At 42.1% G+C, this 71812-nt stretch overlaps 3 protein-coding genes and 1 long non-coding RNA gene across 11 annotated transcripts; 1 reads left to right on the top strand and 3 right to left on the bottom strand.

The window, feature by feature from the left end:
* Positions 1-28265: 28265 nt before the first annotated feature.
* Positions 28266-40589, bottom strand: LOC136471946 (oxygen-dependent coproporphyrinogen-III oxidase, chloroplastic-like). 6 transcript variants are annotated; one of them, XR_010762166.1, is made up of 10 exons: positions 40135-40589; positions 39824-39899; positions 39654-39748; positions 39402-39485; positions 39090-39177; positions 38820-38944; positions 38641-38739; positions 38154-38281; positions 28542-29396; positions 28266-28434 (listed from the first exon to the last, which is right to left on the bottom strand). XR_010762166.1 is itself a non-coding variant. In XM_066469696.1 (8 exons), exons 1-8 carry the CDS (start codon positions 40537-40539, stop codon positions 38213-38215), a joined length of 1041 nt encoding a protein of 346 aa, XP_066325793.1. In that variant the 5' UTR covers positions 40540-40589; the 3' UTR covers positions 37892-38212. The 6 variants fall into 6 exon arrangements, 1 of the variants encoding a protein (XP_066325793.1); XR_010762169.1 differs by lacking the exons at positions 28266-28434; positions 28542-29396 and adding an exon at positions 32918-33013; XR_010762168.1 differs by lacking the exons at positions 28266-28434; positions 28542-29396 and adding an exon at positions 36058-36184.
* A 3297-nt stretch (positions 40590-43886) lies between these two features.
* Positions 43887-46192, bottom strand: LOC136471945 (B3 domain-containing protein Os06g0194400-like). Its single transcript, XM_066469695.1, has 7 exons — positions 45792-46192; positions 45585-45695; positions 45422-45453; positions 45155-45323; positions 44847-45053; positions 44680-44762; positions 43887-44162 (listed from the first exon to the last, which is right to left on the bottom strand). The coding sequence occupies exons 1-6, from the start codon at positions 46086-46088 to the stop codon at positions 44718-44720; spliced, it is 861 nt and encodes a 286-aa protein (XP_066325792.1). The 5' UTR covers positions 46089-46192; the 3' UTR covers positions 43887-44162; positions 44680-44717.
* A 3267-nt stretch (positions 46193-49459) lies between these two features.
* LOC136471944 (uncharacterized) lies at positions 49460-52203 on the bottom strand. 2 transcript variants are annotated; one of them, XR_010762164.1, is made up of 3 exons: positions 51999-52203; positions 51784-51907; positions 49460-49766 (listed from the first exon to the last, which is right to left on the bottom strand). It is a non-coding gene; the product is annotated as an uncharacterized lncRNA (long non-coding RNA). The 2 variants fall into 2 exon arrangements; XR_010762163.1 differs by lacking the exon at positions 49460-49766 and adding an exon at positions 50730-50911.
* A 3141-nt stretch (positions 52204-55344) lies between these two features.
* LOC136471943 (methionine aminopeptidase 1B, chloroplastic-like) lies at positions 55345-58143 on the top strand. 2 transcript variants are annotated; one of them, XM_066469694.1, is made up of 10 exons: positions 55345-55495; positions 55584-55662; positions 55797-56043; positions 56141-56302; positions 56486-56527; positions 56664-56735; positions 56816-56895; positions 57168-57262; positions 57354-57401; positions 57520-58143. In XM_066469694.1, exons 1-10 carry the CDS (start codon positions 55417-55419, stop codon positions 57666-57668), a joined length of 1053 nt encoding a protein of 350 aa, XP_066325791.1. In that variant the 5' UTR covers positions 55345-55416; the 3' UTR covers positions 57669-58143. The 2 variants fall into 2 exon arrangements, with proteins under 2 accessions (XP_066325791.1, XP_066325790.1); XM_066469693.1 differs by having other exon boundaries at positions 56459-56527.
* Positions 58144-71812: the final 13669 nt, after the last annotated feature.

Below are 71812 nucleotides of genomic sequence, written 5' to 3'. Positions count from 1 at the left end.
CCTATAATCTGTTATTACTTACCGGTTATCTCCTAGATCTAACCGACTTGTAACCTTACCTCTATCTATATAAGGCGGATAGGGGACCCCCTCAAAACACACGTAATATCATACGATAGCCAATACAAACCAACAGACCATATGAGTAGAGTATTATGTCGTGCTGACGGGCCGAACATGTCTAACTCTTGTGTCTCTATTGCCTTCTTGTTCTTGATTACACGCACCTCTGTCGATCAATCTACCTTCGTGGGATACCCCTCGGAGGACTATCGACGATATTCCATCGACAGTCACTAAATCCTCTTATCCCGTTTGTAATGCGCCCGAAAGAGTGGAGGTACCAATAATAACCATTCAACTCCCACTTTCAAATAAGAGGGGGAGAAGTACAGCCGCTCCTAAGGACAATGCTCCAAGTAAGCGTCTAATGATATCGAGGGCTAAATCCTCCAAATCAGTAAATCCAAGCCAACCTCAAGTTGGTAGACACCTAATAGTGGATAAAAATCCAAAACTAGGACCAAATCCATAACTTGGATCAACGGTGCATCCAAATTCTGATCCCGGGACATCGGAACACCCTGACTCTATAATTTTAGGAAATGACGGGTCAATTAATGGGGTAAAAGAAATTTCCATCAATTATATCGATTCTAGAGAATCATACGATCGTAAGACTACTGTTGTCGACATGTACTTCTCTATAACAATTGCAGAAATCGTTCTCAATGACCCAAATCTCAAGACCATGGCAGAGTGCAAAAAGCGCTCGGACTAGGCTCAATGGAAAGAAGCAATTCAAGCTAAGATAGCCTCACTCACTAGAAGATGGGTATTCACATCTGCAATACCTACACATTCCAAAGTCTTTCTTGTAGACTTTAAATGGGTTTTCGTCCAAAAACAGAATGAGAACAATGAGGTGGTGCGATATAAAGCGAGGCTAGTAGCACAAGGGTTCCCGTAGAGACCTGGCATTGATTACAATGAAACTTATTCTCCGATAATGAGTGGAATTACTTTTCGATACTTAATATCATTGGTAGTTCAAAATCATCTATCTATGCAGTTGATGGATGTAGTGACAACATATCTATATGGATCACTTGATTCGAACATATACATGAAGGTTCCCGATGGAATCCAAGTTCTGGATCCAAACGCAAATCGCAACATATACTGTGTAAAGCTACAAATGTCATTATATGGCTTAAAGCAGTCGGGACGAATGTGGTACAACCGACTAAGTGAATTCCATCTAAAAAAGGATACACTAATAATGATGATTGCCCATGTGTTTTCTTTAAGAAATCTCCAACGGAATTTTGCATTATATCCGTATATGTTGATGATTTAAATATCATTGGCAGTCTAAAGGATATAAAAGAAGCACATAATCATCTAAAGATGGAATTCGAGAGGAAGGATTTGGGTAAGACCAAATATTGCCTAGGCTTACAACTTGAGCACCGTCCTTCAGGGATTTTAGTGCATCAATCAGTCTATATCTAGAAAATATTGTAGAAATTTAATATGAATAAATCATACCCTAATAAAACTCCAATGGTTGTTCATTCCTTAGAAATAGAGAAAGATCCATTTAGACCACGGGATATTAGGAAAAATATGTTGGGACCAGAAATCCCATATCTCAATGTCATTGGCGCACTTATGTATCTTGCAAATTGCACCAGGCCTGATATCACATTTGCAGTACACTTAATAGCTAGGCATAGTGCGGACCCAACTCGCCGTAATTGCACGGGAGCGAAGTGTATCCTCAGATACCTTAATGGCACAAAGGAACTTGGTTTATTCTTCAAGAAAAATCATCATCCCAGTATGATTGGTTATACTGATGCTGGTTACTTATCTGATCTTCATAACAAAAAATCTCAAACAGGATTTGTATTCCTACGTGGAGGTACAACTGTTTCATGGAAGTCTTCTAAGCAGACTCTAACAGCGACCTCTACTAATTATTCTGAAATTATTGCTCTATACGAGACATCACGAGAATGTGTATGGCTTCGCAGAATGATTAACCACATATAATAGTCATGTGGTATTGGTTCAATTGAATCACCTACAATTACCTATGAAGATAATTCCACTTGTATTACACAGATGCAAACAGGTTACATAAAGAGCAATATCACTAAGCACATTGCTCCTACGCTGTTTTATCCCTAATGATTTATAAGAAAGTGGGAAATAAACATCTTGCAAATCAAGTCATATGATAATCTTGCTGACCTATTTACTAAGTCCTTACCAACTTCTGTGTTTCAAAAATTGATACATGGAATTAGTATGCGATGACTTCGAGATTTACAAGAATGAGGGGGAGACATTTCCTAGATGCCACCTGTACCAGCATCATATTATACTCTTTTCTTTCATAAGTTTTACTCACAAGGTTTCTTGTTAAAGTTTTTAATGAGGTAATATTAACATAAACATGTGTCATATTTTCTATTTTCCCCATCGGGAATTTTATGGGAAATATTAAAGACACATATTACCCTCATAACTTATCCATGGTTTTTCTCTGAAAAGATTTTTCATGTGAGTTATCTAAGAGGCAATACCAATAATATGTCATCATATTTTCTTCTAATTTCCCACTGGATTTTTACGGAAGTTTTAGCGGCATATCACTATATTGCTCCTCTTTTTTTCCTGAAAAGGTTTTTGGAGGAGTAATTTATATGTCGTATCTCTAATATTTTTCTCCATTACGGTTTTAAATGGGATACCAATGACATAGTGGTTTATTTAAATCACACACACATATGTTATTTTCTCCTAATTTTTCTATAAGGTTTAAAGGAGTTTTTATGGCATATCTAGACATACACATTCCTTAGATTTTTCCCACAGTTTTTTTGAGAAATCCAAGCTTACAGTTGCATTGATTTCAAGAAAGATTCGATCAAGAGGGAGTGTTGTGAAACGATGTCTCCTGACGAACAGGCACCTGCACACCAACAGACGCCTCTCCACTGGTGATCTCATCCGACCATACAATTTTCGTACGAACAGTTAGGATTAGTGGTAGATTAGCGGTTAACACTGTCACAAAAAGGACATGTTCTTTGACAAAGGTTGTGTCCGTACGACACAATCCTTCACCTGTATATAATCCCATGAGATTAATGAAAACAGAGACAATTGTTCTTAAATCTTTGTTTATTTACGTTTACATTCAACAGATTGTTTCCGGAGCTTGGCCGCAGAGATAGCAGCGGCCTCTTGCATCGAGCCCGTGGCGAGTCCGCCGGTCCGTTGTCCAATGCCTGCGTCGCAGAGCCAGCCAAAGGAAGATCTTAACTCTAGAGCAAAGCCCAAGTCTTCCGGATCAGTCGGTGTCCTCGGAAAGCAATTGCGCTGTTGTGAAGCATGGTGTATGCCGACTTGGCCGAGTAGATACCTTCAGGTGTCCATCGCCAATCTACAGCCTGTTCGGTTGGCTGGTTCGTATCGTTGCTAGTTCGTGAAGAAGTACTGCTGGCTGGTTTGTGTGAGAGAAAAATACTGTTTCGGCTGAAAATTTACGATCGTTTACGATAAGCCACAGCCAAACGAACAGGCTGTGATCGGTCAGCTTTATCTGTTCCATGATGTTCCAGAGTTCTAGGTATTCCTCAATAGCCGTTTGGGAGAGGCCGTCGGAGATGGCGCGCACCCTCTCTCCCTTACTGAATGCTGTTGCCGGACTTGGTTTGGGATGAGCTGTCGTTTAGTCGTGTATGGCTTATAAGGGCAGTCTCAATAGTGTATTGATGGTGGTTTCTATCCTCATTAAATGACTTGCCACATAGGCAAAACGCTAATATGGCAACGTAATTAATGAAGAAAGAGAGTAAAAATCTTAGAAATGGTTTCCTCCTGAAGAAATCAGGTCTTCTCTTGACCCAATGCACCAAGAAACCATGAAATCGTCATTGGAGAGAAACCACCGGTTTCTAGGGGGCTCATGCCGCACCCCCATTGGAGGAAGAAGATAGAGTTGGGAGAGAGAAAGAGAAAATAATTATTACTCATATAAACCATGGGTTGGAAAGCAGTATTTTTTTGTGCGGTATCCTATGTTATAGAAACTACTAGTTTTTTCATTGGGACTGCCTAAGCTATGACTAAAAGTATTGTTGACTGATTTGATGTGAGAGAAAAATATTGTTTATTAACTAAAAACAAACCAAAACCAGTCAAATAAGCACAAACAAACAGGGCGATGGTGCGAGGTCGCTGATGCTGTCCCTCTGGATCCACCTGTCTTCCTAGAACAAGGCCGTTTGTCCATCTCTGATCATGAAGTAGGTTGAAGCACCGAAGAAGGACCGTACCTCGGGAGCTGTTTTGATCGGCGGCGCGCTCCACATCCGATCTTGTTCTTCCGTCTTTTGCAACCAGAGCCATCGAGCTTCTAGGGCGAATCCCTGGAGTTTTAGGTTCCTTTGGTCTTTTCTAGAAAGAAAAAAAAACGTTTAGTAAGGACAGTCTCCATAAATTATAGGGCAAGTCATCGCGACGTCCTGGATTCACAACACATGTCATCCTCCTCTGGCCTTGTTTGACTGATAAATCATAGATGAAAGTATTGTTGGCTGATTTAGTGTAAGAGGAAAATATTATTTTTTAATTGAAAAACAAATCCAAGTAAACAGTGTGACATATGCATGTGTAATGATCACCACTCGCCACGCGGTGGAGTACTACTCCGGTTTCCACGAGAATTCTGTAAACTTGGGGCTCACAGACAGAAACAGACCAGGCGAGGCGGTGGGCGGTGGGGAAGCCTCGTCTCGATTCCCGCGTTGGTGTGATTTGCACGGCAACCGAGGTAGAGAGGATGAAGGGCTTGTTTGAAACGAATAAATCCAAAATACATGAATATGAAAAAACGCAAAAATAAGGTATGATAAAAAATAAAAAATTATGAAACTTTAAAACACAGAAACATAAAATTTAGGTTGCTTGGAATACATGAATTTATAACATAAAAATTGTAACATGTTAGACAAATATAGATACCAATTACTATATCTATTAGGAATGGATATGACCCCATCATGTTATTCTCGCCTTAACTGCTCTTTTTTTCCTCCACTTCACACGCGCTACCTCGGGCTTCAGTGAAGAAAAACAAAACAATGGATCAGACTAGATTCTTTTATTCCCGTGAAATTGCTTTGCAGCTACAGTATTATGAAGGAACGGCTTGGGCGATTCCTCACGCTCAAATGAGTTTCCTTTTCTCTCTATTTCTCATTCCTGTAATTTTCCTATGGTATTCCTTAAATCCAAACACAGGCCCAAGTGAATTCCCCTGCTCCCCCTGCCCCGGCCATCAATCAATACTCCATCGCGTCTTGGGTGGTCAAACACACACACACACACTCCCACAGTCGTAGTACTGTGCATGCACTGCACTTCAGTACTGAGCCTCTGATGTGTCCAGCAGGCCACGGGCAGCCATATGCCGCTGTCCGTCCGCATACAATCCGAGAGCCAGATCAATCATCAAACTTAGGGGTGTTCCTCCCTAAATTTTAATTATTGTTTTATTAGATATTTGGACACATGTATAGAGTATTAAATATAGACTAATTATAAAATTAATTACATAGTTTACGACTAATTTGCGAGGCGAATCTTTTGAGCATAATTAGTCCATGATTTCATAATGTTTTACTACAGTAAACATGTGCTAATGATGAATTAATTAGGCTTAAAAAATTCATCTCGTAGAGTACTGACAGATTATGTAATTTATTTTTTTATTAGTATCCGAACACCCCATGTAACATCCTCCCGACACACCTCCTAAATTTTAGTAGCCGGATCCAAACACCCCCTTAAATTAAAACTCTTATCTTTTATTAAAAATATTTTTTCTTTATAAAAATAAGGACCTTAGATCTTAGTCTACACTCTAAGTACTACAATAGCATAAATAGTCAGTGTACTCCTGCTACAAAGTGTTCGTCTAAACGGCCGATTAAACGGCCACTAAATGGTAAACGGTGGTAAACTGTTTTGTTTAGGGGTAAATGAAAATTAAACGGTTGACCGTTTAAACGGTCAAAAAACAGTCTAAATGACCTAAACGGAATGGAGATAAACTGTATTAAACGGGCTAAACAGTATTCATATTTATGACTCTAAATTAATTTATTATGAAAATATATTTCGTAATCAATCCAATGATATTCATTTGATATTGTAAATATTTATACTTTTTTATCTATAATTAATCAAACTTGGTATACTAAAATATGATACCGTTCTAGAATTGCATTCTTTTAAAGACGGAGGAAGTAATATTTAAGCCTTATAATGACTATATACTCCAACGAAATCTCAAATATCACGAAAATATAGCCACATATATATAGTCTGCACTAACATGCCCACTTCTTAAGATGTTTGAATTTTTTATCAAAGAATTGTATGTGCAATAACGGTTATACCATTAGTAAAGATATGCCAAATATTTTAGTTAAAATATATAAATATATCTAAGGTATTAACTTATACAAATGTCCTAGCGTTAAATGGAGAGATGTCCTCTTATCAGTCCGCATACGTATAGCAAAACTTTTATACTTTTGTTATAATTTGTGTATAAAGGTTGATCGAGAGATACTACATTTGGACTGGCAATAATTATATGCTGATCTAAATATATTTACAGTAAATAATAGTACTTTCTTCATCCCAAAATAACTAGGTGATTCCTCGTGCGTTGCTGCAGGGATTTAAAAAGGTTCTAAAAACTAAAAAAACATGAAAAATAAAACACTGAAATATGAAGCGTATTTAATTGGTTGAAATTATATATTAAAAATTATGACATGTTTTTGAAATATTTGAAACGATTGGTGCAGTAGCGTTAAATAGAGAGATGTCCTCCTATTGCTAGCGTTAAATGGAGAGATATCCTCTGCATATGCGTAGCAAATACCTTATACATTTGTTATCACAAGATATTATGGCTCTGTTCGCTTGAACTTATCAGCCGTACCATTTTAGCGAAATAATATTGTTTTTCTCTCGTAACAAATCAGCACCAGCATCATCTGTTTTTTTCAGCCAGCCGAACAGGGCCTATGTTTTAAATGACAACAATTATAAATTGGTGTGAATATCTGAACGACAATAAATATGGGCTACATCATTGAAACTAGAACACTTATCGATCAGAAGATTTACACTGAGAGAAAGCTCAAAGACGAGCATATCATAACTGCCGTTCAAAAGTTTGTATCAATTAAGCTTTATGAAAACTACGATAACAATTACCAAAAAGTTCATGTGCAGCTATACCTCCTGTGGCACCCATCACAACACGTAAGGAAAAAATCAGCATAGGAAAAATATTTGGTACAAGTGCAGTTTCGACGTTGTTGAAGTCCAGAGTATTTTTGGTGCAGTAGCGTTAAATGGAGAGATGTCCACCTATTACTACCGTTAAATGGAGAGATATCCTTTGCATATGTGTAGCAAATCTCGTACTTTTGTTATCGCGAGATACTATGTTCAAGTACAGCTTCAACGTTGTTCACGTAAAGAGTATATTTTGGTGTAGTAGTGTTAAAATGGAGAGTTGTCCTCCTATTGATAGATTTCTAGACCATCTAGGTGTAGATTTAGTGGATAAAACATAACTTAGATGAGCAGACTTGGTAATGTACCTCGCAGCATGCAGTGGTGGACATGGTGCCGCCGTGACGTAGCCCCTGATGTCGGAGTAGAAGTAGCATCATAGTGGGGCGCGGTCCGGTAGCAACATCGATGGAGCTTTCCGTCGCTCACAACATTCCTCTCTTGATCAGACTAGGATTAGACTCGGTGGGGAACTAGCGACAGCAGTGAACCTCGTACCTTGCGCCCCGGCCCCCGCCTTTCTCTTTATAGTGCTGCGCGACGGGGGCTCATCAGTCAGGAGAACGGCTAGACGCCCCCGATCAAGACGCGGATCAAGGACCCAATTAGCCGTTGGACCAACTTGGTGGAGATCAACCTAACATTCTTCCCCTTGAACTCACCTTATGACTTAAACTTAACTTACTTTATCTTTTTTCTATTCCATCATAGATCAGTGCATAGAGCATGCCTCATCATCATGGTCAGTTTTCATTAGATTAAACAGCTACAATGCATATCTCTATTTTGAAACAGATTATCAACTAGGCCCTTAGTATCCAGAAAGCATAGACTTTCCCGTAAACCCATGTTAACTGTGTGTTCTTGGAACGCATTGGGTGGTTAGCCTTTAGTAAGCGGATCCGTAAGTACTTACTTGGTACTTATATGCTCAATGCTTTCAAAATAATTCTGAATTTTCTCCTTTACAACATATTACTTAATGTTAATATATTTGGCAGCACACTTGACCTGTTGTCATAGGAGTTAATTACTTTAAATGGTTATTGCTGTTGACTACCATTGTTAAATCTGGGCACATATTCCCTTAACCATTTTTGCCTGTTCCTAAGGCCTCATGACAAGCTATACTATGGTATGCATCATTGATGATACCACTGTTTCATTGGAGCTTTTCCACAATAATACTCCAACTGCGAGTGTTAGCAACTACTGTGGATTCTACTACACATCTCGCCAAAACTTAACATTCGTACCAACAACTATTTGAGAGTACTTGTTCTTTCTTACTCAACATGAGGTCTATGATACTTTGTAAAGTTGCAAGATATTCTTAACTCCATTCTACTGATCTATATCTGGACTGGACTTCTGCCAAAATATCCCGGATACGTAAGCTACGTTAGGGTAAGTTTTTACTTATACATTCATTAAGCTTCCAACAGCTAAAGCATATGGAACCATGTTCATTTGATCAATCTCATATTGGTTCCTGGAACACTGAAAGTTTCCATATCTATTACCCTTGACTATAGGAGCAGGCGTAGGTTTACTCGCAAGCATACTTTATTTCTTTAGAATCTTTTCTAAATATGCCTTTGTGATAGTCCTAATACCCCTTTTTATCTATCTCGATGAATTTCAATTTCTAGAACCAATGACGCTTTACCAAGATTATTTATATTGAAATTTGAGGACAGGTACTTCTTCTCCAATAGCAGATTAACATCACCACTAGTGAGTAGGATGTCTTCTATACATAGGATGTGGAAAGTGAATTTTCCATTCTTGAACTTCGTATAAACGCTATTGTCCTTCTCATTTTCTTTAAAACCCAAACTTTCTTATCTTTTCATCAACTTCAAATACTACTTTCTAGAGACTTGTTTTACCCATAAATGGATTTCTACAGGCAACATCTCATACGTTCTTTTTCTTCCACGACAAAACCTTTGGGTTGTGCCATGTAAACGTTTTCATACAAATCCCCATTGAGGAATACCATCTTTACATCCATCTGATGTAACTCTAAATCATAATGTGCCAATAATACCATTATGATTATAAAAGAATCCTTGTATGAGACTAGAGAGAAAACTCTCATCGTAATCTATTCATTCTCTTTGCGTAAAGTCTTTTGCTATAAGTCATGCTTTATATCTTTCCACATTCCCTTTGGAGTTATATTTTGTCTTGTAGACCCTTTCACAACCTACTATTTTAGCTCCATTAGGAATTTCTTCTAAGTCCCAAACATTGTTGGTATTCATCAAATTTATTTCAACTTACATAGCTTCTTGCCATTCAAATGAGTAAACGCTTCTCATGGCTTCTACAAATGAAGTGGGATCACCCTGTATTTGAATTTCTTCACTAACATAGACTTCATAGTCATCAGAAAACTAGTTTACTAATTCTTTGAGACCTTCTGAGGCCTCAGCTACTGGCACTTTCATGTGGGAATGTTGTTGCTCTTCATTGACAAGAGATAATTGATTCTACAGGCTCCTGTATCACAAGATCCTTGTTTATATTATTCACCTTCTTCGAAGAGCCAACAACAGATATTATATAAGTCATACAACATCAACAGGTATCGAGAAATTCGTTGTTTTGAATCACTAAAGTGGGCACGCAGTCCCGCTTCTCTTCAAGTTATACATCTCTACATACCGTGCTCCCCCAGATCATCCTATCTTTTATAAAGATAGTGTATCTTCTAATTTCTTATTTGGGTTCAATATGTTAAAACCTTATATGGCGCTTTAAGCACCGCTTTAATATCTTTGATGGTGACTACGCTATCTTCCTCTCAGAACTTTTAAAAAATCCAGGAATTTAGTTATTTCTCTGCTTAGGGGTATCATTGTTATGACTGACGGTCATATTCATCAAAATCTTTATCTCACTCAGTTTCTTATAAAATATGTATCTTACTCTTAATAAAGAGTACACATTCATCAACATCTTTATCTCACTCTTAATGAAGAGTAGTTTCTTAATTGATCTTAATTCTTACTCTTAATTCATCTCACAATTCGCATTTCTCCCCCTCGAAATATGGCATGAACTATACTGCCATAATTTTAAGAATTAATTAGAAAACTGTAAACGAGAAGACACTTATAACTTACTTCATTCACATGATCATGCCATGCAAATAAAGTTATTTCTTGATCCGTATAGGAGTACACTTTCCTCATTCCACTTCAAGAACTCGACGAGGTCTTTTATTAACTATACTTTTGTAAGTCACGCTTGCATCTTTTTCTTGTCCTTTGATTAGTATTGACCATGACGGTGCAATTCTATTGTGCCATGGTCAATACTAGGATATTATAAGAGCTATCCAAACTTCTCTCGTTATGCGGGATACCAAAATATATAAGTCATCACAAAACTTCTCTCACCATACAGGATTGACTAGCATAAGTACTATGCCAAACTTCTCCCCATGTGGAATAAATCTATATACAAATTACCATAACGAAAAATTTAGTCATGATGACTAAAATATTCACTTATACTTTATTTTCTAATTAAATCTTTCTATTGGTTCCAATTTAATCAAAAAATTAGTAAACTAACAAAAAACTATCCTGAACTAGCTTGACTCAAGCCTTTTCATTCACATACCCCAGCATTGCAGCCCGTTGGCATGCAGCCGAGTGATCTCATCGGTTAAAAAATAAAACTTACAAGATGCTTCTACATCACTTCTACATCACCATTGGGCAGAAAATAGAATTAATGCATAAAACTCATAAATTATCTTGAAATACATATAACTACTCTTTAAAATTAAATTCTCCCGTTGGTTCGAATTTAATTAGAAGATAATCAACATCATTGCAGTGAAACACGGCAATAAAGTACATTCTATTAGTTCAGGAGCATTTTTTGGTCTTTATCTACTCTCTGAAAAATTGACCATGCTGGTGTAAATTTTATTAGAGATTTAAACTTCAACCTTAAACTCATTATAATATTGTTATCATCAACGTTGGTCAGAAAATAACAATACTATAATTTAACATAAATAAATCAGACTACTCTAATTTAAATTTTTCCGTTGGTTCCAATTTAATTAGAGGATAAACATAATCATAATTTACTAAAAGTAACTGCTCTTCAAATTAAATTCTCCCATTGGTTCGAATTTAATTAGAAGATAATCAGCATTAAACTTTGTAGCGGAAACATGAATTTTTTTTCTACTTTCCAGAAGCATTTTACTGTGTACTTATCTACTCTTTAAATAAATTATCCCATTGGTTCAAAATTGAATAGAGATGAAAAACTAATCAAAATTCGCTTCTAAAAAATAATAAACAAATTCACACTCATTACTGTGCATTCGGCCTGGCTCGGGGAAACAGTGCGCGACCCATTTCTCTGTGCATCCACGCACGTGGCTCAGCAGTGGCCCAGCGGCCTACTTTGCCCACACGCGCACGCCCGCTCCCCGCGCCTAGGACGCAACCTGGGCATGGGCCGAGATTTTCCAACCCTGCCAGGGCCGAATCCTGGTCCAACGAACACGGACCGTCGGATCAGATCGGACGGCTGTCCGTGCGTTTCACTCGAACAAAACGTGCCACGGCCACTCTCACAGAAACCCTAACTTCATTTCTTCCCTTTCCTTCTCTCTCTCACCGCCGCAACCGGAAAAGGAGTCCAGAGAAGGGTAGTGGCACCGCCGCTGGTCCCCTCGTTGGCGCGCGCGCTCGCCCTAGGCTGAGTGCGCCGTCGTCGAGCGGTCTGGGCGACGGTGCCCTAGTCTCCACACACGCTGCGGTGGGGCTAGCCCTAAAACCCTAGCTATTTCCATTGTCCCATTTCTCCTTTCTTAGCCCTCAGCGCAGCAGACATCGGAGAAGAGAAGACCGACGTCGTCGTAGGCCCCTTCGCTAGCACACACGTTCGCCCGAGGGTGAACGCGCTACCGTCAAGCGGGCTTGTAGTGGCGCCCTCAGTCAGGGCTTTCACGCACGGCGACGAGCGTGGCTCGGCCATTTCCCCGTGTGTCGGCGAGGCAGCGGCGGGTGCTTCTTCCCACGTGCGGCGGTGTTAACGGTGGTGAAGAAAATCGGGTAGGTTCCTTCCCCTCTCTATTCGTTCGCTTTCTAGAGTTAGGGTTAGTGTTAGGGTTCAGGTTAGGCAATTTCTCCTCGCGCCCATGGCGGCTCGGGGTGACTTCCCGCGTGGCGTCAAGGCGACAACCAGCGGTGGTGACGGTGTGGGCGGTTCCCTGGTAGGAAAACCTCCTCCTAGATTTACACACTAGAACCTGTCTCTGATACCAATGATAGATTTCTAGGACCATCTAGGCGTAGATCTAGTGGGTAAAACATAACTTAGATGAGCAGACTTGGTAATGTCAATGTTTTCCTAAACGGTAAATGGTCTTTACACAGTCGCCCTTCGTTTAGCGTTTAGGCTGTTTACACGGTATTTAAACGAAGTTAAACGGTTTTGTACATTAAAAAAATACATATAATTATATATGTGCATGTAAAAAATCAAGTATTCTAGCATTTATACATATTTATCCGAGTAAAAATCAATTATTTTGGTATGTATATATATTTATGCATGTGAAAAGAACTAAATATAGATATTTATGCATGTAACATATCAAGTGTACACATTTATAAATATAGTAAACTTAAGTATATAAATTTATCCATACAACACCGAACTAGATTTACCTCATGTTCGCCTAAACAGCCGTTTAAACGTTGTTTAGCCCATGTAATATTGTTTATCTTCGTTCCGTTTAGGCCGTTTAGACCATTTCTCCCGTTTTTTGACCGTTTAAACAATCAACCGTTTAATTTCTGTTTACCGCTTAAACAAAATAGTTTATCACCGATTACCATTTAGTGGTCGTTTAATCGGTTGTTTAGGCCGTTTAGGCGAACACTATGTACCTCGCCGCATGCAGTGGCGGCCATAGCGCCACTGCGACATGGCCACTGATGTTAGAGTAGAAGTAGCATCGTAGTGGGGTGTGGTTGAAAGGTCCTTGTTTGGTTTTGATAATTAAGTGACAATCTAGGTGGCCTAATATGTGTTTATGTGAGATACACATGTGATTAGTCCACAAGTACAAGTGTGAGCAACATATGCCATGATGGTGAAGATGGCTTGGATATATTGCAAGGCTCACACATGTGATGAAGGAGCTTATTACATATGAGACATGACATTGAGTCATGTGACTAAGGTGGAGAAGATCAAGACAAGACTTGGCTTGATGGGCCGGTTGCAAGCATGAAGGATAAGTTGGAGGCTTTGGAGCGATGGACCATTTGGCAGTGAAGCCTGAGCAAGACTTGGCATCGATGGACAAAGGCAATGGTAAAAAGCAAGTGAGGTCAAGATCGATGAACCAATATGGTCATGTAATGATATGAAGTGGATCATATCATTTGGTGATTGGTTGGTGCCTGTGTTGCATCAACAATGGAGGAGTTGGAATGGAATATGCAAGACAAAGGTATAACCTAGGGCTTTTCATTTCACCGGTCATAGGTTGTGTAGAGAAGTGCTTGACTGGGTTTAGGATAATGACCGTACTATCAAGAGGGGTAAACTTGTTTACATATCGGTCATCCAGTGTCACTCGAGTGATCTAACTTTGCATCATTACTAGGATCGAGTGGCGCGACAAGTTGAGTGGTTAACTCCTTGAAAATGTTTGTGAAAAGCTAACACACGTGCACAAGGTGTTGTATACTTGGTGGTGTTGGCACATTTACAAAGGAGAAGAAGTTGGTGAAGAATAGGAGTTGAATGCGCTGATCACGGGGTGACCGGACGTGTCCGACATGAATACCAAACGCGTCTGGTATCTAACCTTGGCGGTAGTATTCCTAATGTGACTGGACACGTCCGATATCGATACCGGACTCTAGCTCATAGCAGTGACTGGACGCTGAGCAATCACTGTTTAGCGTCATGTCATGGTGACGTGGGGCGCAGGTGTTGGTCTAGAGAGGACCGGACATATGGGCGTGTTTGGTTGGCCACACTGGACGCGTCCGGTCATAGTTGAGCGGCTCTAGGAGCTCTGTAGACTCGACCGGACGCTGCCCCTCCTACGTCCGATCACTTTGCTACAATGCATCCAATGCATCGTGTCAGAGCGTGTTAGACAGGGCCATTGGGTGGCAATGGCTACTTCGTTTGAATGGGACATGTGGCGGTCAAGCAGTGATCCAGACATAGCGACCGGACGCGTCCGGTGCACATGACCTGCGTGTCTGGTCATCTTGAAATCTGCCCAGTGAAGGGGTAACGGCTATTTTAGCCTATGGGGATATAAATAGAAGTGTTGGTCGCCCTTTGGCCAAGAGTTGAGCACCCTTGAGCCTTGGTGGCTTGTGTAGGTGTGCTTGGGAGACCTCTAACTCACTAGAGCTTGATAGTGTTCATCCGATCGTGTGAGTGAGCGATTCTGGTGCGATTGCATTATGAGGTTGCATCCAGTGGCACTAAGTGATCGAGTCACAAGACGGTGGTGCTTGTTACTCTTGGAGGGTGCCACCTCCTAGATGGCTTCGTGGTGGTCTCCATTGAAGCATGCAAAGAAGATTGTGCGGTGCTCCAAAGAAGTGATTGTGAGGGGGATTGTGCTCACCCCGCGGGAGCCGCGAAGAGCAACTCTAGTAGAGCGAGACACGAAGGACGACAAGTGATCCAGCTGGGTCAAGTGCTAGAACTTGTGGTAAGCACTCCATGTGGGAGAGTGTGACTTGTGGGTCAACACTAGCAAGAGGACCGACGGCAACCTTGGAGCTTGTCTCAATGGGGACTAGCGTGTTGGCAAGCACATGAACCTCGGGATAAAAATCATCGTGTCATCTTTGTATTCCTGTTGGTTTGCATCCTCGTTATACAAGCTTGTATTTACTTTATTTACATTGTGCTTGTGTAGTTGCTCTTGTAATTAGTTAGTTTGTGTAGCTTGCTAGTTACCTTCTTACTTGTGTAGCATAGAAGTAGGTCCTTTGCGTGACTAATTTAGTTTGACTAACCTTGTTAGTCACATTGCTTAGTTTGTGTAGCTAAGAAATTTCCACTCTATAATTTGACTTGTGTAGCCTTGTTATTGAGCATTGCTAGTGAGCTTAGGTAGCTTTGTGCTTTTGCTTACTAGCATATGTAGGAGCTCCCTCGTTGCTTGAAGTACTAGTGGCATAGGTTTGTGTGACCTTGCTTCTAGAATTGGTTAGGTGAGCTCTAGCTAGCCCGACACCTTTGTTGCCAAATTAGGATCTTTATAAGGTGCTTGTGAACTTCGATAGAGGGGTGTAGTCTTAGCTAGACCGATTGTTTTAATTACATATTTGCTTCAGTTAGCTAGCACGATTAAATTTAGAAAGAACTATTTACCCCCTCCCCCTCTAGTCCACCATCTTGACCCTACACGTGGTATTGGAGCTAGGTCTCTTATTTGTGGTCTTCACCGACCCAAGAGGATGGTGACTTATGGGCTAGATGTTGACTGTCCATACATTTTTTATGGCACATGCTTTGCCCGGTGGAAAAATTGGATGATATGCAATTTCAAGTTTATTTGCCCTCAAATGTGGTGGATGATAGATGTAGACTTTTCTCATGTGTTGGATGAAAATAATCTAACTCAAGCATGAGAGAAATGCCTAGATCTCTACACCCAAGCTATTAACACCATGTATAGATCTTTGGATGATAGCATATTTGGTGAGATCATTGACATGAAGACCACTCATGAGATTTGGAGTTATCTCAATGAGAAGTATGGGACGGTCTTCGATGATAATGATGAACGCAAGAAGGAGGCACATGAGGATGTTGAGCATAGCCACAATTCAGTAATTGTGGAAGATTGCTCCATCTCATGGTCAAGTGATGATGATGATGATCATACCACAAGATCACTTGACAAGATTGATGATGATGCCATAAGTGATGCCAATGATGATGCTACTCCATGCACACTTGATGGTGATAATGATGTATCTTGCTCGGGCTATGAGAGTAATGTTTATTCAAGCTCTCCAACTACATCACATTGCTTCATGTCATCAGGTGATACTAAGGTATCTAATGCAAATGTGATTGATCTTAATTCATATGAGAAGCTTCTAGATTGATATGGTTGCATGATCAAAGCTTTAGAAAAAGAGATGGCTAAAACTGAGAAATTGAAAAATAAAAACTCTTCTAAAGAACACATGTGAACAACAAAAGCATCTACTTTATGTTACTACTTGTTCACATGAGGAGCTAAAATTATCTCATAAGGAACTTGGTGTTGCTCATGATAACTTGGTACAAGACCATGCTTTTCTCACTAAGGAGCTTTCCAATGGAAAAACTAAAACTAGTGAGAGCTCACCACATGGGTCAATTGATCAATCATATATTGTTGCTAACCCTTGTGATGTAGGCAAGAAGCATGTATCCACCTCTTGTGATGATTTATTAGAAATGTCATGTTCTTCACAAATAGATGCTCGTTTTACTTCTATGTCTTGTGAGACTAACCTTTTGAAGGAGAACAATGAGCTCAAAAGTGAAGTGAAGAATTTGAGCAACAAGTTAGAGAGGTGCTACAACTCAAAAGTCATATTTGAGCACATGTTGAAGACTCAAAGAAACTATAGTGATAAGTGTGGCCTTGACTTCAAGAAGAAGATGACAAAGGGCGAAAGAAAGAGAGAAAAGAAGATGATGAAGCAAGAGAAAGAGAAGCTTTCTCATTTTATATGCTATCGGTGCCATAAAGTGGGATATCTTGCTAATACTTGCCCAAAAAAATAGAAGCTCAAGGAGATGAAAGAAGAAGAGAGGCTCAAGCATGTAAAATGCTTCAAGTGTCGTACATGGGGTCATCTCACCTCTATGTGCCCAACCAAGCAATTGGTGAAGCAACAAGTGAAGCCTCAACTAGAGCCACAAGATGAGCAAGAAAAGAAGCCCCAAACTCAAATCAAGATCAACCATAAAGATGGTGGTGATTTGATGATAAAGAAGAACAAAACTAGAAGGGGTGGAAAAGAAAGAGAAAGAGGAATACGCCTAAGGATGAATCAAGATGCAAAGCAAATGAGCAAGAACAAATAAGAGAAAATGAAGAAGATTGCTCACATGAGGTGTTATAGTTGTGATATATTGGGTCACCTAGCTTTGGGTTGCCCAAACAAGCTTGAGAAGAAGGCTCAAGCAAACAAAGAGAAGCAAGGCAATGAGAAGCACAACATGAGTAAGGAAGAAAAGGCTCAAGCAAAGAGAAAGTGCTACTCATGTCGGGAAATGAGACACATGGCTAATTCATGTCCTCTAGGTAACATTTCTAAGCCTATTTCAATTATTGATAATAATATGCTTAGAAAGGATGGCAATGGTACCTCATTGGTTGCAATTGTAAAACATCCCGCTACTCATACTAAGGCTATGCCTAAGTATGTTGCTCCTAACTTGAGAGGACCTAAACTTGTTTGGGTACCATTAAAAAGTAGATGATTGTTTGTAGGTACCATTGGCATTGGAGGCTTGATTCAATTGATTTCACATTGATCATCATATGTTGAGCCAAGTATTGAAGCTTAATGCAATCTTATCCCGATGCCAAGCCAAGAATTAGTGAAGTCCAAAAGTGCTATAATATACAAGTGTCATATTCAAGTTGTGGATGATTTATTAGATATATATATTTGATGGCTTGCAAGAATTTGAGTTGAAGCTTGCAAATTGATTGATCATGAGCTAACCGAGGTATATCTCTTGTGGATTATTTTATTTGGGTGCATATGAGTTGATTGAATTGGATAAATAGCTTAGTAATCAAGTTTTGATTGATTTGTGTTGGATAAGTTCATAATATGACATTTAGTAAATGTATTGAATGGATTTATGTCTTGTGAAAGTATTCAAACAAGTTGATTTCAAGTTTGATTCACATTTGATGAAGTATAACTCAAGTAATTGAAATCTGTCCTATATTAAAAATCTGAGTGAGCTGTGATCTTAGCCATGTTTGAGTGATAAAAACTTATTGGATTGATATAAAAATTAGTGTACATACTCTAGACTTATGGTATAAGATGTTGTACAAATTTTATGAGAATTGGATAAGAGATGCTTCGGTTTTGGAGTGGATCTTGTTAGCTATAGTGCAGCAGTTTTTAGCATGTAGTAGTGGTCTAAGAATTGAAATTTGGTAGCAATATAGAAGTCAAATGAAACTCAATTTTTTATAGATGCTATATAACTTAGTGAAGCATATCTTCACCAAATTTCGTGATATTTGGATCTGTACTTTGGGACATATGTATTTTTCTTTGAAAAGTACAGAATCTACCAGAAAAGTGATAATTATTGGATTTATTTGGAGTCACTTTGATTGAAAGGTCCTCAAGTTGGAAATATGTTTATAAGTGTTGGGTACCTAAATTTGGTTTTGAGATGATCTAGAAGAATAACAAGCAAAGAGTACAAGACCATTTGATTGTGGAGTGTACTTTGCACATATTTGGTGCTCAAATTAGAAGATCAAGATCAAACTCAAGATGAAGATAAAGTTTAAGTTTTAGTGACTATTGGAAATTATTTGGTAGAAAGAAAATGACTTAAACAAGTAGAAAGAAAATGACTTAAAGAAGAAATCAAGGTTACTCATCAAGTTAATTTCATCACTTGGATCAATCAATCAAGTCAATTCAAGTGAGTATCAAGGATGGTTCTTTAGAGAGAGGTCACTTCTGCATAGTGTAGGGGCTTGCCACCTATGTGTAGGTAAACCAAGTGTGATACTTAGAAGGCTAACATGGAAGTGGTGATCCGAGTGACATTTGAGATGCTTAGTTGAAGCAATCAAAAGGATTGATTAAGAAAAGCAAGAAACACCCAAAAGAGAGCTAGTCATGATATTTCAAGTAATATTCTCACATTGATGCTCTCATGCAAGCAAAGATGAAATGAAGAAGTAAGCCAACCACAACAAGAAAGTGCACTTGATCATTAGTGGTTCTCATATGGGTGAAGAATAGACTCTATCTATTATGATTGATCTTCACCAAGCTATAAATTCGACTTCACATTGCTATTGCGGAGCTTAATTAGAAACTAGTGACTATCCTCTACTCCAAGATAGTAAAGATATCATTGTAATGTGCATGATCATTTTATCCCTTACTAGTATGCAGTTAGTGCATATAGTTCATACTTCATATGATCATGCATAATAAATGAAAGTTTAAAATTCATAGCCTACACTATTGCTTGAATGATTAATTGATCTAGTGGTTAGTATATGAATATGTTCATAAGCTAGTGAACCCAAGTACTTGATTTAATTTGGATTGCTAACAAGCGACAAGTGCAACATTGGCAAGATAACCCTTATAAGAGGTGTGAAGAAGCTTGTCATTGGTTCAAACCGAACTTGGAAGCTTAGGCAAATCAATTTAGTCAAGTCAAAATTAGAAGCTCATGATAATGACAAGAGTACAAGCACAAGACAACAATGCAAATGGATATCTAGTTTGAATTGTTTCAAGTGGCATCTAGACTCAAGTATTCCATCAAGAATTCACAAGTGGTGTCTAGATCAACTTACAAGTGATATCCTACACATGGTAGTCATGATAATAGCAAATATTCAAGAAATAGTTTTTATTGACAAATCAATCATATGTGTGGTATCACATCTCTACACATGATATCAACCATACAAGAAGGTGGTTCCACAAGTGATCCTCAACTTTAAGAGATCATCAAATGAAAAATACATCCCTCACTACAAAGAGCTCAAGTTTATCAAATGGATGACCATGAAATGACTTAGGGGGAGGTGTCCCACCAATTGGTATCAAGGTCAAAGATCCTATGTGTGGTATCTCAAGAAGCTATACAAGTGGTGTCATTCCAATAATCAAGTGATGTTCATAAAAAAATGCAAGATTCAAGCCTCAACCATCTACCCAAAAGCAAGCCTTTGCATAAATGAGAAGCACACCTTTTATGGAAATTAATGCTAAAGGGGGAGATATTGTACAAAGATATGAAAGCTTTGGGAAAGATTGACACAAAGAAGTAGAGTTTGGACATAGACATAAACAAAGAGGGGGATCAACATTGAAGGATGTGAAAGGATCAAAATTCTTAGATAAGAGAAGCACACAAGTAGGGGGAGCAAGCTCATGAACTTTGATTGATTGCATTTGATATGTGCATATTCATATGCTTGCTTGCATTGCATAAGCTTTTAAAATTCAATATGCATGCTTGTGTGGTGTAGGCTAGTTGTAGAATTTGATTGATGAAATGAAAACTAGCATGCATAGGATAATAGCTAGACACTTGGTATGCTTTTCAAGTAATGCTAGTACCTTGCTTTTGATGTTGATCTCACAAGGTATCTAGTGCTTTTATTTCCAAGTGATATCTAGCTAACCATGGTGCTAAGGATGAACTTAAAGGTGCAACTCCGATTGGTATCACACCTCAAAGGTTTACTCTATACACCTTAGCATCATTTGGTAGTAATTACTCTCCCACAATTCCAATCTATGCATATGTGTGAGCTTCAAACCAAATACTCTAGCATGTAAGGAGGGGGAGCTAATACTACCAATTCAGGTTTGTGGTACTTGTCCAAAATCATTTACAGATGGTAAAATTACTTAGGCAAACAACATGAATCCAAAAGAGCTTAATTTCCATATCTTTGTAGAGTTGTCATCAATTACCAAAAAGGAGAAGATTGAAAGGTTCTTGTTTGGTTTTGGTAATTGAGTGACAACCTAGGTGGACTAATATGTGTTTATGTGAGATACACATGTGATTAGTCCACAAGTACATGTGTGTGAGCAACATATGGCATGACGGTGAAGATGGCTTGGATATGTTGCAAGGCTCACACATGTGATGAAGGAGCTCATTGCATATGAGACATGACATTGAGTCATGTGACTAAGGTAGAGAAGATCAAGACAAGACTTGGCTTGATGGACAGGTTGCAAGCATGAAGGGCAAGTTGGAGGCTTTGGAGCGATGGACCATTTGGCAGTGAAGCTTGAGCAAGACTTGGCGCCGATGGATGAAGGCAACGGTGAAAAGCAAGTGAGGTCAAGATCGATGAACCAAGATGGTCATGTGATGATATGAAGTTGATCATATCATTTGGTGATTGGTTGGTGCGTGTGTTGCATCAACAATGGAGGAGTTGGAATGGAATGCGCCAGGCAAAGATATAACCTAGGTTATTTCATTTCACCAAACACAGGTTGTGTAGAGAAGTGCTTGACTGGGGTTAGGATAGATGGTCATACTATCAAGAGGGGCAAACTTATTTGCATATCGGTCATCCAGTGCCACTCGAGTGATCTAACTTTGCATCGTTGCTAGGATCGAGTGGCGCGGCAAGTTGAGTGGTTAACTCCTTAAAAATGTTTGTGAAAAGGTAACACACGTGTACAAGGTGTTGTACACTTGGTGGTGTTGGTACATTTACAAAGGAGAAAAAGTTGGTGAAGAATAGGAGTTAAATGCGCTGGTCATGGGGTGATCGGACGTGTCCGACATGAATGCCAGACGCGTCCGGTATCTAACCTAGGCGGCAGTATTCCTGACGTGACTAGACACGTCCGATATCGATATCAGACACGTCCGGTATTCTAGCTCGGCGTCGGCAGAGTTGCTGAGGTGACCGGACTCTAGCTCGTAGCAGTGACCGGACGCTGAGCAATCACTGTTTAGCGTCAGGTCATGGTGACGTGGGGCATGGGTGTTGGTCCAAAGAGGACCGAATGCATGGGCGCGTCCGGTCGGCCACACTGGACGCGTTCGGTCACAGTTGAGCGACTCTGGGAGCTCTCTAGACTTGACCAGATGCTGCCCCTCCTATGTCTAATCACTTCACTGTAGTGCATCCGATGCGTCACGTCAGAGCGTGTCAGAGAGGGCTATTGGGCGGCAATGGCTACTTCGTTTGAATGGGACATGTGGTGGTCAAGCAGTGACCAGACGCAGCGACTGGACGCATTCAGTGCACATGACCTACGCGTCCGGTCATCCCAAAATCTGCCTAGTGAAGGGGTAATAGCTATTTTAGCCCATGGGACTATAAATATAAGTGTTGGTCAGCCTTTGGCCAAGAGCTGAGCACCCTTGAGCCTTGGTGGAGGTGTGCTTGGGAGCCCTCTAACTCACTTGAGCTTGATAGTGTTCATCCGATCGATTGAGTGAGCGATTCCGGTGCGATTGCATTGTGAGGTTACATCTAGTGGCACTAGGTGATTGAGTTGCAAGCCAGTGGTGCTTGTTACTCTTGGAGGTTGCCACCTTCTAGATGGCTTGGTGGTAGTCTCCGTTGAAGCACGCAAAGAAGATTGTGCGGTGCTCTGAAGAAGTGATTGTGAGGGGGATTGTGCTCACCCGTGGGAGCCATGAAGAGAAACTCTAGTAGAGTGAGACGCGAAGGATGACAAGTGGTCCGGTCAGGTCAAGTGCTAGAGCTTATGGTAAGCACTCCACGTGGGAGAGTGTGACTTGCGGGTCACCACTAGCAAGAGGACCGACGGCAACCTTGGAGCTTGTCTCAACGGGGACTAGCGTGTTGGCAAGCACATGAACCTCGGGATAAAAATCATCGTGTTATCCTTGTATTCCTGTTGGTTTGCATCCTCGTTACACAAGCTTGCATTTACTTCATTTACATTGTGCTTGTGTAGTTGCTCTTGTAATTCGTTAGCTTGTGTAGCTTACTTGTCACCTTCTTGCTTGTATAGCATAGAAGTAGCTCCCCTGCGTGACTAATTCAGTTTGAGTAACCTTGTTAGTCACATTGCTTAGTTTGTGTAGCTAAGAAATTTGTGCTCTATAATTTGGCTTGTGTAGCCTTGTTATTGAGCATTGCTAGTGAGCTTAGGTGGCTTTGTGCTTTTACTTACTAGTATGTGTAGGAGCACTCTCGTTGCTTGAAGTACTAGTGGCATAGGTTTGTGTGACCTTGCTTCTAGAATTGGTTAGGTGAGCTCTAGCTAGCCCGACACCTTTGTTGCCTAATTAGGATCTTTATAAGGTGCTTGTGAACTTCAATAGAGGGCTATAGTCTTGGCTAGACCGATTGTTTTAATTCCGCATTTGTTTCGGTTAGTCGGTGTGATTAAATTTAGAAAGGACTATTCACCCTCCCTCTAGTCTGCCATCTAGACCCTATAGTGGTCCAGTAGCGACATTGATGGAGCTTCCCGTCGCTCACAGCACTCCCCTCTTGATCGGACTAGGGTTAGACTCGGTGGGGAACTAGCGGTAGCAGTGAACCTCATACCTTGCGCTCCAGCCCCCACCTTCCTCTTTATAGTGCTGCATGACAGGGGCCCATCAGCCAGGAGAATGGCTGGCCGCCCCCGATTAGGGCTCGGATCAAGGGCCCAATTGGTCATTGGGCCAACTTGGTGGAGATCAACCTAACACCTATTACTAGCTTTAAATGGATAGATTTCCTCTACATATGTGTCACAAATCTCTTATACTTTTGGCATCACAATATACTAAGTTTGAAATGACAATAATTATAAGTTAGTGTGAATATCTGAACGACAATAAACATGGGCTACATCATTGAAACTAGAACACTTATAGACTAGAAGATTTACACTAAGAGCAAGCTCAAAGACGAGCATAACAAAATTGTCATTCAAAAGTTTGTATCAATTAAACTTTATGTAAACTACAATAACAATTACCAAAAAGTTCTTGTGCAGCTATACCTCCTGTAGCACCCACCACAGCAAGTATGGAAAAAACAGTATATGAAAAATATTTAGTATAAGTGCAGCTTCGACGTTGTTCAAGTCAAGAGTATATTTTGGTGTAGTAGTGTTAAATGGATAGACGTCCTCCTATTACTAGCGCTAAATGGAGAAATATCCTCTGTATATGTGTAGCAAATCTCTTACACTTTTATTATCACAAGATTGTTTGAAATGACAACATTTATATGTTGGTGTGAATATGTGAACGACAATAAATATGAGCTACATCATCAAAAGTAGAACACTTATAAACCATAAGATTTACACCGAGAACAAGATCAAAGACGAGCACATCATAACTATCGTTCAAAAGTTAGTATCATGGTGAAGACAAAAGAAAATGTGCAATTTTTCATTGTACGTCTTGATAGACCTAAAATAGGATCACTAGCCATAGATCTAGCGTGTCTACTTGCTTTTGGAATAAACAGTGAGTCCTAGAACATCTACTAGTACAAGATTAATAGATAGAGTGAGAGAGAGAGAGGGTGAAAGGGTGCAAACCATCGACCGCCTTGGAGGAAGATGGGCTCGCCATCGCGGTGCTTGGTGAAGACTTGGTGGTGATGCTGTGTCAAGGGTGGCGGTGTAGTGGCGGCGTTGGCCAGTGGCGGTGCTTCCCGTCACTGGTTGCGCACCCTTTCTTAGATCGGATTAGGGTTGTGTCGGTGGGGCAACTATAGCTTAGGTGAACCTCGTGATCTAAGCCGCTGGCCCCTACCTTTCTTTTATAGCATAGTGTGACAGGCCCCACAACCATATAGGGTTGGGCGCCCCCGATTAGGGCATGGATCCAAGGGCCCAATTGGCCATTGGGCCAATTGGATAGAGAGCAACTAACATTCTCTCCCTTGATCTCACCTTATGACTTAAACTAAACTTATTTAATTTATCTTGTTCTCATTCCATCACAGATTAGTGCATTGAGCGTGCCTCATCGTCACGGTCAATTTCCATTAGATTAAACAGCTACAATACACCTTTTTGTTCTAAAATAGATTCTCAACTAGGCTCTTATTGTCTAGGAATCATAGGCTTTCCCTTAAACCCATGCCGGCTAAGTGTTCTCTGAACACGCTGGGTGATAAGCCTTTTGTAAGTGGATTCACGAACATCTTTTCTGTTCTTATATGCTCAAGACTAATTATATGATCCTGGACTTTGTCTTTCACAACATAATACTTTATGTCAATATATTTGGTAGCACCACTTGACTTATTGTTGTGAGCATAACATACTGCTGGATTATTATCGTAGTATAACTTGAGTGGTTTATGTATGTCGTCTACCACTTTCAACCCGGGCATGAATTTCTTTAGCCAATTCACCTGCCCTGTGGCCTCATAACATGCTACAAACTTGGCATACATTGTAGACGATATAGTGACGGTTTGCTTTGAGTTTTTCCATGATATAGCTTCTCCTGCCAAAGTGAATATGTATCCTGACGTGGACTTTCTTTTATCTCCCACATAATCAGAATCTGTATACCCCTCTATGTGCAGGGAATCAGATCTTCTGTACGTTAGCATGAGACCCTTCATACCTTGCAGGTAACGTAAAACTTTCTTTACTAATTTCCAGTGTTCTATTCCTAGATTGCTCTGATATCTACCAAGCAACCCAGTAACAAATGCTAAGTCAGGGCGAGTACACACTTGAGTATACTGTAAACTTCTGACAGTTGAACTATATGGAACCGCTTTCATTTGATCGATCTCATATTGGTTTCTGGGACATTGAAATTCCCCATATCTGTCGCCCTTGACTATGGGAGCAGGTGAAGACTTACAATTTTACATACTGTATTTCTTTAGAACTTTTTCTAAGTATGCCTTTTGTGATAATCCTAAAACCCCCTTTTCTCTATCTCGGTGAATCTCTATTCCTAGGACGAACGAAGCTTCATCGAGATCCTTCATATCAAACTTTAAGGACGAGAACTTCTTTATTTCTAGTAGTAGATCAACATCACTGCTAGCGAGCAAGATGTCATCCACATACAAGACTAGGAAAATATATTTCCCATTCTTGAACTTTGCATAAACACAATTGTCCTCTACATTTTCTTAAAACCCAAACTTTCTTATTATACTATCAAACTTCAAATACCACTATCTTGAAGCTTGTTTTAATCCGTAAATAAATTTCTTTAGGCGGCATCCCATACGTTCTTTTCCTTCCATAACAAAATCTTTTGGTTGTGCCATGTAAATATTTTCCTCCAGATCCCCATATAGGAACGCCGTCTTTACATCCATCTGATGTAATTCTAAGTCGTAATGTGCTACAAGTGCCATTATGATTCTAAAAGAATCCTTATATGAGACTGAAGAAAATGTCTCATTATAATCTATACCTTCTCTTTGCGTGAAGCCTTTCGTCACAAGTCATGCTTTAAATCTTTCTATATTCTCTTTGGAGTCATATTTAGTTTTGTAGACCCATTTACAACCTACTGTCTTGGCTCCTTTAGGAATTGTTTCTAAGTTCCAAACTCCGTTGGTTTTCATTGATTTCATTTCATTTTCCATGGATTCAAGCCACTTGGATGAGTGAGCGCTTCTCATGGCTTCTTCAAATGAGGTGGGATCACGCTCTATTTGAAATTCCCCCCATTCATAAACTTCATAATCATCAGGAATGGTTGATCTCCTAACTCTTTGAGACCTCCTAGGGGCCTCATTAGATGACGCTTGTTCTACATGAGGCTGTTGTTGCTCTCCCTCATGTGTGACAACGGGTTCTTGGGGATCCTGAAGGACAGGTTCCTCATGTTCATTCATTGTTGCCACACGAGAACTAACAACAGGTGTTGTTACTATAGTATCTTGCACCGTTGGTACAACAACAATAGGTAGCGTGAAGAATGGTTCCTGACCCATAGGAGTGGGCACATATACCCGCTTCTCTTTAAAACTAATTTCTCGCGCTACCATGCTCTCCTGATCATATCATCCTCCAAGAAGACAGCATGTCTTGTTTCTATAAACTTCGTTTGTCTGTCGGGACAATAGAAGCGATAATCCTTTGACTTTTCTAGATAGCCAATGAAATGACAGCTGACTGTCTTGAAGTCCAGCTTCCCTATGTTTGGGTTAAATATTTTTGCCTCAGCTAGATAACCCCACACACGTAAATAGTTTAGTGAGGGTTCCTTTCTTGTCCACAACTCATACAGTGTTTTGGGCACCGACTTACTTGGCACTCGATTAAGTATATGAATGGTGGTTTTTAACGCCTCCATCCATAAATTTATTGGTAGGGTAGAGTAACTTATCATGGTTCTCACCATATCCATTAAGGTATAGTTATGTCTTTCAGCTACTCCATTCTGTTGAGGCTTACCCGGTGTAGAATACTAGGCTACTATGCCATTTTCTTGTAAGTACCTTGCAAAGAGTCCAGGAACTTGACTATATGGGGTGTGTCGACCGTAGTACTCTCCCCTACGGTCGGACCTTACTACCTTAATCTTTAAGTTGTGCTAATTTTCTACTTTAGCCTTGAATATTTTAAATTTATCCAATGCTTCTGATCTTTCCTTAATTGGATAAATATAGCCAAAACATGAGTAGTCATCTGTGAATGTTATAAATGAATCCTAACCATCCACACTCTTCACAGAAAAAGGACCACATATGTCTATGTGAACTATTTCTAAAATTCCTATGCTTTGTTTGACATCTTTCTTTATTTTTTTAACATACTTTCCTTTTATGCAATCTATGCATTATTCTAAATCTGAAAATTCTAAGGGCAGAAGAATTGATTTCTTATTCAATCGCTCTATTCTTCCTCTCGAAATATGGCCTAAACGATAGTGCCATAATTTTGAAGATACATCATGCATTCTCTTCCGCTTATTTGTTGCATTCATAGACAAGGAAGCATTCTCATTCTCAATACTTACATCATTCACATTCTCAAAAAATGATAATAAATAAAGCTTGTCTTGTCGGAAGGTAAGACCAACACATTTATTATTATAAACAATCTGACATTTGCCATTACCAAAATGGCAATCATATCTATTGTCATCTAAATGTGAAACACTTATTAAGTTTCTTCGCAAAGAGGGTACAAATAGAACATCTGAAAGCTTAAGTAGAAAACCATCAACTAATTCTAGAGAAAGATCTCCAATGGCTTCAACTTGAGCTCCAACTCCATTTGCTACATTAATTCTTATTTCTCCTCTTTGTAGGGTCCTCCTCGTACGGAATCCCTGTAATGAATTTGCAACATGAACAGTTGCACCTGAATCAATCCACCATGTAGATTTTGTATAACTTAAATACAAGAATTCATCTATGAATGTAATGAAATTCTCACCTCTCTTCAGCAGGTTCTTCAGGAAGTCTGGACAGTCCCTCTGGTAGTGTCCATGCTTCGTGCACCATTTGCACTGATCCTTTTCAACTTGAGTATTGTTATTCTTCGGATGGTGGTCATTCTGAAGGGCTTTCCCTTGAGGTTTGGTATTCTTATTGAAGTTCTTTTTTATGTCCTTCACAAGGTTAGTAGAGTCACCCTGTAAGGACTTTAGCCTTTTCTCTTCTTGAACACACATTGCGATGAGCTTCTCTATGTCCCACTTGTCGGGCTGCATGTTGTAGTTAACACCAAAGGTTTCATATTCCTTTGGCAAGGAAGCAAAAACCAAATGAATCATGAACTCATCCTAGAGCCTCAAATCCATTGGCTTCAGCTTCGAAGCCGTGTTGCTCATCCTCAATATGTGCTCTCTGATACTGCCACTAGTATATGTTTCATTGAACAATTTCTTGATCAATGTATAAGCATAAGCCTTTGAAGAGCCAGTGAACTGACTCTCCACCTTCTTAAGATACTCCATGGCGGTATCACAGTCTAGGATAGACCCTCTTATAGCATCTAAAATTATGGACTTAGCCACCATCAAGCACTTGCGGTTTGAAATGTCCCATTTCTTGCATTCGAGATCATACTTCATCCGCACTTCTGTATGATCTCGCTGCCGAGCAGTGAAATCAGCATCAGACTCATTTTCTTCCCTCCCCGGGTCCACTGGCTCAGTAGGACATGAGGAGGTAAGCGCTAGGTCATTTTCAAACAGCGTAAGTGCTAACTCATACTTCTCTCGCCATACCCTATAATTGCCCCCTTCAAGAGGTGGTATGTGCGAGATGAATGCCATAGGGTTGAGTCCTGAAAAACACCGTCAGAGATAGTGAGAAAATATGATATTATAATTGCATGCTTTAATTTAACGTTGATCAAAATTAAAACATACAACATTCTTATACACTAATTCTGCATCACCGTTGGGCAGAAATAGAATTAATGCATGTAAAACTTATGAATAAACATTATAATATTGTTATTATCAACGTTGGTCAGAAAAATAACAATATTATAATTTATTGACTAAAAAATGACTACTCTTCAAATTAAATTCTACCGTTGGTTTGAATTTAATTATAAGATGATAAACGATTACACTGTAGCGAAAACATGAAAAATTGTTTATCTACTTTTCAGAAGTATTTACTGTACTAATCTACTCTCTAAGAAAATTGTTTTGTTGGTTTAAATTTTGACAGAGATTTAAACTGGACAAAATTCATCGAAATCTGCTTCTAAAAATAATAAAACAAAAACTAAAAACATTACTGTGCACTGAGGCCCAGCAGTGCGCGCGGCCAGCACAGTGCCAGCGCAGCCTAGGCCCAACTCGCGCACGCGTGCGCTCGCGGCGCCTCCCCCGTGCCCAGGCCACAACCTAGGCCTGGGCCGGGAATTTTACTTCTCGCCTGGGCCGATTTTGTTCCAGTGATTGGTGGCCGTCGGATCGCATCCGACGGCTACGCGCGTGGATCGGGGATACAAAAGCCAACACCGTGGTGACCCCTGGGAAACCCTAGCCATTCGAGTCTTCCCTTTCTCCTCTTTGCCGCGCCCCTCTCTTCTCCCTCTCAGCCCCGCGACGACACCGAGTGAGGCGAGGCGATGACGGCGCCGTCGCTGGCCCCCTCACCGGCCCACGCGCTCCCCAGCGGGGGAGCGCGCCGCCGTTGAGCGGACTGGCCACGGCACCCCTAGCCAGAGCACGCGCCCGCTCAACGTGCAGCGGCGGCTCGACCCTTCTTCTCGCGCGCCGACGAGGCGGCAGCGCGGTGCAGCGGCAAAGAAGGCCTCTTCCCCTCCCCTTTTTCTTCTCTGATTGGATTTTTCTTTCTTTTCTTCTCGGATCTATCCGATTTAGGGTTGGGGATGGGGTTAGAATCGAGATTAGGGTTAGGGTTTTCTTACTGTTCATCTTCCCCGAGCGGTTTGTGTGGGTTAGGGTTAGGGTTTGAGTTGCTTTTCAAAACTGAGACCCTTCTCTTACTTCTTTTCTTCACCCGAATTGGGTTCTAAACGAATTTATCACCTCTTTCTAAATGCCGCTACTCGGTTTTCTTTTCCGATTGGCTAGATCTACACCTAGTTAGGCGTCTGATACCATTGATAGACCTAAAACAGGATCACTAGCCATAGATCTAGCGTGTCTACTTACTTTTGGAATAAACAGTGAGTCCTAAAACATCTACTAGACAGGATTAATAGATAGAGTGAGAGAGAGGGGTGAAGGGGTGCAAACCATCGGCCGCCTTGGAGGAAGACGGGCTCACCATCGCGGTGCTTGGTGAAGACCCGGTGGCAGTGTTGTGTCGAACGGCGGCGGTGCAGTGGTGGTGTTGGCCGGTGGCGGTGCTTCCCGTCACTAGGTGCACACCCTTTCTTAGATCGAATTAGGGTTGTGTCGGTGGGGCGACTGTAGCTCAGGTGAATCTCGTGATTTGAGCCGCCGGCCCCCACCTTTCTTTTATAGTGCAGTGTGACGGAGGCCACCAACCATGTAGGATTGACGCGCCCCCGATCAGGGCGTGGATCCAAGGGCCCAATTGATAGAGATCAACTAACACGTCTTTCATCTTGCAATCTTTTTCTTCTGAGCTTTTCACGGTGTTTCTCTATCTAGTCGGCTGTACTTTTCCTTGGCTAGAAAGGTTTTTAATCAATGAGGCAGCCAAAACATTAATAAAGCTTATTTAGTCAAACACTACTCTATGCCATTGTCTCTCCTCTTTATCTTAGGCTAGCTGTACTTAGGTCCTGTTTAGTAGAGCTTATCACCGACTACCGGAGTTGTTTGAAGTCGTTTTGTGTCAAACGAGATAAAAACAAATAGCTCCATCTAAGTGACTAAGTGGCGGCTTAAAACCTACGGAGATAAAGAATTGGTGGAGGATGGAGTTGGAAATAGTAGTTCCACTCAGCTCCACCTCGCTCTGGTAGACCCCAACGAAGGTAGAGGCTCGATTTGCCCCCAACCCACTGTTGTTGGGAGTTGCCGGGGAGGGCGGGCTTAGCCGCCACCAGGTGTAGGCATGGCAGCCGAAGAAAGCAAGGTCAGGTGCGAGGGTGTTGGAACTCAGAAGCAAGAGAGAAGAAAAAAAGAGAAGTGAGCGGAACAAAGATATTATAAAGTTTTGACATTTCTATTTATTAGTATAGTGCCCGTACTAACGCTACGGCTTCATTTCAAGGATGGGTGATATTTTTTTTCCAGAGTCAACTTTGACACAATTGTATATGACCATGTTCACCCGTAGTATGATTGATCCTATCCACCTCCAAACGAATGTGTCTGCATCACGCGTACCTATTTTTTGACTCAAATATATTAACTGAAGATATGATTTTCCTCTGCATTACCAACCTAGGAGAAAGAACAGAGGACACTTGTTCCACCATAAACAGAGTATGCCATTGCCATGTATCAGATCATCTGTCTTATAATATTATTATGTTGAGAAGGCTTCACAAGCAAAATACACAAGATCAGTTCCCACACATTAGCATCTCATTTCACAGTGAACGACAGAAGCAAAAGATATATTTATATATAAAAAATAAAATATGAATTCCAAAAATAAAATAAGACAGGGCTGGAATAGCGTACTTATATTTTTATTTAAAAAATTTGTACCTAGTATTGTTTTGATTGGTCCGTTATAGTAGAGATGCAAACGAAATAAAATAAAATATGAAGCCAAAAAAACAAAATGGTTCGGCAATATGGCAAAAAAAATCAAGTTCTTGCCCAGAGATATATGTTCACATGAGGACTGATGAAATGGTTTGAGTATACCTACCGCTATTCACCGGTTCAGGACGTCTTTGTAAACAATATTCTTGGTACTCTTCCCTGTAGGATCCAATTCGTCTTTTGGTTTAGCCAAAATTATTGTTGTTGATCTTGATACCCCCCTTGATAAACCAACATAAAGCTCAACATTTTTGTTGTTGTCGGTTCCTTTCCTCCCTTTTCCGCGCCGCCTCGTGTGGGCATTTGGGCATATATATAGGAAATCAGTAAGCTATCGTGAGAAGTGTTGCATACATCTCGATAATTAGAAACATACCTGTGATGTTGGTGATATCACTTAGCGCATCGTGTGTATCTCTTGGCGTAGACATTGTCAACTACCTGCGACGACATTTATCATTTTTGCTGAATGTTTTTTTATGAAACAAAGATTATGACACTGCTAATGCTACGGGCCACATCAAGTCCAAAGCTAATTAACTATACTGAACAACTTGCAAGAGGCATGTAATACTAACACATTAATTAATTAATAATACAAAAGCATCTGTAACAAAGACAAAATCACTGGTTTCTTTTTCGCTTCTTCTTTGTACAGTCCTTTGCAAATATTTCTGTACAGCTTTGGTCTCTAGACAGCATTGGTCTCTATATAAATAAATTTCCTATCCTGTTTGTCAACAGAAAAAAATAAGAACAAATCAGCTGACAAATGAAGTGCCAAATCATATTCTTTCAAGCTGAATATTGGTATTCCAAGCACAAATTACTGAGTTTACACTCATGGCAAACATTTCGCGGTCTTTGTGTGCTTCATATTTTAGGACTCTGCATATTGATTATCATTATTTCATCATGGGATTTCAGGGAAACTCTTACTGAACCAACATGCACTATGTAGGTGATGCCTCTGCTGACGGAGGCTGGAGCCATTGCCCGTTTTACTCAAAGACAACTAACCATCACTACTTGACATGTGTGTTACCATTCCCGTGCTTAAAATAAAGATTGTATGTATGTGCATTTTCGACGAAATTGCATAGTTTTGCATTAGTTGTAGGTTTGAAAATGCATTGCAGGAATAAGTTGGATTTTATGTTTTATCTCTGAACCCGCCTGACTTAGTTCAATAAGATAGTTATGTTCCTGTCAAATATATTTAATTTATGGATCTTTTGGTTGTAATATCCAAAATAAATTTAATAGGTGTATGAGCCGTCAATGAAGATAGAAGCAGAGCTCCGGGCAGTACATGAAATGAGAGTGGAGCTTGCACAAGTTCGTTTAATCTCAACTGAAATTCATGTCATCGTCAGGCAACTAAATTCAGAAGTTTGAAATCCATGTATGTGCATGGCTCGAAATTAAAAGCTAGAAAATGACCCGACCTGGAACTGGAAGAGTCTCGCACTGAGCGATACCTGTGGTGGCATCACGTGATGATGAAGACTGTGCTGGATATCGCCTGGGCGGAGGGGTTGAGCATGATGGCAGCGCTGCGGAGGTTGTGCTCGCTCCTGGCCTAGTTGCAATCACCGATCGAGTGCTGACGGCGCCGCCACCGAGGGCGCCGCGATCGCGGCGCGGGGGCTTTGGATTGCGATCGTCGCGGCGCCCGTCGCTCGAGGCCCGGTGCCGGACTGCCGCCGATGTGTGCGCGGAGATCGTGGCCTGCACGCGGAGATCGTGGCGGCGCGAAGATAGAGGTCTCTCTGGCGGCGTCGACGACAGTGTCCTCTACGGTGGGTACGACAGCGACTCTGCCGTCGCGGCGGAGGCAGCAGCCGAGCAAGTGGAGGGCGCAGGGTCTTTGGCCTGCGCGCAGAGATCGTGGAGGGCGCGAAGATCATGGAGTCGCGACGATAGCGGCCAGTGTCCTCGGCGGTTTCCTTTTTTTTTCTTCGGCGATACCAGGCTACGGTGTTTTCTCTTTTTTTCGGCGACACCAGGTCTCGAACGAGGCTAGTTTTGGGTTGACCACGCTCAAGCCTGTGCGACGCGCTCGTTGAAGCCTCATTGCTGTTATTACAATCAACCATGGACGTGGGATTGTGATAAGCCTGTAAGGTGTGGATTTTAGCCCTTAGATTTTAATGAAGACGATTTTCTAGGTACAATATGGTTGGTGTATAGTGGTTGGGCTCCTTAGCGGTGGACGTTTTTTTTGGGTGTACCTAGACTAGTTTGGATTTTTCCCTTATAGTAGAGATGATGAGGAGGGGTTGTTTCTGCCAAACAAATTATGAAAACAACTCTAGTTCCTGAAGAAAAAAAAGACTTCCGAAGAAAAAAAAGAAGACTTTAGTGATGAAGTGGAGTCATGCTGAAGAGATCCTTAATTAAATTTAGAAACATGATTTGATGACTTATGCTACAGTAAATATGGGCTAATGATATATTAATTACACTCTATATCCGTATATAATTAGACCACGTCCAGTCAATCCGAACGATCTGACACAGGACTTCGGCAGTGGCAGTAGCATACGAGTACTGCTAGCTTTTGACCTGCTGTGATCTGTGCAGTGGCAGTAGACGAGACTCTCAATTACTATTGACTAGACAGCGCTGCGGATTTGGGCCTTGTTTAGATCGCTGTTAGGAATCAGTATTTGACACTGTAGCATTTTCGTTTGTATTTGACAATTATTGTCCAATTATGGCTTAACTAGGCTTAAAAGATTCGTCTCGTAATTTATAATCAAACTGTGTAATTAGTTATTTTTTTATCTAAATTTAATACTCCATGCATGTGTTCAAAGATTTAATGTGATGAAGAGAGAATGAAAAAACTTGAAATCTAAACAAGGCCTTGTAGAGATTTGCAGCATGCAGTGCAGGGACTCGACAGACTGACGGACGGAGTGGGCGTCTGGTCTGGCCGGTGGCAACAAGCGGACAATCGCTCAGCAGTCAGCACGTCGACCTGCTTCGCGTGCCGTACGCCGGAGTGGGCGTCGTCTCGTCACCCAAGCAGCAGCGGGAGAAGAAATCGTCAGCTGATATGATGTGCCACTGCCAACCTATGCGAGCCTACGGTGCTGCTCGAATCCGATGAGATTATTAAAATCTGGTTTGAAATGAAGTACTTGCAAAACATTATTCGTGTGTTTTTTTCAATTCTCTGATTTACTATATATTTACGTCCTATTTCTATGTTTCTTTATTCATCTATTTTCTATTCCTTTGTCCTAAACTGGCCCTTAAGATATACTTTCACCCTATTTCTATGAACTTTTTCATTCCTCTTATATTCCTTTGTTCCAAACCGGCTCTTAAGATTTTAAGAATCAACTGTATGAGTTAAAATTCTTTTAGGACCTCTTTGGAACCCAAGATTTTAGAAATACAGGACCAGGAAAAACGTAGTAGGAATAAAATACCTTAGACATCTTGAACGCTATGGATTGAGACAACATAGGAAACTGCAGATTGAGAATGCTCCGATGGAGCGCAGGGAAAACACATGAATTCGATGAGAGTAACACAAAGGACATTTTTGATGAGGTTCAACCTCTTTAGTAAAATTCCTATGAAACAAGGCATTCCATAAGAATTTTATATGATTTGTAGGAACTAAATCCTTTATTCCAAAGAGGTTTATATGAAATTTTCCTATAAGATTCTAATCCTCTATAATTCCTCCACTTTTCCTTTGTTCCGACTTCCGAAGGAGACCTTTAGAATCTAGACCGTTTAGATGACATATTAGAATTCTAAAATACTTTTTATCCAAATTCTCAGAATCTCATGGCATTCAAACGGGGCCTACATACTAGAAGCCGCGACTCGCGAGTTCATCATCCTTCACGTAGGCTCATGTCCCTCATCTCGGGTACCCCTACATCAATCGTGCGAACAGCTTCTCAAAAAAAAAAAAAGCGAACACTTCAAATTCGGCACAAAGTTGCTTTCTTATTTTGGGAACTTTTTTCCAGACAAAACAAAAAGATGTTCAAATCCACATGCGATTCCAATTGAACCGATAACCAAAATCCAATAATAAAACTCATAAAGCCCAAAAAGCAATATGGGCCCCTTGTTGCAAGCTTTCAAAATTTTAGATATTTGAATTTTGTATAAATTTGGATTACTTTGCGCATATTATTTGCATATTCTTATCTCAAATCAAGCTGATTATGAACTTTTCAACGTTCAACTTTTCGTTGAATATGTTTATATTCTCCAGACACAGGTGTTAGGCTTACGCCATTCATATGACACTTTGGTTTGGTCTTTCTCACATGAAAAAGAATTTTTTTTCAAAGAAAATACACTCAAACAATGGGTCTCTGGCTGGACACAAAGCCATTGTGGGCCATCCGCTGCATGGTTATTCTCAGCAGCCCGATGACCACTCGATGAAACTTTCAGCCCCGTTACGAAGCCCTCTATGGCTCTACCATTCAGTATTCCTCGTTCCCAGTATATAAGGCCAGTTTCAATGGGGATTTCATAGAGTTTTATGGGCATTAAATATGCTGACATGGCACTGTCTTGATGAAGAGAGAAAAGATAAAAGTTTCATGGGAGTAGAGAGAGTTTCATGGGGATGAAACTCTTCTACACTGTTTTCAAAATATAGGTGTGTTGAAAACTGGGAGATGAAACCCCCACTGAGACTGACCTAAATTGCACCCCACTGAAAAAGGTGTTTCACCTTGTGAAGGCCTTGCCAGAACTGCGAGGAACTCCATGATACTTTGCTTATTTCCATGTATAGCTGCTGCATAAATGAAATGTTACCGTTACATAGATGGATAGTCTGACAGATCCTCCTTTGCCAAATTGTCCAGCCAGTTTTTGGCCCTGCCTTTGCAATCTGGCACTGGCACCCTTTGTTTGAGCCCAGATTTAGCCGTGCCAAATGCATTGGGTCTCCCCTAGTTGTCCAGCAACCCAAATCCTCAGCCGACCACTGATATTTTGACTGACACTGAATAAATTTAACAACATGTGAGCCCTCTATGTCATGCTCACTGTTTTCAGAATCAATATGCCATAGATGCAGTCCAAAGACCATCTTTTAGCTCTAGTTTGGGCGTTTGGCTAGTAACACAACAACTTTGACTTGGTCACAAACCAAACACTAGTTTGTAGCCCCCCAATTTGGCCATGGCCAATATCAGGCACGTTGACCTCTGAAACCTAATAAGACCCTTTGAGCAGAGCACTATTGTGATGTGTATTGTATGCAAGAATATGTAGCAATTTCTAGATCAAATTTGGACTGATCACACGGAGAGAACCACTAGATATGCTATGATAAGTACTTCCAGTACGTTCCTTTCAAATTCGTGGTCAAAACTAAAACTTTTGCTGAGTCCAATTTTATTTGTAGAGGGTATTTTTATTTAGAGTGAGGTCTACAAGAAAAAAAATCACCTCAATTATGTCTTCTACAAAAGATTTCTACCGTTTCACCTCAAATTTTTCATTGAGATTCATAACTCTATAAATCTATGTCAAAAGCAGTAGTACAAAAGTTGCATCGCTAGCTCTGTCACAAAAAAAAACAGTTATTCTGCTCTAAGTTAAGTCTACACAAACTAAAATGGAATATTCGATCTCAATAAGAGACGATAACAATTAAAATTATTTGATTGGACACAACCACAAATATGCTTTTGTGGCTAGGACTTCGGAAAATAATTTGGTGCCATGGTATTTTGTGTTTTCTCTTCTCCCCTTTTGACAAATGATATGAGATTGCTTATTCATAGACATGGATGGCATATATATTGTATGTAAAATATTTGCTAAGCTCACTCAAGGAAATCACACTAGCTGTAAAAGAAAACTCCACATACCAAGATCAAAGTGGTCTATTAACATTAAGGTGGAGAAAGGGCAAGCACTTCTGAACATGTCAGAGCCATTCCCTTGGATTTATGCACGTGTCAAGAAGTTTCCACTCCTCACTCCCTACTTCTGGTTTCTGTAAACAAATAGTATATTAGAAACTTGCCCAAATTTAAGGCACCAGAATGCAAATGGTAAAAAAATATAACAACTTCCTCCATTCAAATGATTCGCCATAACACAGTACAATTAAATACTAAATTGCAAATGTGTATTTCAAAAATATCCATTCTTTCATCAATATTCTAGAGCCTTAGAACAGCAAGAACCAAATTCAAACAATTCACCATAACACAGTACAACCAAATACTAAATTGCAAACATGTGTTTCAGAACGATCAAAAAATTACTTTGTTTCATTGTTCTAGTGCCTTAGAACAGCAAGAACCAGACATCTTAGCAATTGTGGGTGAGTAAGATAGCTTCTCAGCTTACATGATCATACTCCCACCGTGCTGTAAGAGGAAGAGAAACAAGGATACTCTCAATCCGCCCCCCAGTCTTGAGCCCAAATGTGGTTCCTCGATCATAAACCTTCATGAAAAGCAAGTGTAAGAGCCCCAGAAGAATTGAAAACACCAAGAATAAAATCCTCTGAATGTAAAGGCACTCACAAGGTTAAATTCCACATAGCGACCTCTACGTAGCTGTTGCCATGCTTTGTGCTCCTCAGTAAACAGAGTGTCTTTGCGACGTTCTATGATGGGTATATATGCAGGAAGAACTGAGTCTGCGCAATCTGCGGAGATGAAAGAAAGGCAACTCAACAGGCGCAACTTCAATCAGCAGTTAGAAGTGATGATTGCCATGCACTCAAGTGATGAATTTATATCAAGATCCCCTTTAATCAACAATACTACAAGAGATGGTATGAGTTATGACACCTGTGGCAAAGTGAAGAAGTGTTTCTTGATCATAGTCATTAAGATCGTCAAAAAATATTCCTCCCACCCCACGTCGTTCACCACGATGCTGCAGTCAAAGACAAATAATCATCTCCATGACTTGTTCTGGCGAACATACATGATAACTATTGGCCAATATTCAATAAGAAGACCAAGCATAATTGCATTTGTTTTCAGATGACTGAATCAAGTCAACCATGAGGTCTGCCATGTGTTAGAGAGAACTACAAAAAAAATGAAAAAAAAATCACAAGAATCAGTAGCATCAAACAAACAGCTGGACAAACTAACCTTGATATAAAAATAGTCATCACACCACTTTTTGAATCTAGGGTAAAAGCTAGTGTCATAGTTATCACACACTTGTTTCTGAACCTGAAAGGGTCCAATAAAGCACAAATGAGTTATGCACCAAACATACAGCAACTGAACAAACATCAACACAACAGCCTTGCACAAGCAGATTTTGGCCAGATTAAAGCATAAACATAACTGGATCTATATTTATGTTCTGAACAAGTGGAGACGAAGGTATTGACATACAGAATGGAAGTGCTTGACATCCTCTTCAATGATATACGAAGGCGTCAGGTCAGTACCACCTCCAAACCACCACTGCCTAGGTGCACCAGGAGCATCTGCAAAGAATGGTGCATCATCCAGAATGGAATTATAGCAGTTTAATTCATTTCAATTGTCATCACATGTAGTACCTTTAGGTGCCTCTGTTTCGAAATACCGGTAGTTGAAATGCACTGTTGGAGCAAATGGGTTTACTGGATGGATGACCTGACAAGCAAAACAAGAACCAGTACTGAATTTGAGGATTTTGAAAAGAGAAATCACACATTTGTTTTCTCCAAATTTTTCCAAAGCAAGAAATTTTCTTAACTTGGATGGTGCTTGTACTGAATTTCTGAACATTTTAAAGATAACATGGGTGAACACAGCAAATTGCTGGAAAATGCAAGCTTTGAGCAGGCTATCCATTTGAGATAATGCTGCGAGGAGGAATCTTACTTACCGAGCTGATACCAGCCGCAAAGAAGGGCACTGGCCCGGCCTTCTCCCCTCCAGCCGCCGCCGCCGCCGCCGCCGCGACTTCGGGTCTCGCCGCGCGGTATGCCCCTGGAGGCATCACTCCATAGACCACAGAGACGTTCACCGCGGCTTTCTCGAACACACGGCCCCCCTGGAGGACACGGCTAATACCGCCGCCGCCGCCAGGACGTGTCCAAGCGTCCTCCCGAAACAGCGCGCCGCCGTTGTTGCTTGTGCCGCCCTCGACCGCCTCGAGCTCCGCGCAGACATTCGCCTGCACGCGCCGGATCATGCGCTCGAACCTAGCGCGCGCCGACTCCGGTGACGCCCCCTCCTCACCCCGGAGGAAGGTTGCCGGAGCCGCAGGCTCCGGCGTTTCCCCCTCCATGAAAGCGGCACCGAGGAGAGTTATCTATCTATTCCAGGATTTATTCTTATCCATTAAAACAGGGCTTTAAATACCAGAACGAATAATTTAACTGATCTGAATTTTTATTTTATTTTAGAAACAAATGAACTTGCCGTTTAGTTCTATTGGAAGGCCGTGGCAGTCCCAACCAGGAACAAAGGACACTTTATGATTCTGATGAAGCAGCTGCATGCAGAAGAAAGCATAAGCAAAGCTATGATTCTGAAACACTAACCTACAGAAACAGTCATATACTCATATGAACAGCAGTTAATACCTTGTGATTTACAAAATCTTTGAGGATTTTATTGAGCGCATGGCTCATGTGAAGATCACCATTAGCATACGGAGGGCCATCGTGGAGAACAAATGCAGTCTAATCAATCATCCAAACAGAACAAGCAATAAATCAGATTTAACAGATTTATTAAATATTTCAGGTATATATATACTTGAAGATATCGACTCATCCCAGTGTTCCTTTCAGATACCCTTTTCAGAACCTGATTCTCATCCCATCAATTTTTGGAGCTCGGTCTCCCGTTGTACGGAATTCGCTCTCAACCCAAATGTTGTTTTCGGGAGATCCACAGTGTGCTTGCTTTGCACCTAGCAAGAGCAAACAAGCCTCACTCAGTTCTACTACTTCGTTTCTATTGTGAAGTTTCAGTTGATTTCAAAGATGCTCTGTGTAAGCTTATATGCTTGTGACTGTTCACATAAGCCATATGCCCATATTTAGCCCTGTGATATGTATGTAGCATAAACCTTGAAGTACAAGGAAACTGGAGGCGAAGTGCTTATGGCTTGGGATCTTCTTCTAGGCAGATAAAGGGTTCCATTTTGCTTGTCTCCTATAATTTTTCCCTGCTCTACTTTTAAGTCATTAGATTGGATTGTTGCATAAGCTCGACAACAACAAAACCTTCTAATGATAGTATGCTTAAATTAGCATGCGCGCGTCACATGAGATTCTGTGTATTCTCCAGAACATTGCAGTTAAATAGCCTCTTCGTTTCGTTTGAAACGATCGTGGATTATAAGCCAAAAGTACTGCTGGCTGGTTTGGTGTGACAGAAAAATACTGTTGCAGCTTATAATCCACGATCGTATAAGCCGAAACGAACAGGCTGAAAATCTCCTTTTGCCATAATCCAGGATTGCCATTGTAGTTGAAGTCACGTGTGCTGGATGTTTTATGGGCTTGAGTATTTATCTTTATATTCAAGAATACATGGGCGCTTAATTTTTTCTGTTTTTCGCACTGTTATACATCGGAATCCCAGAAGATTTTGTAAGATCTGTGGCATGTGTCTGCTTTGTGCCCTTTTGCAGAGCACACATCCACGAATACAACTCTTTGGATGGGCAGCCTGATATTTTGCGGTCATTATATTCTGCACTCCAGCCATCTAGTACTACTTTGGAAGATCGAAGGTATAATTGCACTAGGCACAGCAAATATACTCACGGGCTGTTTGGATCATTTTATTTGGAGGAATTGAAATCTACTTAATAAATTAAGCTATTTGGCTTGGAATTTGACATTCCACCACTTTCTAAAGTTCACATTTATAGCCTGTCTCAAAATCATAAGGTGGGAGATGCAAATTAATTTTATAGATCACCATCTATGTTTCTACTTTGCAACTTATAAGACACTCTCTTCAACTCACTCCCCTACGTTAGAAATGCAACACATAAGTATTTCTCTCGTATAGCCAACAAATATAATCTATGTACAACCATATTGGCTTAATTAATATGTGTCTAAATTATGATTATTAAAATGAATTCAATTTCAAGGATCTAAACGGGGCCTAAGTATTTTTCACGTTATCCGACAAGTTTCTAAGTATATTTGAACATTTGATAAATGCCAAACGTACTCTTGCCTCTGCACACCCAAGGAATGCTTTATTTGTGCACTTTGCGGCTTATTTTCTGACAGTGGAAAAATGCTAGTATTGAACCAGCATAGCCATATCTCCATTAGAATTATTTGAAAATGGTCTTCAACTCATGTCTAACAGACATGGCTCCAAAGTATCAGTCATAAGCATGTATTGTTGAACAGTTCTCTTAACATACTGCCACAGAGATCGGCCAGCTGATGTATTTTTTTCTCTCCAGATATCATGATGCCCGTCTTTCTGATCAGCAGATGGCGTTACTTCAGTACCAAAGGGAGAATACCCATTATCTGAGTGATGAGGTACATGGAAAAGCATGATGATATCTGGATTTCTGTTTGTCGAAGATGATACATGGAAAAGCATGATGATAAAGGGAGAATATTCATTATCTGAATCTTCAGAGGTTGATGAGAGAGCTAGTCACATCTAGGAAGATAGCTACCAAGTATGCAAACCTAATAAGAGTCCATCCTTTTAGGAAGTTTGTTGAAGATGAAGGCAAACTGAAACTTGCTGTTGTCACTAAGAATAGCAAAACTATGCATTGCTCCTAAATATTAGGTATACATTTCTTTATGAGCATTATTTCCCACAAAGTGAAGCAGAAACATTTGAAAACCTTTTTTTTTAGGAAGGGTGGCAAAACCTCTTAACAACAAATACATGTCTGTGCGAAAGTACATCTCTAATTGTCCTTTTCACACTACTAGTGTTGCTTGTACAACAACTGCAAAGAAAGGCTACTCCAAACCACATGACACTTTATCTAGAGCACCCAACTCTAGTGCACAAACAAGAAAAACACAATAGTATGAATGTCAAGTCAAGGACTCGAGCTAAGGGACTGACGGACTGTGGCCCAAGTTGGCTTACCCGATCTGGGGACAACCGATAGAAGCCCGGTTCGCTTGGCTGATAAGTCATGGCTGAAAGTACTGTTGACTGATTTGTTGTGAGAGAAAAATATTGTTTGTTGGCTGAAAAAATATGACTTATAAGCCAAGCGAACAGGATAAGAAGGGCCAAGACGACCGCCGCCCTAGCCAAGTACAACAAGTCCCGTAGGGCCGTGCTTGGGCCAAAGGCCAGACACGACGCCCGGAGGGGCACGGCACGGGAGGCACGGCGTGCCGGCACGACCACCTGCGGGCCGTGCTTGGCCCGGGCCGGGCCAGCCCATTGGCCAACTATACGTCTCCCTGTGCCACCGTCGCCTCCTATGCCTACAACACCAAGCGACGATTATGGGTCAGCGGTGGCAGCAAGTCCCTTGCCCTCTCACCTCTTCCCCCTATGACCTCCACAATTCTCTGCCCACCAACCAATTTCCTAACAATGACAAATAGCTAGCCTGGTCCAATTGACAAGATCATATGTCTGTACATTAGCACCGCAAAGCCAATAATGGTGGTCAATTGCCAGATTGAACACTGAAATGGATCCAAGAGAAACAAGGACGAGCATCGATCATTTACAATATGAGGCCAATTGCCATCAACATCCCCTTACATAGTGCAGGTTTCTGAACCGTGCAAGTGGTAAGCACAAGAAGTGCACAAATTAGCAATTGGTAGACACTGGGTTATGTGAACATTTTATACATCAGCTAACTTTCTGCCACCCAAAAGGTTCAAGGCACCCAGCAATTTCCAGATGCGAGCTTGTCCAACACATCCACCTCCATAACTGTGAGTAAAGGAGAAAGGAAACCTATTAACACCTCCACCCAAAAGCAGTCATAAGTCAAACAAGGAGACTCACTTACAATGGAAGTACAGTTAGTTTTTTTTTAAGCATCTCTTTTGGTTCAACTGTGGGCTTCTCAAATTATGAATAGGCAGACATCGTGCCAAGTTATTAGTGTTTCCAACAACAGCTAAGACAACAATATGTCTTCCGACAAAAAATAAACAAACCAGCTATCTTGCTAAAATCACAGAAAAAAGTAATGTTTTGAAAGAAAAAGGGGGGTGCAGAAATGAAATTGTAAAAGGTGGAGCAGAGTTCAGAAATGAAATTGTGTAAAAGGTGAAATTGTGTAAAAGGTGGAGCAGAGTTCAGAAATGAAAGTGTGTAAAAGGTGGATCACAGAGTTCAAATACCAATGAAATATATCTGGAAAGGAAAGGGGCAAAGGGTACGCAGAATCTGATTATACAATAAAATAAATCTACAAGTTCAAACAATGAACGTTAAATTTTACCTATGCTCCAATCAGCACATTACAAGCTACTAGTTTCATCAGTCCTCACTTTCATAGTAAGAACTTGCTCTAATTATGTAGACCTGCACCATTCCCACAACAGATATTGCTTGGTCAGCATTACAATAGTATAGAATTAGACCTTATGCAAAATAGATTTCACTCACCTTGAACTTTGTCCTCTCAATCAGCTGGAAGACCAAGCAATCTCCATCAACCAGCTTGTGCTGGATGGCGAACCCTCTCCATCCAGCGCTGAGGCCCTTCTTCATCGCGAGGTAGAGCGTGTCGGACTCGTTGTCATCTTCATCCACCAGGGTGATAGTCTCGTCACGCTTGGGCAGGTGCTTCCGGCAGAAATCATTCGGGAGGCCCTGCAATTTCGCAAACCCACCAAACAAGAATTTACCTCGTAGGGGATGAAAAATAATAGAAAACAGCAGGACATGCCGAATTGAAGCTTCCGCTACTTTACCAGCCAGAAGCCCCCGGTGACATGGGACTGGGTCATGGGCTTGATGAAGATGGGGAACCTGGAGTCCAGCTCCTGCAACAGATCCTCCGCCTTAGAGATGGTGTAGCTCCTCGCCTCGTCGGTCGCGTACACTCGGTTGGCCAGATCCTTTCTCGCCGATCCGTACGTCCTGCCACTCAAGAATGAAGACAAACCAAACCAAAATTAATGATCTACATACAACTCCTGAGTCCTGACTGATTGGCGAGAAGGAATCCAAGCGCGTACCTCCTAATCTTCCTCGCGAAAGCTGGAACCTCCTGCACAGACACACATCAAAGACGAAATCCTGGATCAGTTCGTTTTCAAAGCCGCGATTTGTTCTAGGAAGTAAGGGGAAAAGATGAAATCTTTCGTGATTTCGATGACACTATGACCCTTTCACACCAACCTCGCGGTACACGGGCTTATCGGGGAGGTTGGCGACTCGGCCGGACCGCCGTAGTGGCTCCATCACGGCGTCGGCGGCGTCAAGCGGCACCCGCGCCTTCCGCTTCTTGACCTGTAGAAAATCCGATTGGGATAAAGTACACCCACAGAAAAGAAGACATCTAGCGACACAATAAAGAACGCGGCCATCATGGGAACCGGGACACACCGGCGAGGGCTTGGCGGCGGCGGCGGCCTCTCTGACGGCGGCGGAGAGGTGGTGGAGCTGCAGCTCCTCCAGCTTCCGCTTGTTCGCCTCCACCTGCCTCCGCCGCTGCTCCTCGTACGCCGTCGCCTCGGCCATCTCCCTTCTCTCTCTCCCTTCTTTGTGGTGTGGGTAGTTTTCGAAGGCGAACGGAATGGAGGAGCAGAGCAGACGAGGCGGCGCCGCGGCGGTGCAGAGAAAAAGGTGAGACGGGGACTTGGAGAGAGGGTTCGTTCTTCCGTTTGCGGAGACCCGGTCCATGAACTGGTTGCGTTCCAGCCCACTAGTAGATGCGGTTGATGGGTACGGACGCCAGGGTCACTTGGTGTATGCACCAGGTGCACGCAGGAGGTAGAAGAAGAAGGGCTCCGAGATTCAAATTTTGAGCTCTGCCGACGAGGGGGCACTGTGGAGGTTTTGGAAGAAAGTGCCCAAGTGGGGAGCACGGTCTTTATCAAAAAAAAAAAAAAAACAAAAACAAAGTGGGGAGCACGGCCGTCGGGCGGAGTAGAGATCCGGAGGGGGCCCACCTGTCAATTTCACATTATGATGAGAGCGCGTGTTTGTTTGTTGATGGCCAAACATAACACAATTTATTTTAGATGGTTCTTTAATTCTCTCTACTATCACAATTGTAGCTTTCAGCTTGTGTCACAAATACTTCCATATCTTTTTAATGAACCAAGTGAATGAGTTGTTATACTTCAATGATAAGTTTAGCAACAAGTGATGGTAAATGCTAATATTTGGCCATAGACTAAACGCGATTATGTGTTGTCCTCTCGAATGAAAATAGTTGCTTAGTTGGCAAAATAAACGATCTCCGTATATTGAGTGATAGCATATTTGAAGAAGCGATTTGATGATTTTTTATTTATTTATTTACTTCTTGTATATAATGGCCTCGGTTGGCTTGCTGAATCTTGGCTGAAAAACATTGTTTTGGCTGAAATATTGTGAGAGGAAAACACTGTTCCGGCTGAAAAAAAGAAGCCGAATATGGGGTAAGCCGAACGGGACTAATAAAGTTCATTAGTCATAATTTACAAAGAGGAAGCAATGGTCCAGATAGGTCCGAACATAAGGGAAAATTATTCTAAAAGTATATTAGAACTTGTTCGATAGTACTTTCTCTATTCTAAATTATACTTTAAGTCGTTTGAAATTTTTTACTCTAGACATAATATATCTATCTAGACTAGATGTGTCACAGAAATTATACAGGAAAGTCACGACGACTCACTATTTGAAAAGTCTCCTCTTTTTGCAAGCGTTGTGCAACAATCATAGCCAGCACAACCTTGATTAGGTGAAGCCTAAAAAACCCGATTTAGATCAAAAGATCCTTGCTATCATTATCGTAGAAAAAAAGAGAGTAAAGTTTGAATATTACTTTCACACACTAGAAGAGATGTGAAAGTACATTAACACGGGGTATCTAGTTTTCAAATTATTGTAACTCTAAATATTATCTTAGCAACCTTCGTGAGGCGTTGTTTCTGTGCTATGCATATGCATACCCCCTTCATACAAAAAGAGTATCATTTGGACAAAAAGAGTATGATGTACGCCCAATCAGCCAACTTATTTCCCACCAAGCAGGCCAGCAAAACACAAAGTTCATATGCGCGGGTAGAGCCACATATAAGACTACATGGTGAATAAACAGTCTAGGTTTTCAACCAACATATATTATTCAGTCTCCAGCTTGTTATGATAAATATATAAGCTTATTTTAACTTTTCCCTTTATCCTTACAATAATGGATATGATCGATAAACATCTATAATCCATCTTATAGGCATGAAAATGTGAAATTAACCATAAGGCAACTCATATAATCTAGCACTTATAAACTGGATCTATACAAAGTTTCTTTTTTAATTAAAAAATATACGGTATGTGACGCACAATTAGACGGGACTCACTACTTCTCTTTCTTCAATTTTTGGGTATATTTCTCTTCTCTTTTTGGTCACTTTTTCAATTGTCTTCCTTTTCTTCAACCATATATATATATAAATTGTTGGAGGTGCTTTGGGGGTGAGGTACCCCTGCCCCGCGCTGGATCTGCCCCTTTGTATGTGATTCACTAGTACACATTGCCACTCATGATTACGAGGCCATTCCTAAGGTGTTGATGACAATTTGTTCACCATATCTTTAGTAGAAATTCACATGCTAGGTAGGACAAGATGTGGTAGGCTCTAATGGTGGCGTAGAACCAACATTCTTGTGAAAGACTATTTCATGGTATCGCATTAGACCTAAACATTTTACAGGCCGAATTGAGCTGAAAAAGGCTCGGGCTTAGATATAATATAATGGCACAATAGCCATTTTGGTCCATTACTCGAGGCTCAATTTCATCCCTAAACTTTCAAAACGACCGTTTAGATCCTCAAATTTTAGTTTTAGGCTCAATTTCATCATACGATTATTAAGATGATCGTTTTAGGCCTTAAATTTTGCATTTTTGGCTCCATTTCATACCTAAACTATCAAAGTGCATTTAACTTTTTATTTTCAACTCAATTTTGTCTATTCAAAAAGAAAACTTTATATTTTTGGCACAATTTCATCCATAAATTATCAAAATTATAGATCTGCTATTGTTTCAATATATTCATGTATTCTTAAAGAATAAATAGTGCTCGATGCAACTGTAATTGCTCCCACAAATATCATTTAGTCGGATATATATAAATGGTACCATTATAAGGTAACACTAAAAATAATAGCTTGAAATTATTAATGGCTACGAAATAGTTTTTGGATGAATATTATTTTTCTTTCTCCAATTATTGGTGGTGTTGGAGCTAACCATTTGCAACAGTGTAACATTCCACGTACAACGTAGACAAATTTGAGTTGAAAATAAAAGTTTAAAGAACAAAATACACTTTGATAGTTTATAAATGAAATTGAGCCCAAAATACAAAGTTTGAGGACTAAAACAATCATCTTCATAGTTTTAGGATGAAATTGAGCCTAAAAGTAGAGTTTGAGGACTAAAACGGCCATTTTGAAAGTTCAGGGACGAAACTGAGCCTTGAGTAATAGTTGAGGGACCAAAATAACTGTTTTGCCTAACATAATGGTTTCAATAATTTTTTGTTGGTCTATATGCATTTTAGAATTGATGGCCAAAGCTGAAGAAATCTAACAAGTCCCAGAAAATTATCCAATACATATGTACTTCCTTTCCTCAACCGCGAATAAAATCCTCTCCCAGGCACCAAGCACTGTTCGATACTGTTCAGTACTGTTTGCAACACTGTTCATATACTCGTTCAACTACGAATAAATTGCTGGGTCCTAAGCCACCAAGACATATTCGACACTGTTCATGTACTGTTAATGCACTTTTTGGCATGGTTTCTATGTTTGTTTGTAACATTGTTTATCTGTTTTTTTTACTATTTGTGGCAGAACCGTTTGACTTCTAAGAGTATTTGTCTTCTATTAGACGCTAAGTACCCTATGGAGCATACTAAATCAGTCAATTTCATCGAGCACACCCAACAAAAGAACTCAAAAATCCACATTTTTATCAGGATCATAAATAAATAAATAAAGCTTACAACATTCTTAACCATTTCATACGTCACATAATTACATAAAATCGGAGTTATTACAAAACAAGTTTTATGTAGCAGCGGAAAGAACAATTATAGTGTAGAATAAATAAAAGTTGATATATTACAGGTTTACAAAAATTTATCTTGCAACATAAATAAACATGTGATCGGAGTTGTAGCGGAATTAAATATTTATTCAAAGGCATGTCTAAGCATTTAACGCAGAATTAACTTTTCTTTATAAAACATTTGATGAAGGTTATAAATAAAAACTACGATCGTATCGTAAAAGGAATCCTCGCTGAGTCCACAAGGAGGTATCCACACACAAGAGTTAGTTCTAGCATCCACTTGTTACCTGCAACACAGGGAATAAAACCCTAAGTACTCGAGTGTACTCAGCAAGACTTACCCAATAGAAGAAAAATAAAATGACTCCAAGGATATGCAAGGATTATTTGGTTTGCTGGTTTGAACTTGTAGGAAGCATTACTAATAGTGCATCCTTATATTCAAAGTTTTAGTAGTCATGATTAGTTCATTAGTTAACCATTTTAGGTAAACACATGTACTACTTTCAAGCATGTGGTAAGCAATCAGAATCATTTTAAGTCCTCATTCATGTTCCATTTATTACTACGGTGCAAGACCACAGTCAAGCAGGTACCATCTTAGAAGAAACGACAATTCGCGAACCGATGACTCCCAGCTGGGTACCCCTCAACATACATCTCGTCTACACCCAAAAGCACAGACAAGACTAGCCCTTCCCAAACCTGTCACGGGCTCTAGGTCTTCGCCCGAACTCGGACTCCAAGTCCCAACACTGCGGCCTATGCGGCAGGTTGATGCCCTTGGAACTCCACCTGCCCTCGCCTCCATACTAGCTGGCTCGAAAAGAGCCGGAACCCATGACTGGTAAGGTATGCAAGCCTTCCTACCCCCATCCGCAAGTATGTGAGAGGGACATTCAAAACTTGACTGCCATCCACAAAAACGGATGGTCCTTAATCGACTCAGACGAGAAATCACGCAACCAAGACAAAGCCCTGCGCTCGCAAGACCCGCCCAGCTGCACCCACCAATAACCACGATATCCCCAACATCCACTTATCGTGTTTCCCGCCCGGTCTCTAATTATTATCCACCTCAAAAATCCATATGATGGTAATATGATAGTAATATATATTCCTATCTCTCGTGAGTAACAGGCAATCACTCGACTTCTACCGGAGTTCTATAGCGTAGCAATCTACACGATCCTGTCATATTAGTAAGACTCATAGGATAAGGAATATATATGCAAGTGGGTTCCATTCAACTCCTCAAAACTTAATACACAAAACATAATATAAGTGCTGAATAATAGAGGTTATGCACGGGGATTTGCCTGGGTAAATAACATTAAAAAAATTGGCATTTCCATCTTTAGGATCCGTCCACTAATACACCGTCTCCGGCTCAGCTCCAATGTCACATCCACGTGCTCATCATCTAGCGCACCTAAATGAGATGCAACGATGCAAATACATGAATGCAAAGGAAGCACACATAATGCATCACATAAAGGCACTCAAGATAAGCATCAGGTTTATAAATCAATTATTAAGTTTTTATTGCAATAACGTATGTGAGAGCAAGATAAATCTATATATCGATATTTTATGTAAACACATAGCCATATTAAGTGTTCATTTGACACAACGACATCATACAAATACAGTGGAACCATATTTTCTATTTTTACAAACTTTTATTATTTATAAATCATTTAACAAGCGTTAAACAAGTTAAATCAATTACTTAGTCATAGCACATATTTAAAGGCTACAAAGATTACAGGAGATGCCTAACATATGTAAGAATCTACTTTAAAAATTTCAGATTAAACCCATTTACCAATTAGCCACTAAAAATAGTACATTAATTATAGGAGCATATTTATTTATTGCGGACCTAAAAATAGTGAGCATCAGATGAATTAATCTACTCTAACACATAGTTCAGATTACCAGGAGTCTAACAAAACAAGAATCATGAATTTAGGACTTCATTTCGAATTTAAACAGATTTTACAAAGTTGAACCTATTTGATCAATCTTTGAAAAAGAGAAAAAGCTAATAGACACAAATGCGTTGGGAACCCCAAACTCCTTTAAAAATCTTATTAGCTCTTTTACTATTAATGTCTCTCATACATATTCACACATAACCCCCTAGATTCCTCTTCTTTTCTGCCCATACTCCTCCCTCTAAATCTCACGTACGAACAGAGGAGGAGCTCGGGACGCGATTCACGCGGCGGCCGCGGCTCGGCTGGCGACCGAGGATCCGGGCGACGGCAACCGAAAGTTGGGGGAGCACCAGGGCCTTACCACGGACACGGCTATGGTGATGGTTGAGTCGGAGGCAGCCCGAGCAGAGCTGGCCACGTGCGAGCGGGTGAGACGGCGGCGCTCCGCAGCGGACACGGTGGCGTCAGCTCGTCTCCAGCGAGACCTTCGGTAAAAATAGGGAGAGCATAGACACCAGGAGGTCAATATAAGTCGAGATGCATTGGATCGAGCTAAAACCAAGCGTAGGGACCTACCCCAAAACGTGCTCTGTTACGGCGGCGAGATTACCGGCGGCTCGGAAGTTCCGAAATTGGCCGGCGACAGCGAACTGCTGAGTCTCTATGTGGGTTTGCTGGCTAGGCAACTTCCATGGCTACTCTCTGGTGCGAGGAATTGGACCGGGAGGCTCGGGGCTGCGCGAATTTGAAAGGCGAAGAGGTGCGGTTACACCCGGTGGAGACGGTGTCGACTATTCCGGCTGGGTCAAGGCCAATAATGGCCGGAGCAGCGCGTCCACCAGCGAGCAGGTGAGCTAGGCATTGATGGGTCGTCGCGACTCGGTTGGACGAAGGGCGCTGCCTCGGGCAGGTCGGTCAAAAGTCTCGGCGGACAGCAGGGCAGCAGCGCGGCAGCGACCCAGCGACACAGCGGCAGCGCACAGCGAGACAGGCACGGCAGCAGCAGTGCAAGCACGGGCCATAATGGCGCTCGAACGCGCCCAACACGGCGAGGAAAAGGACGCGGCTCTCCTCAAGCACGGCAGCGGGTCACCCGGCCCTGGCACGACGGGCAGCGACCACGGCGAACGAAGCGAGCAGGGCGCACAGATCAGCGGAGACCGGGCGCATCACGGCGGCACAGCTGCTTTGATTGCTCGGCATGCAGGGCAGCAGCGTCTCTCTCTCTCTCTCGGTCAAACTTGGCTTGCACCAGCGGCCAGCAGCAGCGTGCATGCGTGAGTGTTAGTGTGCGTGTGTGGCTTGTGTGTGTTTTGTTTTCCGATTTCTTTTTTCTTTTTACAAACACATACTTCATCATGCACATTTTTATTACTAACAAAGAATTGTATTTCCTGAAAATGTTTAAGTTGGCTATAATTTTAAAAGAATCTTTACTCAACATTTTTAGTATTACAAGTAAGAGGTCATTACGGAGCACATGAAACTTATGAGTCAAGTTTTATCAATCTTAACCTATTTGCTAATTAGGTACGTAACACCGGGGTGTTACACTATTCATCTTCCTTTTTACTGTTCTCCCAGTGCTGTTTGTGCTCCTTCCTGTCGCCCGTGGAGCGGAGAGCGTGCTATCGAGCTAGTACTATATAACCAAACCTCGCATTCTGGGACTCTGGGTTCCAAACTGTGAGTCAAGTGGCTATGATCAAGCTCAGATATAAAAATAGTATGATTCTTTCTAAAAAGTAATTATTTCTCCCTCTAACAAAAGACAGTGTGTTTAAGTTGCATGTATTGGCGGTGTTCCCTGGTCTGAAGGAGACCGGCCAGCCGGCTGGTTCCCCTCACGCGACACTGTTTATCCATCCAGCCAAACAGTGTTTCTCTCTCACACAACCAGCCAGTTTCAGCCAAGATTCTGCTAGCCGAACGGGGCCATTAGGTGAATACAAAAAATTGGTTACAATCAACTTTTATGGAGCGGTTTTGCATATTTGAAGTCAAATGAGTAGATTTGTTTCAAAAGTTTCATCATAATTTATGCTTCCTCTACTTTGAAACATTTTACTAAAATATTATTAAGCAATTCATGATTTCCCATGCAAAAAGAGGAGGGGCAAATGAGATAGGCGTGCGTGGTGAACATACATATATATGTGTATGCCCCTGTTTATAGGGCCTACTAGGGTTAATATCTAGATAGCTAAAAATTAGCTTAGTGCATTTAAATAAGAGGGATAAAAATAGCCAAGTCTTCAATTTAGCCAACGACAACTAATTTAAGTTAACTTTTAGCCTCAACTAGGAACCGTCTAAATAGGCCCTAAATTTTGCTCTGTTTTATTTTCTTTTAACCGGGCAATCATGAAAATTTCTATCCCTGAAATTTGAGGGGGAAAACCTTTTTGAGAATTGCTGGCACCCGGACTTCCAATGGATAGGATTTCATCGGATGGTACTGAACGGACTGATAGAAACACGTCGCACTCCCACCGTATCGTTGCAGTCCTTCCCTGTCTGTCTCGCCCCACCCCGCGCCCGCCGCTCCTTTCCCCCGACCCCCTTCTCTCTCTCCGCGCGGGCGGGACCTGGGAGCTGAGATGAGGACGAGCACGCACCGTCCGCATGACCCTAGGTGCACCGCGCAACTCATCCGTCGGCCCTTGGCTCGCCGCGCCCCTTCCCTCGGTGCCCAGGCTGTGCCCCCATGACTCTCTGAATATACCTTTGAAACACGAAACGCTTGCAACCTGAAACACTTGAATGCAACATACGTCTAAAGCAGATGAAATATTTAGAACATACACTTGCAACATGTGTGTGAAACATATGCGACATCCAAATAAAACACCTGCAACTTGCAACATGAAAACACGTATTGCAATATAAGACTAAAACAGTTGAAATATTTCGAACACACTCTTGCAACATATGTGTGAAACATAAGCAATATCCAAATAAGTACACTTGTAACATACGTTTGAAAAAGCAGATGAAACATTTGGAACGGACGCTTGCAACATACGTGTATTGTGTACAACCATTGCAATATGCGCAACATCACGATCTATTTTTTGCAACATCCATATAAAACACTTGCAACATATCTCTGAAACATCTGAAACGTACTCTTGAAACATGCACTTTCAACACAACATCTCTATGCTGCTCAGCAGAATGGAGGCTCATCGGTGTGTGTTGTTCACCGTAGGCAGCGGCGTTTATAGGCGGCGAGCCGACAGCAGTGGCTGCACGTTGCAGAAGCGAGGCATTGGCAACACGAACGGCAGGGAGGTTGCGGCCGCGCGACTTGGAGAGGGCAGCAGCGCGCCGCGCCTAGCAGGGATGGTAGCTACACGTCGCGACTCGGAGGCGGCCGCGCGCTGCGCCTCGTCGGGCTAGCGACCGTGCTCTCGGAGGCGGCAAGTGAGCGGATAAGAACGATAGGAAGAAGAACAAGTGAATAAAAATAATTGGATAAACAGTTTTTTCTTTTGAGATTAAAAAAACGTGGCTCGTTGGGCTGGCGGGGTGGTCCAGCGATAGCCGGACGTATGCACGGTTCGCCCAGCTCAGAGCATTACCGAAAACGTTTCTCTCCCTGCCTCGTTGGGCGTGAAACTTCCTGTCCCAGTCTAAGGAAGTGTCTAGTTTCCAAAAATTTTCAAGATTTCTCGTCACATTAAATCTTTGGACGCATGCATGAAGCATTAAATATAAATAAAAAATAAAACTAATTACACAGTTTAGACGAAATTCACGAGACGAATCTTTTAAGCCTAATTAGACTATGATTGGACACTAATTGTCAAATAACAACGAAAGTGCTACAGTACCATTTCACCAAAAATTTCGTCAACTAAACAAGCAAGTGGTGCAGTGAATACTGAATAGCATCCCTCCAACTCCAACTGCTCTCGCCTTATCCTCAGTTCCTCACCCACTTCCCGCCATCCGCGGGTCCTGCGCCGCCGCCTGATACCCAACAGCAGCGATGGCGGCGAGGGTCCCGGCGGCCGATCTCAACCAGCACCTCTCGTCGCCGTTCACCGCATTGCGCTGCCGCAGTCCAGGTACATATGCTTCTCCTTTCTCATTAATTCGGCCGCCCTAGTTAACCCCCAATCCCCTTTTCCTTGTCTCCACCGCTGCTTCTCGCAGGTGACGAGGCGCCTCTCCGCGTAGCATCCAGGACGCCGCGGAGAAGTGCGGAACCCACGACGACGAGGATCCTCTGCAGGTGCTCATGATCATTCCTATGCCCCTGCGATATATATACCGTCCCAATTCGTTCCCAAAATCAAATCCGCACCTCGAAATTCCTGCCAATCGCAGACACCTGCACTCTGAGTCTCTGACACGATCGAACTGAAGGGCCGCAGAGGTGCAGGGCTCTGGAGGAGGATCCAAGAGGAGGAGGAGGGAGCCGCTGCGGCGCGGGGCCGTCAGCGCGCGCCTCCCGGTGCCGGACCACATACCCCGGCCACCCTATGTCGGCACGGACGCCGTCCCGGACGTGAGCCCGGACCGGCAGGTGCACGACGGCGAGAGCATCATGCGCATGCTGGACGCCTGCGAACTCGCCGCTCGAGTCCTGCACCATGCCGGAGCCATGGTCAAAGTGAGTTGAGTAGAGTAGTGAGCGCGCGTCCTGCGGATCTGGTTCGCTTTCTGTCGACAAATTTGTGACCCGTGCGTGCACGCACATGCATGTGCAGCCCTCCGTGACGACGGACGAGATCGACAGAGCTGTGCACCAGATGATCGTCGACGCCGGCGCTTACCCCTCCCCACTTGGATACGGCGGGTTCCCCAAGAGCGTGTGCACGTCGGTGAACGAGTGCACCTGCCACGGTATCCCCGACTCACGCGAGCTACAGGTTTGGGCATTTATTTTTCTTCTTCTAGTTTCTGCCTTGAATGTAGTAGCAAACTAGTACCAGCACTTGAACAAAGACCTTGCTTAATTTTGGAGCTACCTGAAACGAAACAGGTATATATAATTGCTGAACTTGCTTAATTTTGGAGCTGAACAGTCGTGCTTCCTCCCAATGACCTTGCAGGATGGAGACATTATCAACATTGATGTTACTGTCTATTTAAACGTATGTGTGCTACCTGCTGTTCTTTTCATCTGCAACCGACACATTTTTTCTTATCGTTGCTCTGTTCTAATGCCATCAATCAATTTAGTAATTGATAAATGTTGATGTCATAAAGTGACATGGACTTTTGCTCCAGGGCTACCACGGGGACACCTCAAGAACATACCTTTGTGGAGAAGTCGATGACGCTACTAAGCAACTTGTGAAGGTGTGATGACTCTGATGTTTCTCCCTTCTGACTACTTCCTAATCGTATTGTGTGAACCAATCTTTTGTGGTCTGTAATAGGTCACTGAAGAGTGCATGATGCGAGGCATATCAGCCTGCAAGCACGGTGCTAGTTTCAAGGAAATTGGACAGAGAATAAGGTCTTGATCTCTCTTATTTATCGAACATATGTGAGCATGAATCTTCTGATGCTTCGTTAACATCCAGATAAGCGTTTTTTATGAAGCTTATTTCTTAAGCATGACACTTTCTGATGCCGCTGTTGCGTATTATCTGAATAGAACTTTGATTCTTAACAACCCCGACAGCTTGCATATTATCTGGCCACAGTGTACCGCATTTAACTGTTGAATTTTCCATTGCGATGAACTTCGTCCTGTCAGCGATTGAGACTCTACTTTGGTTGTTTCAGTGAGCACGCAGAGAAATATGGCTATGGCATCGACCCCTTTGTTGGGCACGGCATTGGGAGGATATTCCATTGCGAACCCATCATATGGCATACCTGTAAGTAATTAAACACATACTGTTTCGTTTTCTGATCACTGTGGTTAATTCAGTCAAGCACGGCCTGAAGACACATCCGTGACCGTGACAGACGATTACGAGCCAGGGTTCATGGTCGCAGGCCAGACATTCACCATCGGTAAGCACCCGTCCCAAGACCTCTCTCTCCTCTCCTCCCATGATCTTTTATCATCGTTGAGAGAATTGTTTACTGATCACCGTCCGAATGGCCACCGACTCCACGCAATGCAATGCAGAGCCAACGCTGTCGATGGGGAGCACGCAGTGCGTGGTGTGGGACGACGGCTGGACGGCTGTGGCGGTGGACGGCAGCCTCAGCGCGCAGTTCGAGCACACCGTGCTGGTCACCAGCGACGGCGCCGAGATCCTAACTGGGTTTCCGTAGCATCACATGAGCGTGGAGGGGCACAACGGACCTGCAGGCTGCAGCCATGCGGACGCTGGTATCTTTTGTAAATTTTAAAAACTCGACCTGCGGGGTAAGCCTCTCGGGGCATTGCTGTAAGAGAGAAGACATTCTCACAGTCTGAGAAAACCCCTGAAGCTCTACCCCACTTTGACACAGGGGCACCGTTGTCCTGTGAGAATCGGGCTGGACCTTTGACCTGTGCTTTCGCCGAGGGGATTTTTTTAATCCCAGCCTAAAATTCGCTCCCACGAGGAGTCGAATTCAGGACCTGGGAAGTGACACGGAGGCCACCTAACTAGTTCAGCTAGACACCTTTGGCACTTTTGACAATTTTACTAGAAATATATAGAATCTGCGTTGTCACGGGCAAACAGATACTGAAAAATCCATTATCTTTAGGGATATAGATGGGCATGTAGCCGTCCAAGTGTAAGAAAATAACAGAGGTGACTTTCACAATACAGACAATATACACCACCTCAATTAGAGTATAATTTGTGTAATACAATCAAAGATATTTGAGATAAGTCCTACTAGTTATAAGATAATCATTAGCCGCTAGTTTTAATGGCAAATCAAACATTATTAATCTACTAAATCATTGCACATCAACAGTCTACATTCGGAATAATAATGTAACTTGAAAAGAGAAGATTCAGAAGTACATGAATCGTCAAAGGCGCCTAGTCCAAGCGGTTAGGTGGCCCGGCGGCACTCCTCAGGTCCTGAGTTCGACTCTCCGTGGGAGCGAATTTCAGGCTGAGGTTAAAAAAATCCCATCGTCCGCCCCCAGGTGCCAAAGCGCAGTTAGGCCCCGGCCCGGTTCTCACAGGGTTACGGTACCACCGCATCAAGATTGGGGCGGGGGTTCGGGGGTTTTCTCGATTTGTGTGAGAAAATCTTCTTCTTAAGGGAAAAACCCGGGGCCGTCATCCCCCCGCAGGTCGAGTTTTTTTAGAAGTACATGAATCTCTACTACTATGAACTACGAAATGACTCTATCATCAGCCTCAATTATTTTCATCGGCCTCTTCCCCGCGCGCCGCAGCCTACGACCTGAGATCAAAACCTAGTAATGGGCTCCTCCTCGAGCGTCCTAAGATTTGCCCAGCAGGAGCAGCACTGAGGAAACAACAGTGCAAATCATCAAGCACAGATGGGCAACCATGCCACCATGTTAGAGGAACTCCAAGAGGCTCTCTAAATCCTTTCTAAATGCTAGGAATAGGGATTTTAATGAAAAATTATCCTCCAACAGCTTCTCTAAATGGCCATCCAAATATAACCATATTCTATTTCAGTTTTTTGGGTTGGGTTGAACCCACCTCACGTTTGGCTAGGGCGATAGAGCCATTCCAATTTGTTGTTTGGTGTGAGGGATTGGCTAGGTTGGAATGGATGGCATCCTAGACATCGTGAGCTGGTGTTAGATATGGGATCCAGTTGTCAGCCAACCTTCCATTTTCTTCCACCTCACTTCCAATTGAGCACCGCTAACCATCCCGCGCTGCCACCAGCTCCCGCGGCCCTGGCTGGACTCGCCCCGCACCACGACTCGTTCGGATCTCGTCGCGCGCCACCATGGCCAGGGGCCGAAGCATGCCCCGCGCATTCGGGCGCCGCACCTTGCACCACGCTGCCTTGCTCCAGCGGACGGCGCCCAGCCTGCGCCCCCGAGCTTGCCCGCCCCTCCCCCCCCCCCCCCCCCCCACACACCTCCCCGAGCGCCCACGCCACCAGTCGCCCTGCGAGACGGAGCAGAACGGCGCGGATGTGGGTCGAGCTCGTCCCCTCGAATCGGAGGGACTATTCCAACTCCCATCTAAGAGTATATTCCCTTCAGGGTTCGACCTATACCCACACAACTTCTCAACCAAACACATCTCCATCTGGGTCGAACCCGGGATATCACAGTACCCTCATACCTGACACACGATTAACGTCCCGACCAGTATATGTGTACATCGACTCGAGCCAAACTGGCTCCTTATCTAGAGCTAGGCATGACTGTCATAGGGCGCAAGGTACCTGCAAGCCCAGAAGGGAAAAGGAGCAAGCATGCTAGGAAGACCAATCTAAAGTTCCACGGCCCAAGCTGGAAGAAGTTTAAGAAGCCCAAGCCCAGCTGCGTCTGGTGATGTGCTGTTGGAAACGGCTGTAAGCGAACTCGTTTAAGAGGTGAACCCGTAGCGAACTCAAACTTGTCTTGGAACGCGGCGGTAGTAGATGGTGGCAAGCTGTGGCTCGAGTTCACTGGCGGCGACCAATTCCATTTATCGTCGTATGCACTCTATTACTATCTGAATTCGTAATCCACACACTATTCGTAGCAGCATAATCCGTGTTGTTACAATTTGGTATCGGTTATTCGGTTCGATCCGTTCTCGCGAGTGCTTCGATCTGACATTGTTGTTGCCTTGATCGTGGCTGTAATCCCTGTCGGTGGAACTCCGGGATCCACTTCGGTGTTGATCTCGTGAGATTCATAGGTCCAAGGCGAGGTCTGTCAGGTCGGCAATCGCATATTGGATTGCAGCTCTAGCGCACGACCACCGTACATGCCTTCAAGTCACCATGAAGGTTAAAGATCAATTGGCCCTCATTATCAGCAAGCTTGACGAACAAACCAAGGGAATCAATGAAGGAAACCGTTGCATCAACGATGTGCAAGCCTCCATCGAAGATCTCCGAGCAGTGAAGGCTGATTTCGATCGCTGGCGGCCTCAAGTCAATGGCAAGGTGGCGGATCTGAGCTTTGGCTTCGATTCTCTCCGTGCTTAGGTTGATGCCCTGTGGCAGAACCACCTAATCTAATGCCTCCTAGGAGTACTTGTTTTCCATTAGACACTAAGTACTCAAGAGAGGATACTAAACTACGCAGTTCCGTCGAGCACACCATAAGGGAGAACTCGAAAATCCATATTTTTCATTAGGATCATAAATGAGAGAATACAGCTTACAACATTCTTAAGTCATTTCTTACATCACTTTATTACAGTAACAGAATATTACCTCAATTGATTATAATAGCGGAATATAACAATGTTATCAGAGTTACAGAGGAAGCAAAGATTAATTTAATGACATGGTGGAGCATTAACGTAGTGGACATTTATATACAAGAGATGCTAGCAGATTTTACATCTTTTCTTATAAAAACTTTTAGTGAGGGTTATGAATAAACACTATGGTCGTAGCGTGAAGGAATCCTCTCTGAGCCCACCAGGAGGTTTCCACACACAAGAGTCAGCTCTAAGTATCCTCCGATCACCTACAACAGGGGAAATAAAACCCTAAGTACTCGATTGTACTCAACAAGACTTACCCGATATGAGAAAAATAAAAGACTCCAAGGATATGCAAGGCTTATTTGGCTTGTGGGTTATTCTATCTGCGGAAGCATTACTAAACGTGCGTCCTTATCTTCAATTTTATTAGCAATCATCATTAGTTCATTAACTAACCATTCTATGTAAGCATCTATGCTACTTTCAAGCAGGTGGTAATCAATCAGAACCATTTTATCACATTTCATGTTCAAGTTCTTACTATAGTGCTAGACCATAGCCAAGTCGTACCGTCTCACAGAAATGACGATTCGTGAATCAATGTATCTCAGTTGGGTACCCCGAAACACAAGCCCCGTTTGTACCCCAGGCACAAACAAGACCAACCCATTCCACTCCTGTCGAGGGGTCTAGGTCCCCATCCAAACTTGGACTCCAAGCCCCCACACTTGAGACCCAGTCTCAGCATGGTGCTTAGACCTCCACCTTTTCCTGCCTCCAATTAGTCAGTCCGGAAAGAGCCGGAACCCACGACAAGAGCGTAATGAGACTTTTCGCTCCCATAAGCAAGTATGTGCTCAGGATAATAGGTCTGTGACCTGACTACCATCCACAGCAACGGACGATCCTTAATCGACATAGGCGGAACAAGTGCAATCCGAACCTCGCTCCAATGCCTAACCAAGTCCAGATCCAAAGTATCATTCCGTCCGGTCTCTAATTATCATTCATATATATTCCATATAATAGTAATATAATAACAACAGTAATATCTTTCCTATCTCTCGCGAGTGACAGGTAATCACTCGACTTCTACCAGGTCCTATAGCAGAGCAATCTACATGATCCTGATATACTAGTATGACTCATAGGATAAGGATATATATATATGCAAGTGGTTTCATTCAACTCCTTAAAACTTAATGTACAAGCAAAAAAAATAAAGTGCAGAATAATAGGGTTATGCACTGGGGCTTGCCTGGGTAAGATATAACCAAAAGTTAACATTCCATCATGGTGACACGATCATCAAGGCACCATCCTTTCCACTACTCTGATCATCTTCACGATCCATCGTTGTTCCTATTATGATATACATGGATGCAACGTAGAGACACAAATAATCAATGGCAACCGAAACTCTTAGAAATATGATTACGCCTTGTAAGCTAGCGAGATAGCTCTAATAACTAACGTGCTAGGCTACGTATCCATGTTGTCGAATAAGGCGTTGTTTCCCAGAAAATGTTCTAGTTTAAAAATCCCAAGGTGTTTCAGCATTTTATTGATTAAATATATATTTTCGAACTAGAGCTCATTTAGCTACCTTAGCAATCTAATTATTATGGAGCTACAAAAATTACAGTTAGCACCTAATAATGTTAGAAATTTTCTGTAAAAGTTTCAGAGCCAACACTATCACCAATTTATCATAAAAATTCCTACAAGTTTATATCTTATAATATTAAGCATCTCAAATTAATTAGATAACTCCTGAAAATATTATAAAAATATGTGAACAAAATATATTAGCAGATAGATCATGATTTTAGAAACCTAACAAAATTGGTTTCACAATTTTTGGTTAACTATAAAATTTTATATTGAATTTACAAGTTTACCTTAAAAACTAAATTAGAAAATGCTTTAGAAAACAAAAAGGTCCGGTGGCGAGCATTCGACCAAGCAGTGGCCCAACGTGAGATCCCTCGCGCGCGCTGGCTATTTTGTAGAAAATACCTTGATCTATCAATTTATTCGTGGCACTATGCTTACTATTCCTACCGTTAGTAATCTTGCAACCAAACCCTCGGATGTTTTCACCTTTACCACGGGGAGGTCCCTAGAAACCCCACGCACGCTGGCGCGGCGACCGACAGCATAAGGCGGTTACGCCGGGCAAACTAGGCTCGCTACGATGGAAGTAAGGAGCCGACCACCATCTACAGCTGAACGCGCAAGGATTAGTGGCGGTTAGTGACTCGGAGGCGCACTATCACGAGTTGCAGCGGCGAGTGGCTATCCACGGCGGTGACGTGCCTATTTCGACGAACCTACGTACGCTCAGCAGAGTAGAAGTGGTGGATAAGGATCAGTGGCTCACCGATGTGCATGCCCTACTGATGGTTGAAGCAAGGGAGTGCTACGACGGTCTGGCCACGTGCGAGCCGCCGAGGCGGCGGTGCTCCGGGATGGACACCCATGCATCACCATGTCTTCGGTAAGTGCCCTGGCCAAATGGCGCGAGCACCAGATAGAGGAGGTCAAGACGAGCACATGGATACAAACAATTGAACCAATTCAGACCTTACCCTAATTTCTCTGGCACGGCAGCGCACCTGGCCGGCGGCGAGAAAAATGCCAAATTGGTGGCCAGTAGTGCTCGGTTGCGCCAAGGTGAGGGTCGAGCTGCTAGCTAGCTTTCCTGTCTGACTTCTAGAACGCCGAATTGAGGTGTGGTGCCCCGAACCGCACGTATTTGTCGTGCGAAGCGGGGCGATTCTGTCGACGACAAGGGCAGGCGAGAGCGGCAGCTCTTCGAGACTGTGCCGGCCTCGATCGAGGCTACAGTAATGAAGCGAGGCATCCGCATAGGGAAGACTCAGAGACAGAGCGTCATGGAGCATCGTGATGGGACTGCTCCACCATGGCGGCAGTGAAACAGTGATCGCGCGTGGGGCCGTCTCACAGGGCCGGTGCAACAAAACGATGCGTGGGAGGGCAGTGACACCGTGACATGGCATTAGTGCGATGTGACCATGGAGGTAGGCAGCGGCTCGATGAGTAGGTGATTTGAGCGGCGGAACGAGTGCCACGTCGGCTCGACAAAGGCCGCAGCGACATCGGCTTGGCCGGTAGTGAGGTGGGGCAGCAGCACACCGACCAGCAGGTGTAGGGTGATGACAGCGGCCCGCTGGGGTCGGCCATGGCCAACCCACGACCAGACAGGTCGACCGGGCTTGGTTCCATGGCGCGTGGAACGCAGCCAGCCACGCGACGCCGAGCGACCACGCGAGGTGACCATGCGCACGGGCCAGGCACATGACGTGCACGAATTTTAAAGCGAAGCGAAAATTACTAACGATCACAAGTGAGGCCTAGCTAATTCCCCTATCCTATTGTCAACATTACCAGCGACCTAGCAAAGCCATCGCCATGGCCAGAGAGCAACCAGAGAGGGGGATAGGACGATGCCAACCTGAGCTCATCGCGCTGAACGCCAGTTCACGAATAGAGCGCCAACAACGTGGTTTACAACGCGTTCTAATGAAGTTTGGGGAAGTTTTACAAGAGCCACGTGACACCTAACATAACAACCACCTATGTCATGCTCAAGTACTCGCTTTGATGCAATCAACAATATCAAAGCATGCAGCTAGTGTTTAAACATTTTAGCTAGAATTTAAATGTCATGATAACATTGTCTTACTACTTTTCCCATACTTAGAAAAGTTAAGGTTCAATTTAAACTAACAGTCATTAACACTTTTGTTATAATTTTTAAAAGGCCTAAACCCTATTAACTGCTACCAATAGTATTTCATGCAATAGTACATACCTTATACTAATCCATAGGAGCAAAATATTTAAGCACCATTTAACTATTTTGCTCAATATAATTTGTCAAAAATGGTACTTTACAAAATAGTTCAAGTGTTTGCCGACTTAACGAAAAGAGCTTATCTTAATGTCAAATTTGATTTTTGAGCTCGCAAGAGCACTAGTTAACACTATTTATTTTGATTTTTTTTCTCAACCACAAAAGTGAGTCACATAGAATTGTTTATCATTTCACATGCGTTATAAATTTTTAAAACCCAAAAACTTGTTTGGCTAATTCCTCTTGGACCTAAATCTCGATGCTAAGCAAGCTCGTAACACCAGGGGTGTTACATGCCCTCAAGTCTGCTTCACCTACGCCGAATCCTGTACATGGAAAGGAGTCTGTTTTCCTCAAGTCGCCCGAATCCGCTCCTCTGGACCCGTCCTGTTCATAGGGGGCGCACCGGCCGTTAGGCCACGACGTACATATCAGTCATCGAAGGGTTGGTTCGGGGGGCGATGCTACCCTCGAACCACCTCTGGTCAAAGGCGAGACACCCAATTCCAAATTCCCCAATCTCTCATCCTGAGTTTGTTTCCTGTTCTCATGGTTGTTGTTCTAGCCATCATAACCATCATCACAACATGCCCCAACAAGACTTTCCTAAGTTTGATGGTTCAAACCCAGAACTCTAGATCAAACGCTGTGATGCCTATTTTGATGTGTATGATATTCCTCCTGACAATTGGGTGAAGTTAGCAACTATAAATTTCACTGGTACTGCAGCCTTTTGGATGCAGACTATTGAACTGAACTTTCGTCAGTGTCCTTGGGATAGTTTCTGTAAGCATGTTGTTGACCGTTTTGATAGGGACCAGTTCAATCACTTCATTCGTCAATTCTTCCATGTTAAGCAAACTGCTTCTGTAGTTGAATACATTACTCCATTTGATGAATTGATGCATCAGTTGCTAGCTCATGATCCCCTTGTCAACCCTACCCTTCTGACCAACAAATTCATAGATGGTCTTGCTGATAATATTAAGGTTGCTGTTCTGTTACATCGCCCCAAGGATCTAGATACTACGAGTTCTCTTGCCATTTTGTAGGAAGAGATAGTGTTAGGAAAACCACACATTGGGTACAAGAAGCCAGACTCTTCTAGGGGACAGAACAAGCCCTTCAGTAAACATTCTTATTTCTCAACTGGGAATTCTATCAAAGCAAATGCTCAAGAGAATCCTGTGACTTTAGCTTCCAAGCCTCCTCTTGATGAGAAGTTGAACTCTCTTCTGAATTACTGTAAGGCAAGAGGGTTGTTGAAAGGAACGAGGATGCCGCCTAGAGGGGGGTGAATAGGTGTTTCTAAAATTCAACCATTTAAAATACGGAAATGATTAGTGTTGGAGTTTCCAAACACTTGGAAACTCCTAATAAGATAAATAAACCCCTCACGAGTTAGCCAACAGAGAATACAAGGTATAAAGAATATATCTAGAAGCTACAACCCTACAACATAAAGTTAGAACAGAGAATGAATATTTTCAACACAGGTAGGAAATACCGGACGTGCCCGGTATACACGGTTTGTGCAAAACAGTCCTAAACTTGCTTCTTTCGATTTCTATCTTCAAACCAAACTGTAGGTACCTACTAGAGATGAGAAGATACATAGAGAACCTGCACAAGAGCTGGAGCAACACAAATATCAAATGAAATCCGAATTGAGACACAATATTTGTTTTACCAAAGTTCGGACTCGTTCGAGTCCTACTCTCCATTGAGGGGGCTGTGGGCGATCCAGCGAAGGTCAGCCCTAGAGGGTACCACAAAGGTCACTCTAGCTGGAGTCTTTTCCAACTCATTTTCCTCCTTCCACTAGTTGATTCCGGTGGCGGAATCGACCGTTACAAACTTTCCGAGGCACACCACAATCTCTCGGGTGCCCTCTGGCGACGCCTAGCCATCTAGGACCGAAGAGTCCAAGAGTAACAAATGCAAATCACAAAATAAACAATACGCACAAGTGCTCAAGTGGTGGCTTGCTCTCAATTTTGAATTTCTCTCAACCCACTAATAGATTTGGCAATTTGGATCACACACTCACTAAGAGAGGGTTTGGGAGAGCTGGCAAAGGGTCTGGTATGACTTATACTGCGCCAACGGTAACTGAGTTAAAGTATGTGAGGTGTTAGAACTCTCGACGAATGCCAGAACTCCCGACCGTCAGAACTCTCAACCCTCAGCTCATTTGAAAACTAGTCGTTGGGCTCTGGCGTCCGATAGAATACCGGACACGTCCGGTGTGACCAGACAGTTAACTCTCCAAGTCAGTTAGGTGTCGGGACGTCGGAACTCCCGACAAACCAACCCGAGAACATCAAGAATTTTACCATGGCTGGGCACATACCGTACACGTCCGGTATCAATACCGGGCACCTAGACCAGCGACAAGCAAGTTAGCTCTTTTGTCTCTCAAACACTCAAAACTCACATGGGTTGGCATGAACACTTATGAATGATCATCTATCAACATGATGCATCCCTCTTAATAGTACAGCATTCCTATTAACTCAAATTCAAATGTATAACGAATTTAAACATTTAGAGTTGATCTCTTTCAACCGAAGCCGTGTCTTTCAATCTTCATAAAGTGAGGGTGTCAATATGTTGATATTGATCTTTTTACTTGAGCATAGCCATCTTGAGCATGTGACTCGATTCCATTCATCATATATGAATAATCCCAAATGTATCAAGTCACTTCCATCAAACACTCCAATAGTGATTTGATCCTCCACATCAACATGACCATCATAGCTTGATTAGTACCTCAACTAAATGCAAGTACTTCCTTCTTCACCCTAGCTAGGTTCTTCGGCCACCAAGCCGTCGCTTGCCCTTCACCGTTGCTTAGTACCTCGAAGCCTTTCCTTGCTATCTTCACCATCTCAAGCCATCAAGTCACATCTTGTGTTGAATCATCCATCATTTGTATTGTTATCTTTTTTATTTCAATTTAGCAAGCTTCAAATATGAGACCATTCCATATGCAATCCCTCGTGTCTCATTAATTTATTCTTACGGTGCTTGCTTTCATATAGTACATGGAAATCCCACAATAAATAAACCTTTGCATGAATTCCATTTGCATTATTGTCTTATGTTTGAACTAGATTGTTTCCAACAATACATCATTTTGACTTTCATTAAGTACCTATGAGATAACCTATTACCTGTCCACACTTAGCAAATGGGTTAGACCTTTAATCACGTTGTCATTCAATCATCCAAAACCCACTAAAGGGCTAGATGCACTTTCAGCTGTGTTTCAAGTGTGGTGCAAAGTGGGGACCACAACACAAGTGTTAGGCTTCTGTTCCTTTGCATCTGGTGGTGGAAGTGTGGCAACTTTTAGCAGAATCCCCATCTGCACCTGCTGCTCAGTCAGAGTCTGATGATGATGATGATGAACTCTTGGCCTTGTCTGAACATGCAGTCAGAGGTACTACAGCTGCTCATACTCTGAAGTTTCCTGCATATGTCCAGAATTTGCCTTCAATTATTTTGGTTGATTCTGGAAGTTCCCATAACTTCATAAGCCAGCTCTGGCTTCTCAGCTCTCTCCATGGACTCTCTTAGCTAAACCAATTACAGTTAAGGTAGCTGATGGTGCTACTTTGTTGTGTACTCATGAAGTAGTAAATTGCTCTTGGTCAGTTCTGGGTCATCTCTTTACTAATACTTTCAAAATTTTGCCACTTACTTGTTATGATGCTATACTGGGTATGGAATGGCTTGAGACACATAGCCCTATGCAGATTGAATGGAAACATATGTAGCTCAGTTTTATTCATGAAGGCAGTACAATTAAATTATCTGGTATTAATGATGATCCTGTCTCCGGTCCTGAGGTTACTGTGAATCAGTTATCAGCCATGACTAAATCAGATGCAATTTGGGGTGTTGTTGAGGTGTATGCAGTTAAACCTGATGCTGAGGTTACATCTGAAGTCCTTACTGCAATTACACAGTTGGTGTCTTAGTTTCCAGATTTATTTTCTGAACCAACAGGAACTCCACCATCCAGGGCTTTGACTCATACTATTCATTTGATTCCTGGTGCTCAGCCATTCAGGTTAAAACCATATAGATATACCCCCTTTCAGAAGGATCAGATTGAAAGGCAAGTCACTCAATTACTCAAGTCCAATATGATTAAAGAGAATACAAGCCCTTTTGCCTCACCTGCATTACTAGTCAAGAAGAAATCTGGTGAATGAAGGATGTGTATAGATTATAGAAGGTTAAATGCTTATACAGTGAAAAACAAATTTCCTTTACCTATTATTGAGGAATTGTTTGAGGAACTTCAAGGAGCTCAGTGGTTCACAACCTTGGACCTCAAATCTGGGTTTCATCAGATTATGGTTGAAGAAGCTGATCAGCATAAAACTGCTTTTCAAACTCATCATGGCCACTTTGAGTATATGGTAATGCCTTATGGTCTTATAGGAGCTCCAGCAACATTTCAGTTTGTCATGAATCATGTTTTGTCATCATTACTCACGAAATGTGTGGTTGTTTTCATAGATGATATTCTCATCTATAGTAAGACCTTTGAAGAACTGTGAATCATGTGAAGATGGTGTTTCAACTGTTACACGAGCATCAGTTGAAAGTCAGGCTTTCCAAGTGTACCTTTGCTCAACAGAAACTTCACTATCTGGGCCATGTTTTAAGCACTACAGGTGTTTCCACTGATCCTTCTAAAGTATCTGATGTAAAGAATTGGCTTACACCAACTAACCTCAAGGAATTGAGAAGTTTTTTTTTGGGTCTAGCTGGATACTACAAACGCTTTGTCAAGAATTTTGGTATGTTGGCTAAGCCCCTTACTGAGTTGCTTAAAAAGGGGACTATTTTGTGTGGACTGATGTTACTGAGGAGGCATTTCAACTACTCAAGACTGCTCTTATTACTGCTCCTGTCTTAGCCATTCCTGATTTTCATAAACCATTTGTCATTGAGACTGATGCATCTGATCATGGAATTGGAGCACTCCTGCAACAAGATGGGCACCCTATTGCTTTTGTCAGCAAAGCATTAGGCCCCAGAACTCAGGGCTTGTCAACTTATGAAAAAGAGAGTTTAGCCATTCTTCTTGCAGTTGATCAATGGAAAGCTTATCTTATGCCTGCTGAGTTCACTATACTAACAGATCAACGCAGTCTGATTCATTTGCAAGATCAGAAACTCAATTCTTACTGGCAGCAAAAAGCTATGACCAAGCTCATGGGGTTTCAGTATAAAATCTTGTACAAAAAGGGCTCTACCAATTGTGCTGTAGATGCTCTTTTAAGGATGAATCATAGTATTGGAATCTTGTCTGCCTTGTCTGTTGTCTTACCAACTTGGTTACAATCTGTTCAGGATAGCTATAAGGATCAACCAGCTGCTCAAAAGCTCTTCCAATCTTTAGCTTTACAGTCACCATAAGGCCACTTCTCACTAGATCAGGGTATTATCAAGTACAAAGGTGCTATATGGCTGGGTCATTCTGATGACATTCAACAGACTATTATTGAGCAGTTACATGCCAGTCCCATAGGAGGACATTCTGGATTTCTTGTTACATATCACAGAGTTAGGAAGCTCTTTTATTGGTCTCACGTGAATGATACAATTCAAAAAATTGTGGCTGCTTGCTTAGTTTGTCAACAAGCAAAGTCTGAGCATGTGCCTTATCCCGGTCTCCTCCAACCGTCTTCTGTTCCTAATCAGGCCTAGAAGGTGGTAACTATGGATTTCATTGAAGGCTTGCCCTCTTCAGATCAGTACAACTGCATCTTGGTGATTGTTGATAAATTCTCCAAGTATTCTCATTTCATTAAGGTGAAACATCCTTTCTCTGCTCTCCAGATAGCGAAGCTCTATATGGAACATGTATATAAGTTGCATGGAATGCCTCAAGCTATTGTTTTAGACAGAGATAAAATATTCACCAGCCTATTGTTTTAGACAGAGATAAAATATTCACCAGCCTTTTATGGAAAGAGTTGTTTAAACTGTCAGGCACTAGTTTGTGTATGAGTTCAGCATATCATCCACAGAGTGATGGCCAAACTAAACGAGTTAATCAATGCATTGAGGCTTATCTCAGATGCTTTATTCATCCTACTCCTGCAAAATGGTCTCAATGGCTTCACCTCGCTGAGTTCTGATATAATACCTGCTATCATTCTGCTCTTACTCATACACCCTTTGAAATATTGTATGGCCATCCACCACGGCACTTTGGCATTGATCCTGAGCAAGATTGTGTCATTCCGGAACTGGATGATTGGCTCAAACAGAGACATTCTATTACTATCGTTCTACATCAACAGTTACTTCGAGCACAACAGAAAATGAAGACTCAAGCTGATAAACATAGAGTGGATCACCAGTTTTCAGTTGGAGATCTAGTCTGGCTCAAGATACAGCCTTATGCTCAATCTTCTGTGGCTTCCTGAGTTTGCACTAAACTGGGTTATCGTTATTTTGGGCCCTATGAAGTGGAGTCCAGAGTTGGCCAAGTTGCTTATAAACTTAAGTAACCCGATCATTCTAAGGTTCATCCGGTATTCCATGTCTCGCTTCTCAAGAAGGTAACTGGCTCTGAACCAATTCAGTTTCCTCCATTACCTGAATAACCTTCTGCCATGCAAACTCCAGAAATGGTACTGGACCGTCGTGTCCACAACAAGGCTCATCGTACAAGTTATCAATTGCTGATCAAGTGAAAGAATTCTCCTGCTGAGTTGGCTACTTGGGAGGAAGAAGACGAAATCATTCGGCTGTTCCCAGAGTTCACGGCTTGGGGACAAGCCGTTGCTAATGGAGGGGGAAATGTCATAGTGCGCAAGGTACCTGCAAGCCCAGAAGGGAAAAGGAGCGAGCGCGCTAGGAAGCCCAATCCAAAGTTCCACGGACCAAGCTGGAAGAAGTAGAAGCCGCCTAAGCCCAGCTGCGTCTGGTGATGTGCTGTTGGAAACAGCTGTAAGCCAACTCGTTCAAGAGGTGAACCCGTAGCGAACTCGAACTTGTCTTGAAACGCGCCGGTAGTAGATGGTGGCGAGCTGCGGCTCGAGTTCACCGGCGGCGACGAATTCCATCTATCGTCGTATGCACTCTATTACTATCTGAATTCGTAATCCAGACATTATCCGTAGCAGCATAATCCGACGTTGGACGGTTGGCGTGTCACCCGCAGGAACGTGACACGGGCGCACGCGCGGCCGCGGGTC

Source organism: Miscanthus floridulus, chromosome 8, assembly GCF_019320115.1.
Source record: "Miscanthus floridulus cultivar M001 chromosome 8, ASM1932011v1, whole genome shotgun sequence".
NCBI classification, from domain to species: Eukaryota; Viridiplantae; Streptophyta; class Magnoliopsida; order Poales; family Poaceae; genus Miscanthus; species Miscanthus floridulus.
The sequence above is the reverse complement of the archived record's forward strand: the minus strand, read 5'-3'. Positions and strand labels throughout refer to the sequence as shown.

Excerpts from the sequence above, each read along its gene's own strand:
- LOC136471946 (XM_066469696.1), bottom strand. The coding sequence starts at position 40,539 with ATGGAGGGGGAAACGCCGGAGCCTGCGGCTCCGGCAACCTTCCTCCGG. Across the intron at positions 38,945-39,089 it reads ACTTCTTCACTTTGCCACAG|ATTGCGCAGACTCAGTTCTT; the intron begins GTGTCATAACTC and ends TCATCTCCGCAG. Across the intron at positions 38,740-38,819 it reads GCTATGTGGAATTTAACCTT|GTTTATGATCGAGGAACCAC; the intron begins GTGAGTGCCTTT and ends CTTTTCATGAAG.
- LOC136471945 (XM_066469695.1), bottom strand. The coding sequence starts at position 46,088 with ATGGACCGGGTCTCCGCAAACGGAAGAACGAACCCTCTCTCCAAGTCC. Across the intron at positions 45,454-45,584 it reads ATAAGCCCGTGTACCGCGAG|GAGGTTCCAGCTTTCGCGAG; the intron begins GTTGGTGTGAAA and ends GTGTCTGTGCAG. Across the intron at positions 45,054-45,154 it reads TCACCGGGGGCTTCTGGCTG|GGCCTCCCGAATGATTTCTG; the intron begins GTAAAGTAGCGG and ends GCGAAATTGCAG.
- LOC136471943 (XM_066469693.1), top strand. The coding sequence starts at position 55,417 with ATGGCGGCGAGGGTCCCGGCGGCCGATCTCAACCAGCACCTCTCGTCG. Across the intron at positions 56,736-56,815 it reads CTACTAAGCAACTTGTGAAG|GTCACTGAAGAGTGCATGAT; the intron begins GTGTGATGACTC and ends GGTCTGTAATAG. Across the intron at positions 57,263-57,353 it reads ACCCATCATATGGCATACCT|ACGATTACGAGCCAGGGTTC; the intron begins GTAAGTAATTAA and ends TGACCGTGACAG.